Source organism: Aegilops tauschii, chromosome 1, assembly GCF_002575655.3.
Source record: "Aegilops tauschii subsp. strangulata cultivar AL8/78 chromosome 1, Aet v6.0, whole genome shotgun sequence".
Lineage (NCBI taxonomy): Eukaryota > Viridiplantae > Streptophyta > Magnoliopsida > Poales > Poaceae > Aegilops > Aegilops tauschii.
Genome location: NC_053035.3, coordinates 428,401,815 through 428,472,443, shown reverse-complemented (window position 1 = coordinate 428,472,443; position 70,629 = coordinate 428,401,815). Strand labels below are relative to the sequence as shown.

Genomic DNA, 70,629 nt, shown 5'->3' with positions numbered 1-70,629 from the left:
TAGGCCATCTCTCATCAGATATCATCGCGACTTTGGAACAACCGGGTTGTTGCCTTACAAGCAACGAGGTATTTACCAGTACTCATATGCCACGCACAAACTTTCACGCGAACATGCAAAACACCTGTCATATCAAATGTTCAAAACATGCTTGCCTGGTTCGGAGAAGTCGGAGTCTAGCTCGGCGAAGTTCGCGGCTCCTTCACCTCTTCCGGAACCAAGAGCTTCAGCGTCTTCTTCCGCGTCGGTGGGTGGTGGACTCGTCCAACGGGGAGCACCACGTCGACGGCGACACTATCTCCGGCGGACGGCGGCTCGGGTGAGGATGGGGAACTCCGGTGGAGGGCTGCAAGGGGGGTGAATCGGGCTGGATCCCGTGGCGGGTCGCGGCGGCCGGAGTCGAGGAAGGAGACCTCCTCGGGGCTCTACCAGTGGCTAGGCTTGCTCTAGGGGGAGTGCAGGGATGGTGGGTGCTCGAGTTGAAGCTCGGGGTCTCTATTTATAGGCAGATCGACGGGGTGGCCGTGAACGGAGAATCTCCGGCGAGCGATTACGGCGGAGCAGTGGATTGGCAGGAGGTTTGAGTGGCCAGGCAGCATCAGTGGAGGTTACTGGAGTCGTTTCACAGCTAAACGGGGTCGGTCTTGGCGTAATGGCGTCGGTCCACGGTGAGGTGACCGCACGGGCTCAACGGCGGCAGAGAGCGCGCTCCGTGCCCTGCGGTTCACGACGAGTGCTGCAGCGCATTCGGGGGAGTGGAAGGCCACGCGGCGGGCTCCGGTGGTTTGGGCGGCGCTGGGTGGCGTCGTCGGCGCCGTGTCTCCCGCTGGCGTCCGCAAAGCCGCCGCCGGCGTCGGTCACGGGGTGGCGCACCTTCTGCGGCTCGTCGCCGACGCCTGCAAGGCGCCAGGCGTTCGTGCGGTGCAGGAACAAGAGGGCGGGGACGAGGAGCAAGGCGACGCGGTGGCACTGGCGAGATCGACGTCCTTCTCTGAAGAAAACGACAGCAGGCCACTGCAGTGTTCTCTGAACTTTCTGAACTTGACATAGACAGTGCACTGCAGGTGTTCGACAGAAGGTTTTGGCTATGAGATGAATTTTTCTGGAGTTGTAACTTGGTGAGGTGACCACTCAATGCACCCAGAGGCTGCCTGATTTTATTTGGAATTTTTGGAGGAGGTTTTGAATGAATTTCACCAAATTTGACAAATCTGGTCCAAACTTGCAGCAGGTGTAGTTTGCAAATTTTGAACTGAAGACCAGTGGATCTTCATGGTTCTAGGTTGAGGGTTCAAAGGACTAGGAGGGGAAAAAGGTTTGGGGCAAAAATCAAGACAGAAAGTGGAGTTCCTTTGCAAATCTCCAAGTGTTAGAAAAGGAGGCAGAAAATTATTTGAATAGAATTTAAATGGAAATAATCACATGGGGAGGTTCAACTAGCTGGATTAGGTGTAAAACATGATCCAAAGGTGAGGGAAGGGTTAGGGGAGAGGATTTGCACTAGGGCCATGGCAAGAAGGAATTGTTGAAAGTGGCAAAGGATTTTCCAAAAGCCATAGTGCAAATTTTCAAGGAGATTTTCAAAAGTCATTTCCCAAGTGAAAATATTTTGTCTTGAGTCCAAGTGAAAAGCAAGAACCTCCAAGACCAAAGACAGATCTTGGTTGAATCCAAATAAAACTTTTGCCATAAAGAAAATATTTGAGAGTGAGAGTTCTCTTGAAGAAAAAAATTTGATCACTCCCCTCAAGTCAAATAAAAGCCTTTTGAAAAAAACAAATAAAAAAAACTTGGGTGTCACAACACCTACCTCCTTAGGAAAAATCTCGTCCTCGAGATTTCTGCTGATTCTCAAATAGATATGGATACTCTGCCCGGAGGAAATCTTCCTTTTCCCATGTGGCTTCATCCTCAGTGTGGTTGCTCCACTGAACCCTGAAAAATCTTGTCGTTTTCTGACGGGTCCTCCGTTCAGACTCTTCTAGAATCTTTACCGGCCTTTCTCTGTAGGTGAGATCTGGTTGCATATCAATGTCCTCATGAGGTACATGTTTTTCTGGGTTGCTCACACATTTTCTTAACTGTGAGACGTGGAACACGTCATGGACGTCTGACAGCTCCTTGGGTAGGTCTAGTTGGTAGGCTACCGTGCCTCTTCGTGCCTTTACACAAAATGGTCCAATAAATCTTGGGGCTAGCTTCCCCTTAATTTTGAACCGTTGTAGACCCCTCATAGGAGATACTCGGAGGTATACGGAATCACCGGGTTCAAAGCTGACCTCACGGTGCTTCTGATCATAGTAGCTCTTTTGGCGGCTTTGTGCTGTCTTGAGTCTGTCCCTGATCTGCTTAACTTTCTCCTCGGCCTCTTTAAGCATGTCTGGGCCGAAGATACGGCTGTCACCTGTTTCTGACCAATTCAGTGGGGTACGACACCTCCGTCCGTACAATGCTTCAAAGGGTGCCATTTGCAAGCTGGCTTGGTAACTGTTGTTGTAAGCAAATTCGGCATACGGCAAAATCTCTTCCCAACTGGATCCATAGGTGAGCACACAGGCCCTTAGCATATCCTCTAGGATCTGGTTCACACGTTCCGTCTGTCCATCAGTCTGAGGGTGGTATGTTGTACTGAAAGCTAGCTGCGTGCCCAGAGCTTGTTGTAGGTGATCCCAAAATTTGGAGACGAATTGGGTGCCTCGGTCTGATATTATAGTCTTTGGGACTCCATGCAAGCAAACTATACGAGAGAGATAGAGCTTTGCCAGTCTTTGTGTGGAGTAGGTAGTCTTCACGGGAATGAAATGAGCAACCTTGGTTAGTCGGTCTGTGATAACCCATATGGCGTCATTCCCACGTTGTGATCGGGGTAATCCGACGATGAAATCCATTCCTATTTCATCCCACTTCCACTCCGGTATCCTGTTTGGCTGGAGTAGCCCTGCTGGCTTTTGATGCTCGGCCTTGATGCACTGACATGAATCGCAACAAGCAATGAATGTGGCTATATCTCTTTTCATACCGTGCCACCAAAATCTTTCCTGAATGTCCTTGTACATTTTGGTTCCTCCAGGATGGATCGAGTATGGGGCGGTGTGGCTTTCCGTCAAGATCTGTTGCTTGAGTTCCTCAATGTTAGGCACGCAAAGTCTGTCTCGGTACCATAATGTTCCTTCACTGTCGGTGACGAACTCGGAAGGCTTACGATGATTCATTTTCTTCCTTATGCCTTCGATGCTGGGATGTCCCTGTTGAGCCTTCTTGATTTGTTCCACCAGGGTGGGTTGTATCTCCAGATTCGATACGGTGCCCTCGGAGACTAACATCATGTTGAGCCTAGCGAACTCTCGCTGAAACTCAGGCCTCAAATTGTGCTGACCGTCACTGTCCGGGCTGGGGTTTCGACTAAGGGCATCGGCCACTACATTTGCTTTCCCTGGGTGGTAGTGAATGCCGACGTCATAGTCTTTGACCAGTTCCAACCAGCGTCGTTGGCGTAAATTCAGCTCTGGCTGTGTGAAAATATATTTGAGGCTCTTATGGTCTGTATATATTTCACAGCGATTCCCCAACAGAAAGTGCCTCCACTCCTTGAGTGCATGTATGACTGCTGCTAGCTCCAAGTCATGTGTTGGGTAATTTTCCTCATGTTTTCGCAGCTGCCTGGAGGCATATGCGACAACCTTGCCATCCTGCATTAGTACGCATCCGAGACCTTTTCGGGACGCGTCACAATACACTTCAAAACCTTTGTGTATGTTTGGTACAGTTAAGACCGGTGCGGTTGTCAGCTTCTTCTTGAGTTCTTGGAAGCTCTGCTCGCATGCTTCCGTCCATATAAATTTCTTGTCCTTCTTGACTAACTGTGTCATAGGTTTCGCCACAGTGGAGAATCCTTCAATAAATCTCCTGTAATATCCGGCCATTCCCAGAAAACTCCGCACATCAGCAACATTGGCGGGTGGCTTCCAGTCCAGTATGGCCTTGACTTTTTCTGGGTCTACGGCCACGCCTTCTTGGTTCAGTATATGGCCCAAGAAACCAACTTGTCTTAGCCAAAATTCGCACTTGCTAAATTTGGCGTACAACTAATGTTTCCTCAATTCTCCCAAAACAATTCTGAGGTGCTCAGCATGCTCTTCTGGTGTCCTCGAGTAAACCAGAATGTCGTCAATGAATACCACCACAAATTTGTCCATGAATTTCATGAACACTTTGTTCATGAGGTGGACGAAATATGCGGGGGCGTTCGTTAGTCCAAAAGGCATCACTGTGAACTCGTCTAACCCATATCTGGAAGTGAATGCTGTCTTGGGGATATCCTCTGTCCGTACCTTCAGTTGATGGTATCCCGATCTCAAATCAATCTTTGAAAATACCTTAGCTTGTGCGAGCTGGTCAAACAAATCATTTATCCGTGGCATCGGATATTTGTTTTTGATGGTGACCATATTGAGGGCTCGATAGTCTATGCACAGCCTCAGTGTCCCATCCTTCTTCTCGGCGAACAACACCGGCGAACCCCACGGTGAGGAGCTGGCTCGAATAAATCCTTTGTCCAACAACTCCTTTATCTGCTTCTTCAATTCCACCAATTATGAGGGTGCCATTCTATAAGGCTTCTTATAGATGGGAGCGGTGCCAGGTGCTAGTTCAATGCTGAATTCTATCTCTCGGTCTGGTGGCATGCCTGGCAGTTCTTCCGGAAACACATCAGGAAACTCGCATACCACTGGAACTTTTCTCAGTTCTGCAATGTCCATTTTGTTCAGTTTTGGTTGATGTGATCGTGGCCTTTCTTGAGCGGAAACTCTTATAGTCTTGCCGTGATGGTGAGTGAGAATCACTGTCCGATTGGAACAGTCGATGAATCCTTTGTTGGTGGTCAACCAGTCCATCCCTAAAATGACATCCAGTCCTTTACTTTCCAACACGATGAGATTCGCGTGGAATTGTAGTCCTTCGAACTCAATGACCACTCCTTGGCAGTAACCTTGAGCAATTTGCTTATTTCCGGGGGACTTGATGATCATAGATTTTTCCAAGGGAAGTATCGGAAAACCATGTTGCGAAACAAAACTCTTCGAAACGAACGAATGGGAAGCTCCAGAATCAAACAAAACCGTGGCAGGTACTGTGTTGACAGGGAACGTACCGAGCACGATGTCTGGGGCATTCTGCGCTTCTTCCCTGGTCACATGGTTCAGGTGACCCTTCCTGTGGTTGTTACTGGGGTTGAAGTTGTTGCGCTTGGGGGCTGGATTGTTTCCACCATTGTTCGGCTTGGGTGCCGAGTCTCTTGGCTTCGGGCACTGTTTAGCATAATGCCCTTGCTGACCACAAGCATAGCAGGTGACCCCTGGACGGTATGTGAACTCCTTGTCCCTGGCATGAAACTGTCCGACGGGCCTTGGCTCAGTAGTCGTGGATCTCCTTGCGTCTGTCCTTGGGACCTCAGTCTTGCCTCGGTTGCTGCGGGCAAGAGTCGTCTTGTCCCTCTTCCGCTTACGGATATCTTCCAGACTACGGCGCTCATTCTCCAAGGTGATGGCCTTGTCCACCAGCGTCTTAAAATCCGGAAATGTGTGCACAATCAGTTGGCATCTCAGTGCTGGTGCCAGGCCGTCCAGGAATTTTTCCATCTTCTTGCTTTCTGTCATGTGCTCGTCGTAGGCATAACGAGACAGCTGGGTGAACTGACCGTTGTATTCTGTGACTGACATGCCTCTCTGCTTCAGGTCATCGAACTCTCTCTTCTTGATCTTTAGGATGCTTCTGGGGATGTGTGCCCCACGGAAGCCTTCCTTGAACTCTTCCCAGGTGATGTTGTGTTCCCTGGGATGCATGTGTAGGAAGTTTTCCCACCATGCTGCGGCTGCTCCAGTAAGATAGTGTGGTGCATAAAGCACCTTCTCATGATCTGAGCACTGAGCAATAATCAGTTTCCTTTCAATCTCACGAAGCCAATCATTGGCTTCCAGCGGCCTATCGGTGTGAGCAAAAGTTGAGGGGCGAGTCTTCTGTAACTCGGATAACTTGGAATGTGATTGATAGGGTTCACGGTGGTTTCCCATGTTGATGACATGGTCCATCATCTCTTGGTGCTGTTGTTGGCTTTGCTCGAAGAGACGGCATACTTGAGACAGTGCTGCTTCACTGTCCTGTTGGCTGGACTGACCCTGAGTGAAATTGTTGCTGGTCTGTGTCCCGTAAACCTCTTCTGGCTGATTGGGCATGGAGCGAGTCCACGGGCGAGACATTTTTCCAGTTTGGGGTATTATTTGCAAAACCCATGAGAAAAACTGTGCAGCACAAGAAAAATCTCGCAAAGGCAATAATAAAAGAGGCTTCAAGATTTTCAAAGAAAAACAAATGATTTTTCATGGAGAAGAAGTGCTTAACATAAAACTTACATGCGAAAAGCAAACACATGACACAGCACTCAGGATGCGCGTACACATCCTGGCATGTTATTAAAACTAGCGTACTACTCCGGAAGGCAGCGAACACACCAATACAAACTAGCGTACAGATAAAACAGCACATCATACAGGCAGACATAACACGCGGCTACTCGGTGCTCTCAGTCGGAGATGGTGAAGATCTCCTTCCCCTTGCCGATGGCAAGGCTCAGCGGTCCAGGAGAGTCAACCTCCACCTCCTCTCTAGCTGGCTCCTGGCGCGTGACGCTGCGCTGCGGTGATGGTGCGGGGGCGACTGGTGGTAGAGCGCGTGCGGCTGGCGGTGCGGCTCTGACTGGAGTAGGAGCGATGACTCGGTCGAACTCCTCAGTGGTAGGCAGACGGTGAGCAGTGGCCAAAACGGCCGGTGCATAAGAGGCTGAAGACGAGACGAATGTCAGAGGCGGCGCCGTGTGGAGAAGCTCCTTCCTGCTGGCAGGACCGCCCCGGACTAAGTCCATGCGGGCAGCCACAAGATCATCTACGAGGTTGTCGAAAGACTCCTCCAGAGCCTTGAGATATTCCACAACCATCTCGATGGCTTCATCTCGCTCTCCCCGATGGCAGGCGAACGCATAGTGGCTGGTGTAAGGCACATGGCATGGGAGGTAGCGGTAGCGACGAGTCTTCATCGTAGGAAGGATGTCCCGAAGGCGAGCTATCGCCTCACGGGCAGCCATCTGCATGGCATGCCTCTCCGTAGGCATGGCCCTTCCCACAAAACGGAAGTGGCGAGCAGCAGAACGTCCTCCCTTGAACTGCACCACAGCTTGGTGCATAGACACGTCGTCACTGAGCTTGTGCTGGTAAAGTGTGAACTCCGGGCGAGCTGCTGGCCCGATCGCGAGCTTGGTGATGGAGACGAGGAGCTTGACAAACCCCTCGGGCACGTTGGTGAATACTCGAGGAAGAATTCCCTTTTGCGGACCAGCGAGGAAGAATTCCTTCTCACTGGTAGACAATATCTTGCTCACAGAAGAAAAATACCAGGAGTACTAAATATAATACAAGGTTGAGCAGAGACTGCCCAACAATTTATTACATGCACGCCGCTAAAACAAGACGGCGGGTAGGGTGGCAAACTACTATCTCACGATAATAACGGTGGTGGAAATATCATCGCGAAGCGAGTGATATGATTCCAGAAGACTACAACTCTTCGAGCGTCGGAGTGAGGCTCGAGAAGACTTATTGCGGGTGGCGGAAGCGTATACAAAACAAGTGACCAATATCCGGGATCGCGCAGGACTGACTGGGACTCCTCTAGGCATCGGACGCGCTATCAAACTCTTCATCCAAGAGATCGCCTTCGTCAACATCTGGCCAAATCAACAAGCCAAGTGAGTACTATGAAAGTACTCGCAAGACAGTTCGGACATAAGGTATAACAAATGTAAACATGAAGCACATGAACAAGTTAACCAGTGCGATCAGACATAGAGATAATAAATACTGGGTGCCAAGCGAGGGTCTGAATGACGCCTCGAGCGGAAACTGCAGAATAGTAATACTGGTGCCAAACGAGTGTCTGAAAGACTCCTCGAGCGGAAAATGCGGAATAATAATAATACAGGTGCCAAACGAGTGTCTGAAAGACTCCTCGAGCGGAAAATGCGGAATAATAATACTGGTGCCAAACGAGTGTCTGAAAGACTCCTCGAGCGGAAAATGCGGAATGATAATGCCACAGTCGGGCGTCGGGGCGACACCACATAAAGGGCTTATAACAGAAAATAAAGACAGTGCATGCCACAGTCGGACGTCTGAGCGACATCACATAAAGGGCTTATATTTAAAGTGAGAAACGAATACACGCCACAGTCGGACGTCTGCGCGACGTCACATAAAGGGCTTATATCACAGCTCAATAATACAATCGTTCGGGAACATAAATTATCACAAGCATGCGACAAATATAAGGTTAGTCCATCCACAGAAATAACAATAAAACTGGATTTACCACTTGAGCTTGTTCACCGGGGACAAGTTTGTTTCACACGGATAGATATGGATATAAGGTTTACACTACTTGATCATGGATACGATGATTTGGAGAGGATTGACTCTGCAGAGTTTGTACTTAACCACAGCCAACGGATTTCAGTAGTCACGGGGACTAGTTCCGTCTACGGTGTTTTGGAAGAAACACGTCTAACCAGTACACACCCAATTCAACCGTCCGAAGCCAGGGATCACCCTCGGCAACATTCAAGAAAAACCTTGAGACGGGGAGGCTACAACCTCGCGTAGCATGGGATCAAATTTTTATACGCGCGCTCTAAGGGGGTGCCCCCCCTCTCGGTCCCAACCGGAAACACCCATGCCCCCTGACCGGATGACTGGCTTTAATCCTGGGCCAAGGTACCATCATCCCGGCCTCTCTGTTTGGTGTGTACACGGAAAGAGGTTACCAACTTACTAAACCGCATCCTGGCAATGAGACATGTGGTAGCACGGAAAGGGGAAAGAACGGTAACGTGGCTCCAACCACGTTAACGTCGGAGAGAGTCGGATGACGCAAGGCTGGTATGCTACAACAGTACCACCTTGCTGCCCTTCATGTCACCACATGATTAGGCCATCTCTCATTAGAGATCATCGCAACTTTGGAACATGCGGGAAAGGAACGATAACGTGGCTCCAACCACGTTAACGTCCGGGAAAGTCGGATGACGCAAGGCTGGTATGCTACAACAGTACCACCTTGCTGCCCTTCATGTCACCACATGATTAGGCCATCTCTCATCAGAGATCATCGCGACTTTGGAACAACCGGGTTGTTGCCTTACAAGCAACGAGGTATTTACCAGTACTCATATGCCACGCACAAACTTTCACGCGAACATGCAAAACACCTGTCATATCAAATGTTCAAAACATGCTTGCCTGGTTCGGAGAAGTCGGAGTCTAGCTCGGCGAAGTTCGCGGCTCCTTCACCTCTTCCGGAACCAAGAGCTTCAGCGTCTTCTTCCGCGTCGGTGGGTGGTGGACTCGTCCAACGGGGAGCACCACGTCGACGACGACACTATCTCCGGCGGACGGCGGCTCGGGTGAGGATGGGGAACTCCGGTGGAGGGCTGCAAGGGGGGTGAATCGGGCTGGATCCCGTGGCGGGTCGCGGCGGCCGGAGTCGAGGAAGGAGACCTCCTCGGGGCTCTACCAGTGGCTAGGCTTGCTCTAGGGGGAGTGCAGGGATGGTGGGTGCTCGAGTTGAAGCTCGGGGTCTCTATTTATAGGCAGATCGACGGGGTGGCCGTGAACGGAGAATCTCCGGCGAGCGATTACGGCGGAGCAGTGGATTGGCAGGAGGTTTGAGTGGCCAGGCAGCATCAGTGGAGGTTACTGGAGTCGTTTCACAGCTAAACGGGGTCGGTCTTGGCGTAATGGCGTCGGTCCACGGTGAGGTGACCGCACGGGCTCAACGGCGGCAGAGAGCGCGCTCCGTGCCCTGCGGTTCACGACGAGTGCGGCAGCGCATTCGAGGGAGTGGAAGGCCACGCGGCGGGCTCCGGTGGTTTGGGCGGCGCTGGGTGGCGTCGTCGGCGCCGTGTCTCCCGCTGGCGTCCGCAAAGCCGCCGCCGGCGTCGGTCACGGGGTGGCGCACCTTCTGCGGCTCGTCGCCGACGCCCGCAAGGCGCCAGGCGTTCGTGCGGTGCAGGAACAAGAGGGCGGGGACGAGGAGCAAGGCGACGCCGTGGCACTGGCGAGATCGACGTCCTTCTCTGAAGAAAACGACAGCAGGCCACTGCAGTGTTCTCTGAACTTTCTGAACTTGACATAGACAGTGCACTGCAGGTGTTCGACAGAAGGTTTTGGCTATGAGATGAATTTTTCTGGAGTTGTAACTTGGTGAGGTGACCACTCAATGCACCCAGAGGCTGCCTGATTTTATTTGGAATTTTTGGAGGAGGTTTTGAATGAATTTCACCAAATTTGACAAATCTGGTCCAAACTTGCAGCAGGTGTAGTTTGCAAATTTTGAACTGAAGACCAGTGGATCTTCATGGTTCTAGGTTGAGGGTTCAAAGGACTAGGAGGGGAAAAAGGTTTGGGGCAAAAATCAAGACAGAAAGTGGAGTTCCTTTGCAAATCTCCAAGTGTTAGAAAAGGAGGCAGAAAATTATTTGATTAGAATTTAAATGGAAATAATCACATGGGGAGGTTCAACTAGCTGGATTAGGTGTAAAACATGATCCAAAGGTGAGGGAAGGGTTAGGGGAGAGGATTTGCACTAGGGCCATGGCAAGAAGGAATTGTTGAAAGTGGCAAAGGATTTTCCAAAAGCCATAGTGGAAATTTTCAAGGAGATTTTCAAAAGTCATTTCCCAAGTGAAAATATTTTGTCTTGAGTCCAAGTGAAAAGCAAGAACCTCCAAGACCAAAGACAGATCCTGGTTGAATCCAAATAAAACTTTTGCCATAAAGAAAATATTTGAGAGTGAGAGTTCTCTTGAAGAAAATTTTTTGATCACTCCCCTCAAGTCAAATAAAAGCCTTTTGAAAAAAAAACAAATAAAAAAAACTTGGGTGTCACACACGTCGAGCTAGGCGTCGCCCTTCATCCTCCATAGGTGCTCCACCAGATCCTGCTGCAGTTGTTGATGCACCTGTGGGTCTCGGATCTCCTGACACATATTGAGGTAGGCAGTCCAGGTTGCCGGTAGCTGGTGATCAACTTCGGCTAGAGGACCCTGCCTGTAGTATGGTTCAGTGTCAAACATTGGCTCTTCCTGCTCACTCTCGATAATCATGTTGTGCAAGATGACACAACAAGTCATGATCTCCCACATTTGATCTTTCGACCAAGTCTGAGCAGGGTACCGGACAACAGCAAATCGAGATTGGAGCACACCAAATGCCTGCTCGACATCCTTCCTGCAAGCCTCCTACACCTTGGCAAAGTGAGACTTCTTGCCATCAGCTAGGTAGTACCCCTTGTTGTAGTGCCGCCCATTGACCTCAAAGTTCACCGGAGAAGAATGACCTTCAATAAGCTTGGCAAAGACAGGGGAGCACTGCAACACGTTGATGTCATTGTGAGTTCCTGGCATACCAAAGAAGGAGTGCCAAATCCAGAGGTCATGTGTGGCCGCCGCCTCAAGTACCACACTACAACCGCCTTTGGCGCCTTTGTATATCCCCTGCCAAGTAAATGGGCAGTTCTTCCATTTCCAATGCATGCAGTCGATGCTTCCAAGCATCCCAGGAAATCCTCTTGCTGCATTCTGTGCTAGGATCCGAGCAGTGTCTTCCGCATTGGGTGTTCGCAAGTATTGCGGTCCAAACACTGCCACCACTGCCCTGCAGAACTTGTAGAAACACTCAATGGTGGTGGACTCGGCCATGCGCCCATAGTCGTCGAGTGAATCACCGGGAGCTCCGTATGCAAGCATCCTCATCGCTGTCGTGCACTTCTGGATTGAGGTCAATCCAAGTTTGCCGGTGCAATCCATCTTGCACATGAAGTAGCTATCGAACTCCCGGATGGAATTCACAATCCTGAGGAAAAGATTTCGGCTCATCCGATAACGGTGCCAAAATACTTTGTCGCCGTGCAGTGGAGCGTTGGCCAAGTAGTCGGAGTAGAGCATGCAGTAGCCTTCGAGACGATGCCGGTTCTTTGCTTTCATCCGCCCCGGCGCCGAGCCACCTCGCCGCGGCTTTTCATTGCTCGCCAGCAGGCTGGCGAGGGCGGCGAGGACCATGAGATGTTCCTCTTCCTGAACGTAGGCATCGGCTTCCTCCTCCAGCAGCGCGGCGAGCGCCTCCTCCTTGTCCGAGTCCATTGCCGAGGCAGGCAAACCGCCGAACACCTTGCAGGCGCGGTGGGCGCGCACCCGCCGGTACACTGCCCCTCCGCGGCCGGAACACCAGAAATATCGCCCAGACGGTGGTGGAGAGGCTGCCTCGGTGAAACCTCTACTCTTTCTCCAGCGGGGAATGGCCTATCTAGCGGTGGTGGGCGGTGGGCGGCGCCGGGATCAGTCGGGTGGCGGCCGAGCGCGCGGGGGGTGGGAGGCGAATCTGGATGATAGGCTTGACTTTTCGCCTGACGGTGTGGGCCAGGCGTGGTTTTCCCTTGCGCCGGAGCCCCCGAGCGCCCCCAGTGCGCCGGGTTCTGCCTGTGATCGCCGGGCCCAAAACGGACAGAGCCGGCGGATTTCGACGTCCTGGGGGCGCGACTGGGGCATTTTTTCGGCGCCGGCGTGGAAAAAGTCGCTTGGGGGGCCTGTTGGGGGCGCGGCTGGAGATGCTCTAAGGCCAAAGATCGACATAGTTCGGGACTCCGCTTCTGATACGATCCGCAAGAGCACTAGGAGTCGGTCGCGTTTCACATCAGAGGTCCTATGTGCGCATTGGAAGGACTAGTTTGTAATTTAAAATCCTTTAGAGTTCTTTCTAGGATTATGTTGTAATCCTATATTATCACCTAAATAAGTCGGTAATCCTCAATAACAAATCTCTCTCAATATGTAACCATCCATGGAAAAAATGCTCACCTCAACACACACTTTACAACTATATAACAAACAATATGTATTTTTACTTTAAATTTTTGTATTAGTAATCTCAACATTTAGGTTTCATATAATCAATCTCACTGGAATCACTCTAGGACATTCATGCAACAATGGGATGTTTATCTTTTATTAATTAAGTCAAAAAAATAAGAAACACTTGTAACTTTACTCATACTTGTAACACTTTCATGTCCAATGCTTTGGATCCAAGATCCAAAAAAATCAACTTAAAAATCCAGAAACCCACAAAGTAAACTAAATCACTTGGAGATATCTTCTCCATGGTATCATTCTTTGCAAGAAAAATTACATTTAAGACTTCAGTAAACATACTGCAATTGGACTTGAGGAGCGAGACTGCCACTTGTTCACCTGCATGAACTTGATTACCAATAATTTTTTTGAAAGCCCCCTTGAATTGCCCATCCAAATAGTTGGGAAGTCATGATCATCGATGAACGGACTAGGGCCAGAGATAATAGAAATGCAGTCCGTCGAACCACAAGATCTTCACCACAACCCTAACACTCTAAAATATCAAACCAACAAAAACAATAGGACACAATACATAAACACATCAATCCGAATAGACGGATCTACGAGGATACAAACACCTTTGTCTCCATGGCATCATCACGGTGGAGACAGAGAATTTATTCGTGAAAGCATATTACAAAGATGCTGACAAAAAGAATACTCTTAGGTCTGAGATCCCCTCACATTGAGCATCAAAATGACTGCCAAGGTGAGAACATTGACAAAATATCCAGTCGCCACCTCTGTCTCTCTAAAACCCTGCCACCCCACTTAATTAAGTTAGCTTACAAATCCTTTGTGGAATGTGAACCCTCATAGTTGTTCCCAAAAAAAAGGTCTCCTCCATGAAAAGATGGATGCACTTGCAATTGGAAGTATACTTTCTATGGCCCATACATATGTCAGGTTTTATTGGTCCATACATATTTTGTATGGCCCATACATATGTATCATTGGGGCTATATCTCACCTATTGTGGATGGTACTCCGTCTCACCGAAGACGTTTCAGAAGCTTATGTACCATATTCTTTCTTTCATTTTTCTATGTTTCTTCCCCGGCTTTCTTTGTTTTTATTTTTATTTTCTCCTTTTCTCATTATTTTTATTAACACGTGTCTACTTTTTAATACATATTATACATTTTTCTTATACAACAAGAACATTTTTCATATACACATTGAACATTTTCCAAATAAACAACGTACATTTTCACATACATGTTTGGAACATTTTCCAATACATTTAATACACTTTCAAATGCATTTTCAACATTTTTTAATGGCATGAAACATTTCTTGAATACTGAATACTTTTTTACATTGTATAAATATTTCTTTAAATGTTACCAATATTATTTTTAAATGCATGCACATTTTTTATGTATTATGTGAACATTTTTTCACATTGTAGAAAGATTTTAAAAAAGTTTCATGTAACATTTATGAAATGCTTGAACATTTTGTAAAGGTCACCAACTTTTTAAAAAGTTACAAGAATAAATATTTTGCACGACGTTATCATTTTTGCTAATACTTGATTAACAATTTTTACAAATGTTTAATTAATTAATTTTAAAGTATATGTATTTAGAATATTTTGAAAAAAATATGAAAGAAAACCAACAAAACAAATAAATGAAGGAAAGCAATACAGTAGTTCCTTGATGTGAGTAGCTACATGGTTTGCTCAAAGTGAGGGATAGCCGCGCAAGAGCTCCTAATAAGCGCTGCCGGCGCCAAAGCAACGCATAACGCTCTAGCGGCCATGGCGCGAGTTTGTGCCCCATTTATGACTGCCTTGCTCACTTAGGGTGGACCAGTCGTTTCGCTTGCTCGCTCACTGCCCACGCATGCGTCCGCTTGCTTTGTTTCGTTTTGCTCTGTTATAAAGAAGAGAAATGGTTATCGGTTTTCAAATTGAAAAATCACAAATTTGAAAAGGGTTCACTAATTAAAAAAATTTCATGAGTTTGAAAAAAATTATGAATATTAAAAATTATGAATCTAAAAAATCATCGAATTGCAAAAAGTTCATGAGTTTTAAATATGTTCACAAATTTGAAAGACAATTGTGAAATATTAAGAAATTTCATGAATTTAAAACAAGTTTGTGATTTTAAAAAGTTCAAATTATTAATAAAACTAAAACAAAACAGATGAAAAACAAAATAGAAAAATGATCATCAACTTTTAGTAGCTTCCCAAAACTGTCCGGAAGAAACAGATCAAAGCCCAACTAGAAAAATGAAAAAAGAAGAAGAAAAAAACTAAAACAATAATAAACAAAAATAGAAAACCGACCAACAAAACCAAAGTAAAATAGAGAGAAACCAGCAAATATAACCTGAGGGAACCTTATTCGAATTCGGTGTGAAGAGCTAAAAAGGGACGTCCTATTTAATTCACTGTACATTAACGTTGGGAGTGGGCGTACACTCGCTATAAGTGTAAATATGAAATCGTAGGCCGCGGCCATTATGCACGGTTGAGCCATGTATCACCTGAACTGATTCCTAATAAATCTTGCCTACAGTGCGACGCTGTTTGGCCGGGCCAATACTATAGCTGCGCCCTAGTTGTTCTTTCTGAGATTTTTTATCGGTATTTTTCACTGTTTTGCATCGACTTTCTTTTCTTTTTCCAGGTTTTCTTGGGGGGGGGGGGGGGGGGGGGGTTGTTCCAAACGTATGTCTAATTTTTCCATACACATTTTTCGTACACATTTAAACTTTTTCAAATACATGATCAATATTTTTTTAAATATGTTTTGATGTATACTTTTATTCATACACATTGTACATTTTCCTTGTACATCTAATTTTTTATATAAATATAACATTTTTTAAATGCATGGTTAACATTTTTTTCAAACACATGCTTTGAACATTGTTTTCAAATACTCCATCCGTCCCAAAATAAGTGCCTTAACTTTGTACTAACTTTAGTACAAAGTTGTACTAAGGTTGAGACACTTATTTTGGGACAGAGGGAGTACGTGTTAAACAACTTTTCAAACACACGTTGAAACCTTTTTTTAGTGATTGAAACATTCTTTTACATTGTACAAACATTTTTTAAATGTCACGAACATATTTCTTGAATTATGTCAACATTTTGTTTGAATGTACTTCCATTTTTTTAATGGTACGAAACATTTTATTAAAACTAGAGAAACATTCTTTAATTTTTATAAATATATTCTAAAAGTGCCACGTACATTCTTTTTATACGCATAAACATTTTAAATTGTCACAAATATTACTTTGAAAGCTGTCAACATTTTCTAAAAATTACGCTAACATTTTTTTTTACACTGCGTTAATGTTTTTAGAATTCACATTGTTTGATTTGTTTTAAGTCAAATAAGTTTTGGAATACGTGTATTTAGATTATTTTTTCCAAAAATACAAACAAATATTAAAAAAAACGAATTAATGAAGAAACATAAATGAAAAACGAACAAACAAGGAAGTTGGGCCAGTCCGGTACTAGCGTCTGGGAGGGCGCTCCTTCAGTTGCTCCGGGGCGACAAACTGCTCGTGCACTTGGTCTGCTCTCCAGCACCCCTGACTGCCTAGATCTGATTTCATAGGAGAAATACATGACAGTGATAAAGAACGTACGTGTCCCTAGGTCAGGTTTTGTCTCATCGATCGCCACTCTTTTCGACCAGGCAACACTTGGGCAATTGCTTGTTCCCATGGTAGAACTGAAGTTACCAGCCCTGCTTCAGTCATATTTTTTTTTGAAATGAGCTTCAGTCATATTTTCATTTTCTCACTATTACCCTCTTTCTCCAGTCATCTTTTTTTTTGCGACTGTCTTTCTCCAGTCATCTTGAGTCATCAGCAATCACCAATCACCAATCAGGGTGCTCTATATACCACCCTATGAAGGAAATATTTCTGTTTTTCATGTGACCCACATGGTCAGACAGGGTGGTTCCCTGTCATCCTTGCAAGCTTCATGATTATTACTCCCTCCATCAAGAAATATAGGAAGGAGCACAGCACAGCACCTACTGAAAGGCAAAGGCTCAATAATCTTCACCCTTAGCTCGCGTGCAAGAAAACCCCAGCACAAGGGCTTTGCGTGCCTCAACCTGTATGTGACTGCGCCTCGACAAACTCCAGCACAGTACAGATCTCAGCATGCAGAGGATGCTGGCTGCCACCAGCCACAAACTCATGCACCTCACCGTCAAGCTCGACCGAGCTGCACCCTGGAGTCTTCTTCATCTGCAGGCTGTTCATTTCCCTCCTCTCCCTGGCGAGGCCGCTCCAGTTCTGGGCTTTTGCATACATGCTGGACATCATCACCCTTGCCCAAGGGTCATCCGGATCCAACCTGGTAACTTCCGCCGCCGCAATCTCGCCAAGCTCCAAGCTGCCATGGACTTTGCATGCGCTCAGGAAAGCTCCCCATATCACCATGTTAGGTTTCATTGGCATTGTTTTAATCATCCTGTATGCCTCTGGCAGTCGCCCGACGCGGCCGAGAAGATCGACCATGCAGCCATAGTGTTCAATCTTGGGTGTGATTCCATATTTCTCCTGCATGGAGTAGAAGTAGTCAAGGCCTTGGTCTACTAGCCCTCCATGTGCACACGCATTTAGGACCCCGACGAGAGTAACATCATCAGGGCGCATACCACCATCTTGCATCATGTGAAACATCCGCAAGGCATCAGCGGCCCGACCATGCATCGCCAGTCCACAAATCACTGTTGTCCATGAGTAGAGGTCCCTCTTCCCAGGTGCCTTCTCAAACACCTGCAAGGCCGTGTCAATGCTTCCACATTTGGCGTACATGTCTATCAAGCATCTATCCAGTGTGCCACTGTCATTCATCCGATTCTTGTCAATATACGCATGGACCCAAATCCCAGTCTCCAAACACCCTGCAGCTGCGCAAGCACCAAGGACAGTGGACATTGTAGGCCCATTCGGGTGCACCGGGCATGAGGACGGAGACACCATCTGGCGGAACAAGCCTAACGCCTCCCTGCACCGGCCGACCAGGCAATACCCTGCTATCACCGTGTTCCACGACACCACATCCCTCCTCGGCATTGCAAGGAAGAGCTGGTACGCAGCCTCCGCATGTCTATTCCTGACATACTGATGCACCATGGCGTTCCAGGCAACGGCACTCTTCGCCGGCATGTCGTCGAACACCCTCCTTGAGACCGCAAGCTCCCCGCGCTCCCCGTAGACCCTGACAAGCTGGGTGGAGACGAACATGTCCGGCTCGATGCCGCTGACGACGACGAAAGCATGGACCATCCTTCCCGCGGCCACCGTGCGAGAGTGGCACGCGGCCAGCACGACGGCCAGGGCAACGTTGTCCGGGGCGAGGCCGTCCGCGAGCATGCCCCGGAACACCCGGAGGGCCTGGGCCGGCTGCCCGGACGCCGCGTGGGCCCGCGCCATGGCGGTGCGCGCGACGAGGCCTCGGTCGGGCATTTCATCGAACAGAGCCCGCGCGTGCGCCGGGCGGCCGAGCGCGGCGTACGCCGTGAGCAGGGCCGTGGGGAGGTGCGCCCCGGCGTGGAGGAGGCCCGGCTTGAGGAGGAGGCAGTGGATGGCGGCGGCCGACAGGAGCGCCCCCGGCGCCGCCGGCGAGAGCGACTTGATGAGGCGGAGGAGCGAGCTGGAGGACAGGGCAAGCGGGTGCAGCATCATCTGACTGACTGGGCCCACGGCGCGCGAGCCTCGTAATAACTACTGTGACACACGTTGAGGGGGCAAAGCGTAAATAATAGAACATGTCGGGGTATTATTGGATAATAGAATAGCAGATGATATTTGGATGATAATAAACCAGCACTAGAACCCAAAATCCAACCACTATAATGGTCGCTATATGCTCGGGAATCCGCGCCGCCTACGCCTCCTCCTGCCCCGTCGCCTCCGCCGCGAATCTATTCCTCTGGGCCTCCTCCTCTGCTCGCGCTCCGACTTTTCTGCGGCGCAGGTGACTCCGAGAATCTTCTTTTGGGAGGGGCCAGGGCGAGGTGCGTTCTTGGATTTCTTTTCTTTTCTTTTCTTTTGCTGCCTTGGACTGGATGCAGCCCAGGGGGATGCGTTCTTGGATTGCTGCCTGTTTACAGTCTGATGTGCTCCCTCCGTAAAATATACTTCTTGTTAATCTTAATACCCGTGATTCTGTCAAATTATAAGGGCACCGCAGTCGCAGTGTGCCCGGACGATGGGAGCAATCCACAATCCAGTCCTCAACTTGCTCTACTTAATGTTAATTTCCTGTGTAGATCTTTGCCTCCGGTTCAGAAACAAAATATGCTAGTACTGTATATTATTAGAACAGAATCAATAGCGGCCTAAACCGATGAATCCTTTTGGCCGATAAAAAGCAAGACCTGCCTGCGAGTTCTATTTTTTTGTTTTTGTTTTTGACTGACAGTCCATGCCTTGGAAATTAACTATGCATGCCGTAGAGATGCTAATTTTTTTGACTTGACTGATAGTAACCCACTCAGGATTTCAGTCTGCCTCATCTTATTCCTATTTGGTTCACTTTGGGTTCTGTAGCCAGTTTAATCTCTTTGACTGACTACACAGCAACAGCAGGGTATCTCGGCGTCCAAAAGCCATGGCCTCTGCCCATCCCTCGCAAGGATTGCCTTCAGGGATGGATCCTTCTATGGTGGATGAGTACGCTTCCCAGTCCAAGCTGTTGCAAGAATTCGTCAAGATACCCAGCATTGGCAAGGCTTGGGTCTTCACTTCCAAAGATGGTATGGACTGTTATTGCTACATATCCACTTCTTGTCAACTTCAAATTTCTCACTCTTCTTTTTGGTTGTTTAATTTTAAGAAAACGCATCCAGGGCAATGGTTTCTGTTAGCCAGTCGGATCTTTTGGCCAACAAAAAGAGGAGTTTCCTTCTAAATACTCACATTTCAAAAAGTTCCTCAAAGTCAGTAAGTTTCCAGTGGTCTCCCTTCCCGGTTGAAATGAGTGGAGTGTCAGCAGTCGTTCCATCACCGTCCGGCAAAAAGCTTCTGCTAGTACGGAATGCTGAGGATGATGACTCCCCTACAAAATTAGAGATTTGGGGGCCCTGTCAGTTGGAGAACGAAATACATGTTGCACGATCTGTTCATGGGTCGCTGTACGCTGATGGATGGTAAATTTCCTCTTTCTTTTGTTTATCCCTTTTGCGACACCGAGCATTTCTTCATTTTACTTTTGTAACTCTGATATGTGCTTTGCATTGCTGTAAATGTAGGTTTGAAGGGATTTCATGGAACCAGGAAGAGACTCTTATAGCTTATGTTGCTGAGGAGCCTCCTCAACCAAAGCCAGAGTTCAATGATTCAGGTTACAAGAAGGAAGGTTCGTCTCAAAAGGACTTCAGGAGCTGGAAGGGACAAGGGGATATAGAAGATAGCTGGGGAGAAACCTATAGTAACAAAAGGATACCTGCTTTGTTCGTCGCTAACATCTCTAGGTATGCTTCTGGCTGACGTAAAAATATAAATTCGAGAAAGTGTACAATATACTGTATTGTGGTGTTCTGAGGAAACTTTCCGCTGCAGTGGTGAAGTACGAGCATTGAAGGGTATACCTAGATCGTTAAGTGCTGGCCAGGTGATTTGGGCTCCATCGTCTTCATATAGTTTGGTTTTTGTGGCATGGTCAGATGATAATGGTTTCCAAGAGACACCAAGGAAACTTGGTATCAAATACTGCTATAACAGACCTTGTGCTCTGTATGCTGCTGCTGATCCTTTCAAGGAAGAAGCTGACAAACCATCTACTGAGTGAGCATATCTGTCTTTGCTAACATTAATTATTCATTTTGCTCTTCTTACCCGTTGCCAGATGCACATTTTTTATATGTTTGAGGAATTTGTGTTAATTTTTATGTTTTTTTCAGTTTTACCTTAAACACTGGCAATCAGATATATGTTGAAAGATCTTTTCTGTACAAGTTAACAAGACTGGTTACATATTTTTTTTACTTCCTCATCATCCTAGTTGTAGGAAAGACTGCCATATGCAGCATGGCTCACAAAGCACAGATTTTTTTTTTCATTTTTCCAGGGAAAGGTTATTTTATTTTCTGATTACCTGTTTCTATTTTGTAACAGCTCCAATAAGGGTGATACTGCAGCTCTGGTCAAGTTAACAGCAGACTTGAGCAGTGCCTTTTTCCCACGGTTCAGGTAGGTGACTCCCATTGTTCAATGGTGTTAATTTATGTCACAAGGATCAACTGGATGTATTGGAAGTAACAACAGGTCCACCACTGCATATTTTAGATTTTCCTCTTTATTTTCTCTTTTGCATTGAGATTGTTTAGGCCAGCATTTTTCTAGCATTGGTGTTAGCACATAACATGGATAAACACCGTGTAAAGGAGAACCGAATGACAATGGCTAGGGGGGTGTGGGGGGGTGTTATTTTTTCCCCAAAAAACGCAAAAGCCTTGTGTTTCAGTTCACAGGTAGAAAGAAGAGTTTGAACTAGCCCGTAGAGGGGCACACCCAGTGATACAACACGACGCACTAAAAAGTAGTCGCTGCTTCTGCCGGTAGCAAGACCGCTCGCGCCTGCCATCACCCAATCCCTGGCTTTCCTCGACGAGGCTAACTAGGCTGAGACGGGCGTCGCCGAAGATGATCGCGTTGCAATGCTTCCATATGCATCATGCCACTAGCATGATGCAGAGGACGCACCCTTCCGGCGAAGGTCTGGACGTAGAGGCAAGTTTCCTGCTACCAGTCCATGAAGTCATCCCACGTGATGGCTGAACAAGCCATCGATCGTGTCCAGTACTCATGCCACACCGTGTGTGGAAGGGAGCAGCCTGTGAGGAGATGTGCCACTGCCATCGTCTCCTCCGACTGGTCACATAATACTCTACAAGGTGTTTGCTGCAGGCCTTGATGCGCTGGTCGCTCGGCAGTCCAACAACGGTCTTGAAAATTAAGCCACACGAAAAACTTAACCCTTGGGGGAGCCCACGACTTCCGGTTTTGCTTCCAAGTGCTCGAGCTGACTGCTCTCTAGAAGAGGGCGTCCTAGGAGCTCTTGGAAGTGTCCATCCAGGGTCCGGCGCCACTGGAGGACATCCGGCGAGGTGGGAAGCTGCACCCTGCGCACCATCCGACAGACATGGATGTACTGTCATAAGACTGGCGAACATAAGGCCTCCCTTATGCCCGAGATCCAGATCCAACGGCGATCTATCAGGGCGTCTCTAACCTCCGCCGCTTCCTAGTGCGCCCTGAAACCAGAAGCAGTAGCTCAGGCACAAACCCAGACATGGCATGACCGTCGATCCAGTGATCCCCCCAGAATATGGCAGATGCTCCGGCAAACAAATCACGCTCATCCCAGGAAAATTGCAGGTCCAGACCCTCCAAGGATGGAGGGGTCAGCGTGCATCGTCCAAAGCCATCGGATCCTGAGGCTGATCGCCACCCTGGCAAGGACCGGAACAACCAACCCCCCAAGTGGAGGGGCTGCACACCCTGACCCAATTGACGTGGTAGTGGCTGCTCTTCGCGGGCGCTATGCCCGCCCAAAGGAAGCCCCTTTATCCATCTTCTGGATTCTCTTGTTCAAGCTTAGTGTTAGTAGCAAGAGCACAGGTAACACTGATTTGGGGCTCTGTTTTAGGGACTGATTCCCCCAGTATTCATCGATTTCAAGTTACAACTAACTAAGATAAAATCCGGACTGACTAAGAAAACTCCAGCAACCTGTCGGGTTGCGGCTACTGGCCTCCTATATATGTGGTCTTGATGGCCCATAACCGGACGGACGTCTACTGCCATGCTGCCAGGCAACATGTGCATGACATATGGTTAGAAATTACACTGATAACACTATGTCACTCCTTTTCCCAATGCAAGCCACACCAATAGATGGACCATGCACATTATTGAGTGTATGTGCTTGTCTTTTAATGAGTTGTAATGGGACTTGCCTGTCACTATTCAAACAACAATAAATCCCTGTTTGGTGTAATTTCAATTTGAAAATACATAATATGGTCGTGCCAAATTAACGTCATCAATATTTCCTTCTTGTTGCTGTAGAACCTGGCCACAGTAGTATGAATCTTTGTGCACCGCAAACAGTTTTTTTTATTATTGTTATTTGTTACTATGCAAGAATGGTTATGTCAAGTTTCTGATGCATTTACGCTATCAATAAATTGTAATGCTTAATAATGAGTGCTTTTATTGCACAGCCCGGATGGGAAGTATCTTGTGTTCATCTCAGCAAAGAGTGCTGTGGATAGTGGAGCACACAATGCCACAAATTCAATGCATAAAATTGACTGGCCTACCGACGGCAAACTAGAGGGGAGCCTCAGTGTTTCTGATGTGGTATAATGACGCAGTTCCATTTCCTTAAGTATATATACCTTTGGATAAGAAGTGCTGGATGTCCAATATCACATGCTTAATACATTAGTTATTATTTAGGTACCCACTGTAATGAGCCCTCAAGATGGGTGTTTCCCTGGGATGTACTGCTCTGGCTTACTTCGGTTTCCATGGCTTTCTGATGGACGGACTATGATTTTATCTTCTGCTTGGGGAAGCAAGGAAGTAATACTTTCTATCAACGTTGCGAGGTAACTACACACATCTACCTGTTCTATTGTTAAACTCATATGGCTAACTCGTTTATTTATCCGTGAATTCACTATGTCCCTCCAGCGGCGAAGTCTCAAGAGTTAGTCCGCAGGATTCAGATTATTCCTGGAACGTTCTCGCACTTGACAATAATAACATTCTTGCAGGTAACCCTAAATTCCTACGGTTTTAAAGCAGACTTCATATTTCCATCAGCTAAATTTCCATATTTATGTGCCTTCTATTCCTTCCAGTTTCCAGCAGCCTTGTAACGCTGCCTCAAATGTACTATGGATTTGAAGATTCTCACACAGACAAGCCCTGCCAGTGGGACTGGCAGGAAATTTCGTCTCCATTTCCGAAGCCATCTGATAAGGTTTAACTTAAACATAATATTTTCAGTCCATCCTCCGCCACTACTGAATTCATACAGAAGATTTGATGGCGCAAACTACGTGTTTCTGTGATTATTTCACAGGTCAGCTCCTTGTTAGCCGATCATAAGTTCAGTGTAATCAAAATCCCAGTCAGCAATCCTTCTGACAAACTTCCAGATGGTATGCAACAACTTCAACACCACATATTCCTTTTACTGCTCACCAATTTTACAGAAATCTGCTATGATTTTATTATCTTTTTGTAACTTCGTATGAAGTTGATACTCTTCTGTTTATTCCTTTCTGAAGTGATCCTCCTTTTACTGCAATGAGTAGAATGCTATATATATCGTGATTTGTGGGTGTGGCATGACGTAACTGTGTTGTATTAAATAAATGATTCACTGGAATGCTTCATCGAAGAGAAGATTGTAAAGTTCATGATAGTCCAACTTCTATTTTGGTCATCTGCTTGGCTCATAATAGACAATTTCTAAGAAATCCTTTATCGAGATTGCTACTTTTAAAATGCCTGATATTTTCTCCTTCGAAACTTTCACTGGACTAGTATGCATGAATGCCATTCTTATTCACTCAGTATTTCACTTTACAATTTGATCAAACACCCAACTGTATATCTTGGACTAGTAAGCTCTAATTGTTTCAGTAGGAAAACTTCACCTTCAACCCTGAACTCTGAAAGTGCAACCTTGAACTATTGAAACAGTCCACTTTTCACTCTCAAGTGGGTTCACAAGTGATTTCAGCAGACGTGCATTGCACCTCACTGCCATGTTAACAAATTTCAATTATTTTTTATTCATTTTGACCACCATTTCTTCCATTTTTAGTAATTTGTTGTCAACAATGAGTTCTCTCTCTCTCTCTCTCTCTCTCTCTCTCTCTCTCTCCCCTTGCCTTTCTTCTCACTTGATAATGTTATATTTTCTCTATTCAGGTGCTAAGCTCCCCTTTGAGGCTATTTTTGTGTCTGGCAAGGATTCAGCAAGTAGTCCAACGATTGTTGTTCTTCATGGTGGCCCTCACAGTGTCTACCCATCAAGCTATTCGAGATCCTTGGCTTTTCTGTATGCACAGGGATATAACCTGCTTGTTGTAAATTACAGGTGAGCCTTGAAATTATGAGTATTTATCTTGTAAATGATTTGTCATGAACCATGTTTCATCATGGGGTATCCATCAAGCGGGAGATCGTATGGTGATGCTTTGGGCTAGGACAGCTCTAGGTGAAGGAGATCACTGTTCCAAAAAAAATGGTGAAGGATATCAACGGCCGAAGGAGGAACATATGGTGATGCTTAGGGGACTAGAGATTTGTTATTCCATCTCTTAATCCAAAGAGATGGCAGTGCCATGCTTCTAATTAATCCAACTATGAAGATATGCACGCATGCTGCTGACTCCTTTTGCAAAGCCAATCCTTTTGAGTTCCATGGTTCTGTATTTTGAACGTTAACTAGTTCTGCATCACACTAACACAGAATATCTGCACACACTACTCTGTTACTTAGGGGCTCGTTGGGGTTTGGAGAAGAAGCATTGCAATCTCTTCCTGGCAATATTGGTTCTCAGGTGCTATTAATTATTTCCATGTTTAAGATAATTTTCCCTAGATGTCAAAATTATCACGACGGATCTATGATCTTATGTGCAATTGGTTAAATGCTCATGAACAGGATGTGAATGATGTATTGACAGCTTTGGACTTTGTCAAAAAGAGAGGACTAATAGATGCATCTAGAGTAGCTGTAGTTGGAGGTTCACATGGAGGTTTCTTGACAACACATTTGATCGGCCAGGTTTTCTTGACTGCCTTCTTTCTTCTTAATTATTTCTCTAGGCGCTTACTTCTTTTATCGGTCTTTTTGTGCTTACTTTGTTTGCTCACAGTTTATATTCTCAACAGAATTTATCATGCAATTCAACGTCTGTCAGTTGGATAATCAGATTTCATTAGCAAATTGAATTCTGATGAATATCAATATTCAGCAAACTGAAGCTACAGCCACTGGTTTCTTTCCTGTTACACTGAGTTGTGGTGATTTCACCAATTCTAGCCTATTTTTGCTTCAAGTACTAAAGAATAGTCCATACAGAAATGCCCTTGGTGTCCTTTTAATGTCCTGCCATTTTCTTGTTGAAATCCACAAGTTGGAGTCAAGAAAACGCAATACGCTTTGTGTCTTAACGCGTCGATAAAAAGAGTTTTAGTTACAAGGCCCTGGCTACGCCATTACAACATTCTCAACACACATGGTTAATTAAGATGCTGAGGCAGGATAACCCCCAGGCCCTGATGCCTGGCCAATCCCTACAATTTGGGTTTGGATGTTACTGTAGACCATTTCACTGCCAAAACCTGCAAGAAACTAATACCGCCTCCTGGAACTTGGTCCAGAAGTTAAAAAGCTCAAGGCACATAGACTTCATATATCACATGATGTTAGTCATTATGTTTTCTAGCGTGTTTTTGACATGGGCATATTTCTTGGAATGCAGGCTCCAGAAACATTTGTTGCAGCAGCTGCTCGAAATCCAGTATGTAACTTACAATTGATGGTCGGTACCACTGATATCCCTGATTGGTGCTTTCTGGAGGTTTATGGAAAAGAAGGGAAAAACTGCTTTACGGAATCTCCTTTGGCGGACACTCTTACTCAGTTTTACCAGAAATCACCAATATCACATATTTCCAAGGTACATAATTAGTCGGTTGCACATTCGTATGAAAATCATTTCTGAAATCTTTGCTTGAGGAAAAGGTTCGGATTTATGCGTGCAAAGGAAGAGATGTACTGCTAGGACTCTTTTATCAGAAACCAATTGCTTGACAATATATATTATCACATCTGCAGGTTAAGACACCAACACTCTTTCTTCTCGGAGCAAAAGATCTCCGTGTTCCTGTTTCTAATGGCCTACAGGTACATCCATGTGCAATTGTGTACTTTTCAAAGTTTACATGATTCTGCAGATCCTATTCTGTTTAATAGATTCGGCAAGCTTTGCGTTTTCATAAAAAAACAGGGTACATGCGGCTGTTTTCGAGTCCTTGTAATAATAGTATTAGTTCCACTACTTTTGTGCGTGTTTGGACAGCTCAGATCATTTTCATGAAAGAAACCCCATGACCGTCATTGTTGTGTTGTTCATGCTGCAAGCTCAATTCAACTTATACTTAACAACTGTTGTTGCAACATTTTCAGTATGCAAGGGCTTTGAAGGAGAGGGGGGTTGACACCAAAATTATTGTCTTCCCAGAAGATATTCATGGACTTGACAAGTTTGTCCAAACTTAAATTTACTCACTACGATTACTATGCATGTGTCCAAACATTTTACTAAATCAAATTTTCTCTCTTTACAGGCCACAGTCCGACTTTGAGAGCTTCCTCAACATAGGAGTTTGGTTCAAGAAGTACATGAGCAAATAAGCATTGGGCTCTTAAACACAATGATCTCCTTGTATTTTTCATTCTGGTGGATAAATGGTTGTAATTTAGGTCAGAGGAACCTGTGCCATGAAAGTAGTGTTCGACTGGCAACTCTTGTAAATAATATCTTCTGTGGACTTGTGGTGCTACTTTAATGGTACTGGTATGGATTAGAACTTGTGATTCCAAAAATAAAGCTGATGCATTTTAGAGCTCACTGGGAGTCTTGGATCTGTCATTGCTACTCCACTGCAAAAGTTACTTTCTCTTTAATCCCCAAGGCTGCAAATCTTAGGTCTTAATTACCAAAATTACATAACCGAAACACAAGCAATACCAGTGCTCAACAGAAAGAAACCTTATTTCTTCTGGAAAAATAGAAATACGACGATCCTGAATGAAAACAGAGCTTGAGTCTCAGTGAGTTAATTGCATAGAAGTACCACAATTCGGGCATCACATGCAGATTGGTACCACGATTGCTAATCTTTGCATGTCAGTACCATGATTGCTCCAGGTTTTTTCAAATAAGGCTAAAACGCGTATTTATACGTATTGACGCTCGATCCGACAGCTCGGGCCCACCCGTCAGGTGCCACGCTGGCCAATCGGCGCGTGCCCGCGTGCTGACTAGGACGAGCCGGTTCGAACCCGGTCCGGTCGCACCAGCTCGCCCCCGCCGCACCTCCTCTCCTCACTCGCTCGAACCCTAGTCTATGGCGTCGGCGACTCCGGCAGGCGGCGGCGAGGGCGTCCACGGCGGCGGTGAGATGTCGTTCTGGCCTCCTAGCGGAACGGCTGGCGTCGACGGCGATGGCGGTGACGACTCCAGCTCCGCGTACTCGACCGACGACGAGGAGGAGTCGATGTTACTCAGCATGGAGCAGCGGTTGCTGTTGGCGCAGCAGTGGGTGGCGAACCCTAGCAGCAGCCATGAGTTGACGCATGGACTTGGCGGCGTGCTGTAAGTACCCTTGTCCTCCTCCTGCTCTGGTTTATCCAATTGGGGATTTTTAGGGTTTGTTCATCTTCTTGTTTATCCAGTTGGGGATTAGGGTTTGTCCAATTGTAGTGACTAGTATAGGACAATTACAGTAACTAGTAACTCAGTGTATTGCACTCTCAAATTAGTTCAATTACAGTAACAATTTGGGATTATGACCTTGTCTTTTTCCTTGATTTTGCTATTGTGCTGAAATAGTAAAGTACATTGTTCTGTACTGTAAATATTAGACTTACAGGTTACTTTAGTAGCATTGTTCTATGCTGAAATAGCATCTGTAATAGTAGAGTTAATAGTAAATATTAGACTTACAGGTTACTCTAAATTGTTCTGTACTGTACAGTTGCTCTCCAAATTAAGAGTAATTATAATGAATACATGAAATTTAATTTGTTCTGTAGTTTGGATGAAGACATTTGGCAAGTAAGGATCCATTTTGATGCAAGAGAACCATTGGAGATGAAGCTGTGTGGTTCAGATATTACTTATCTGAATTTGGTTGCAGTGATGGAAACCCAAGGATTTAATGCATATGATTGTTTGTTTCACATTGAAAATCCATCTTTAGGAGAGAAAGGGCTGGATTTGGTAGACAGTCATGCAGAATTACAGAAGATAAAGAGGAAGATCCAGGACAAATTGGTGCTTGATTTGCTAGTCAGGGCTTGTCCACCCCTGTTACTGATTTTGAGTTGCAGCAATGTGAAATGCCAGAGTTGTCCACTGTGGTGTACCAAGAGCCTGTTGTTTTCGATCTGAGTGAGCCTCCTATCTTAGCTGTTGATCAGCAAGGAGTAGTTTTTGAGAGTCAATGTAGCAACTCTAGCACACCTCATCCTGCTGGTGTTTGCACACAAGAAAGCAAGAATGCAACAACCAAGTTGAAAGCAGTTTTGGAAGACGAAGAAGAGGGATATCAAGGATTTGAGGCATATGAGGACAGTGATGCTAATGCCTCTGATGAGGATGCTCAAATTGGAAATGACCATCATTACATGGGTGATGATGAAGATGTAGAGGTGGAAGAGGGAAAGAGACAGAGAGAGCTAGAAGTACAAGAGGAAGAATAAGATGATGAGCAATCAGAAGAGGAAGAAATGCTGCATTATGAGGGTGACACTGAAGTTGAGGAACCATTTGAGGTAGAGGAAGATAGGACTTTTGAAGAAGAAGAAGAAACTATAGTTGAACCTGTGAAGAAGAAGCAGAAGCTACCAGTTAGAAGAGGACCAACAACTAGGTCACATTCTAGTAAGCTACCAGAGGTTGAACCTGATTTCAGACCATCCTCATCAGATGAAGAAGAGAAGGGGTTGTTGAGGGAGAGTGATGATGATGGTTTTGAGCCAGCCTCTTTTGTCCTACCAAAGAAAAGGAAGAGTAGGGCAAAGAAAAGGCCTGCTAGGAAGTGGTACAATGAGAAAATGGAGCAACCACATGAGCAACTGTGTATGAAGTTGTGTTTTAGGGATCAGCATCAATTCAGAGATGCTTTGTTGAATTTGCACATCACTCAGGCCAGGAATTTTAAGTATCACAGGAATTCAGATCAGAGGATAATTGTTCAGTGTCCAGATAAACAATGCCAGTTCTTTATGGTGGCAGCAGTTATAAAAGGGGAGAAAACCTTTGTAATTAAGAAGATGAGACTAGAGCACACTCGCCCTAGTACCATTGAGACCACCAGGGTTAGTGCTAAGTGGCTAGCACAGAAATATGAGCATCTCTTCAGATCTGATATAACTACTGGTATTCAGACAATAATTGATGCATGCATGGAAAAATATGGTGTAGATGTGCCCAAGTGCATGGCATATAGGGCAAAGAACATAGCTATTGAAGCTGTCTTAGGAGATCACAAGAAGCAATATCCTAGGCTTAAAGACTATGCTCAGACTGTCATGGATACAAACCCTGGGAGTAGAGTAATAGTCACTACTGTTACTCCAGTACCAAATGCAAAAATACCCCACCCAGGCACAAGATTCCATGCCATGTTCTTTTGCCTGAATGGAGCAAGGGAGGGGTTTCTCAATGGGTGTAGGCCATTCATTGGTTAGTTCCTGAACCTTGTGCACCATTTACATATTGTAGAGTACTCCATATTGTATATCACTTGAATGTATTTAATGTTTGGAAATGTTGATTATGCAGGTGTTGATGGATGCTTCATTAAGCTCACTACAGGAGCTCAACTCCTTGCTGCCACTGGTAGAGATGGCAACAACAACATATATCCACTGGCATTTGGCATAGTTGGACAAGAGGACACACCTAGTTGGTGTTGGTTTCTACACCAACTGAAAATTTGCCTAGGTGGAGAAGTGGGCAAGTTTGGACCTTATACTATAATGTCAGATAGACAAAAGGTATGTGTTTGCACATTTCATTTTGTTTTGCACAAGTGTTAACAGTAGCTAAGGGTTTCATTGGTGCATATTTATTTACCTTGTAGCTTAGACTTGTTAAATTGTTTGTGTCAGGGGTTATTGAATGCAATGAATGCTGTCTTTCCAAATTGCAACCAAAGATTCTGCCTTAGGCATTTATATGCAAATTTCCAAAATGCTGGGTTTAGGGGTGAAGATCTTAAGAAGTGCATGGATAATTCTAGCTATGCCTACAATGAACACAAATTTAATATTGCAATGAATGATCTTAGATCTGAAAGTGAGGAAGCTTGGGAGTGGCTTACTGCAATACCAAAAAAAACATGGGCAAGGCATGCATTTGACACAAACTGCAAGACTGACTTGGTAGTGAACAACTTGTCTGAGGTGTTCAACAAGTACATTCTAGATGTTAGGAGAAAACCTATAAGGACAATGTGTGATGGGATAAAAGATAAGCAGATGGTGAGGTGGCATAGGAACAGAGAGAGTGTAAAGGCAGCAAGATGGGATATAACACCTCATTACAGTGAGAAGCTAGAGGTTGAGAAGGAGAGGGCCAGATATTGCAAGCCAATACAGGCAGGGGTCAACTTATGGCAAGTTACAAGTGGGCAGCAAACACATGCTGTCAACCTGGAACTTGAGACTTGTGGATGCAGGAAGTGGGACCTTAGTGGCATACCTTGCAACCATGCCATCTCTGCAATAAACAAGGCTAAAAGGAAACCAGAGGATTATGTCAGCAAATTCTTCAAGAAAGATTTTTATGCTGCAGCTTATGAACCAATGATCTTTCCTGTGCCTGGTGAGCATGATTGGACAAGGACCCCTGGTCCAGACATAGAACCACCTGCATTCAAAATCAAGAGAGGAAGAAAGAAAGAAAAGAGGATCAAGGGCAAATTTGAAGTACCAAAGCCAAAAGACACTTCAAGAATGGGGACCATAACATGTGGCAATTGTGGTCTCCAAGGGCATAGGTACACAAACTGTCTTAAACAGTTGAAGCCTGAGCTAGCTTTGAGGAAGAATAAGCATGTGGTAATAATTTTTCACCTTGAAATATACAAATCTTTCCTTTATTTCTTGTACATTTCTTTCTAGCATTATTAACTGTTTTCCTTTTCTTTGTAAGGATACTCCAAGTAACTCACAGCCAAGAGCTGCTGGTCCTTCTACTACAACAACAGCAAGACAGCCAAGAGCTGCTGCCAGAGGAGCTGCCACAGGAAGAGGAGCTGCCAGAGGAAGAGGAGCTGCTACTTCTACTACACCACCACCATCTGGAAGAGGAAGAGGAAGAGGAAGAGGAAGAGGAAGAGGAGCTGCTACTTCTACTACACCACCACCATCTGGAAGAGGAAGAGGAAGAGGAGCTGCTACTTCTACTACACCACCACCATCTGGAAGAGGAGCTGGCAGAGGAAGAGGAGCTGGAAGAGGTGCTCCAAGGCCATTCAGTGCCCCCAGGCAATATGCTGACATTCCTACTGATGGTACACACACTGGATGGATGTCCTACTTCACTGCTAGCAGAGGAAGAGGAGCCAAGTAATTTGAAATGATGTGGTGTTATTTTGGTTGAACTTGATGCTCATGTTGATGTGTTGTTGCCACTTGAGGTGGTTATCTGAATGTGGAACTTGAGGTGGTTATTGTAATGTTGAACTTGAGGTGGTTATCTTAATGTGGAACTTGAGGTGGTTATTGTAATGTTGAACTTCAGGTGGAGTACCAGTATTTGCAAAGCAGTAACACATTTTCAGTTACTTCTTTCAAGTCAGTACCAATACTGCTGCTATTTGTTGCATGTCAGTACCAATATTGGGGCATCACATAACATGCAGTACCACATTTGGGGATTCTGACATGTGGGACAGGTACCTCTCCTACTATTAAAGTGACAGCACAAGATCTCAGATTTGGGAACGAAACTAGGGTTCGTCCACGCAGTGTCCATTTGGAGCGCAGCAAAGGAGAAGAAGGAGAAATCTCAGCGTGGAGGCGCTGACTGGGGCCGGCGGTGGAGAGAGAGATGTCGTGGTCGTCCAGTGCCGGGTCCGCTCCCGGATTTCGTCGAGCTGCAGGAAGGAGGGGGGAGGAGGCGCGCTCGCCGGTGCGCTACCGCGAGCTCCCAATGGCATACGAGCCTCTAGTGATGCGCCACTGCTCACCTCCGAGGAAGGCGCCAAGATGGATCTCCTGGAGCAGGCAGAACCCTGGTAGGAGGTACTATAGCTGCGTGGATGCTATGGTGAGTGTTGTTTTTTTGCCTAATTTCCTTCCTTTTTCTTCTGTGCAATAGTATGTGAAATGATATATTTTTGGAAATTTGTTTCTGCATCTTAATAGCACGGTGGCTGTGGATTTGTGCAATGGCATGATGATCCATTGCCCACATTCTGGAGGGAGCTCATTGGGGATCTACGTGATGAAGTATGGAGGCTTAAAGGTGCAACTGTTGCTAGAGAGGAAGATCAATTTCCAATGCTGACTCCAAGTGAAGATGATGGCACAAGGGAGGCCATGTTTCTGTCTCTGCAAACTCAACTCAGAGAGAAGAATGCAGAGATTGTAGGGATTAGGGCCAAATTTCACAATGTGTTGTTTCTTTTCACTATATTTGTGCTTGGGTTAGTTGCAGGCAAGATATTAAGTTAGTTAGTTGGTTTAGTTGCAGCCAATCTAAATGCAATGTACTATCTGGTTTAGTTGCTCTAGTTTAAGCCAAGTTGTAATGGATCAGTGAAGTTATCTTCTGATGCAATGAGATTTAGTCAGTCTTGTTCCTCTTTTATTTTGTATGACATGAGTGGTTTGCTGCAACATTGTCATAATGTATCATCATCAACATATCCTTCTACATAATCAGCATATCCATACATAATAAGAAACTGATCACATTAGTTTCTGGAGTTCAACTCATTATAGCCATACATAACCATTGTTCACAATACATAGAGGAGTTCAACTTCAAATGCATAGTTCATCCTTTTCTCACAAAAGGATGAATAGCATAACTACTACATACATACACAGCCATAGTTCACCATTAGTACAAGCATACAGTACACAACCTTAGTTCCTAGATGCTAGGTCATTACACAACCATCATTCCCAAAAGGTCAGCAATGCCACTAATCTCATTTTCATCTTCTTCACTTCTCCAAGATGGCCTGAATCCCCCTGAACTTCTCCTTCAACTTTTCATTCTGAAACTCTAACTGCCACTTCTCTTCAATATGCTTTTCATTTCCCTTAAGCAGATCAGCAACCTGAAGCTTCAACTCTAGCTTCTCTTGGGTGAGCTTCTCCTGACACTTTGTTAGCTCTGCATTCTTCAGCTCCAAATTCATACTAGCTTCAGTAAGCACTTGCTTCTCTTTCATTTTGTTCAGCTTCAAGTTCTGAATGACTGTTGCTTGAGCTCTTGTCAGGTTGAGCAGCAGCTCATACTTGAGAGTAAGTTTCTGGGTCTCTTCATCTTTCTTTGCCATCTCACTTGCCATCTGTGCCTTCATATCATCAATCAGATCTTTTCTTACCTCCTGCTGATATGTAATGGCAGACTGCAGATGTCTGAAATCCACCACCTTATCTTCCTGGAAGTTCATCAGCTCATGCACATCTTGAACTAGCTTGTCATAGTTGGCATCCAGCTTGGTCTTCTCTTCTGTCAGATGGTGGATAGTGAAAGAACTTTCAAGATTTTCATTCACCCTAGCAGTTTTGGCATCTTAAACCATTGCCCATAGCTTCAACAATGCATTCTGCATTGTTGGGGGCCACTGGTGATCAACCCATTCAACAAAGCCACAATTGCTACCTGCCTGCAAAAACAACAACAACACCAACACAGTTCAATATGGCTCATGGTTGACCTAAATAAGCTACTCTAATGCCACTATGAACCAGAATGTTGACAGCAAGGAGAGTACTCCAGCAAACAGAGTTCAATATGGCTCCAGCAAACAGAGTACTCCAGCAAACAGAAAAAAAAATCACTATGCCTAGGTTAGTTATCATTTTTAAGCTACTCTAGTACCACTATTAACCAAAATTACTATGCCATTGTACTCTAGCAAAATATACTCATGCTTGACCTAAATAAGCTACTCTAATGCCACTATGAACCAAAATGTTGACAGCAAGGAGAGTACTCCAGCAAACAGAGTTCAATATGGCACTGACAAAGTAAGAAAAAAAAATCACTATGCCTACAATCCATACCGGCTGTGCACATGCTAAAAACCGTCTGCCTGTGTCTGTTTCTTCAAAGGCAACAAGCCTCTCAGATGCCATGCCGTGCTTCTCACATGGAGACATCACATCCAGCTCAAGCTCCTTGTAATCTGGATCTTCAAGGCTGAAAGGGACCTGCAGAAGCTCGCACAAAGACAATGGGCAAATCAAAACCTACCAAAATCAACCAAATCAAGAAATCCCAAATCTGTAACCCTAACCCTAAACTCACTGTACTGACCTCGTTGAGACCGTCTGTGGAGGAAGAATGCATGTACGGGAGGCTAGACTGGTCGTCGCTGCTTTCGTCCTCCAAAACCATGGCGTCGGCGGGGCGGTGCGGCGGCCGGCAGTCGGGACGCAGGCGGCGGCGACGGAGGAAACGAGTGAGGAGAGGAGGAGGGGAGGGGAATGGTGCGGCAGGGGCGAGCTGGTGCGACCGGACCGGGTTCGAACCGGCTCGTCCTAGTCAGCGCGCGGGCACGCGCCGATTGGCCAGCGTGGCACCTGACGGGTGGGCCCGAGCTGTCGGATCGAGCGTCAATACGTATAAATACGCGTTTTAGCCTTATTTGAAAAAACCTGGAGCAATCATGGTACTGACATGCAAAGATTAGCAATCGTGGTACCAATCTGCATGTGATGCCCGAATTGTGGTACTTCTGTGCAATTAACTCAGTCTCAGTCATGAAAAGTAACCAATGGGAATGACAAACACACCATGTAGTACTATGTACTCCCTCCGTCCCATAATATAAGAACTTTTTGACACTAGTGTAGTATCAAAAACGCTCTTATATTATGGGACGGAGGGAGTAGCAAGTAGAAATTGAAGCACTCTTTTGGGTCTCGCCCTGTTTGAGCTTGTAGTTTTCATCTTGTAATTTGGATGTAGGTGACATTAATCTCAAGCAAGCTAGCTAATAAGCTCCACATCACCTTCACCTAGTAGAATAAGAAGTACATGCAACATGTATTTGAGATGCTTTCAAAAGCTTTGGTAACTTAAAAGGAAATCATATTGTTGGAGAAAATAAAGCCATGTTTTAGAACGATGCATGATGCAAGATCAAATTATGTACTATTAGTATTACTTACCTCTTGGTTCCCATCAGTGTCACTTCATCCTTGCATTTTTCCTGGTCACTTTGAGTCTCTTGGTTCCCCAAAAATAGTAATTGTAGGATGGTTGAGGTTGACTACTGCTTCGTTCCTGATCGCAGCAGCTGCAGCCTTGCTCTCGGAAGGTGCGCAACCATCTGTGCCAAGCACCACTATTACTTGTTTCAGACAAGTGAGATGCTCAATGCCTATGTAGAAGTCATAGGTAGTTGCCACTGACACAAGGCATGGAATACCAAGCTTCTCAAGCCTGGGCATAGCGCCTTTCATGAACGTTACGTATGCCTCGGCTTCCCCGCTGATGCTGAACTCCCTCAGACTTGGGAATCCCATGTCTTCGACTATAATTAGCCTATCTTTTGGTCCTGTCTTCAACCACAGTTCTAGGCAAAGTAAGGTTGGGAGCTCCCCAACAGCGAGTAGACCCTTCTCCGTTAATTCGGTTAAATTAATGTCCAGGTAAGTAAGGCTGTTGAGTGTTGGTGCAATCCATTTTGGAACATTCACGAAATAGCAATCGCTGGACATATAAAATATTTGAAGGGAAAACGGCAATGGAGACCAAGAATCCAAGAATTCAAGGGAACCACCATACCTAGTTATCCGTAAAGACATGAGTTTACCGTCGCTAAGCTTGCATAGTGAGGAAAGTAACATTTGTTCAAGTCTTTTGTACTCCTCGGGTCCTCCACCATCTAAATATATGTCAAGTTCAGACAACCTTGTTAGGTCCCCGAGATCCTCCACTGCAGCTACTGGGCTACGGGTAATATTAAAGCCCAAAATGACTCTCAAGTTCCTCATTACTCCAATTCCATTTGGTATCTTAGTTCCCACTGCAACAAGTAGGTGTTGTAGTTTAATGAGCTGAACTATTCCAGATGGCAACTCTTGCACACATGTATCCCTAAGATCTAGGGTCTCTAGCTCACCTAACATTACAATCCCTGATGGTAGCTTTGATATGCCCGTGCACCTATAGCTGAGGTATTTTAGGTTGAACAATTTGTCCATATTGTGCATATCGTACTCGTCCAAACCCTCACAATCCTCAAAATCTAGTACACGCAAAGCTTCAAATTCAACAAGGCTAGGCAAGTGTTTGATGCAATCTGACGACGTTGCAGTTAGAGATCGAACATGGCGTAGATCTTTACATGCCAATGCATAAGAAAGCTCCCTGCCAATGTGTTGGATGGATAGTCTTCGAATAAAACCATGATGATTTGGCAAGCACGTTTGTCCTCCTTCTCCATCAACAACAATAATGAAATTATCTTCAACCGATTTTGAAATGATAATATCAAGCATCATGTCATGGACTCGGCAGGTACTAGCTTTGCCATCATAACCAATGTACACTGGTTGAACCAAGCTTTTATTGATGAGCTCATAGAAGTAGTTCTCAGCGACCTCTTGCTGACATTGTCCACACTCTTCAGAGATAAAGCCTTCTGCTATCCATCGCCTCACTAGCTTGTCCCTATCAATAGTATAATCCTCGGGGAAAACACTTAAATACAACAAACATGTCTTGAGATTAGGTGAAAGATCATTATAACTAAGGCATAATATGCTATTCATTCCCTCTTGGCTCTTGTTATTTTCCAAAGTAGAACCGATTGACTTATTAACCTTCTCCCACTCTACCTTGACAACTGGTTTGTTTGCTAGTAAACTAGAGATAGTTATAATTGCCAATGGTAAGCCTCCACATTTTTTGAGGATTTTATCTGAAACTTCCTTCAACGTGTTTGGGCAACAGTTCTCAGAGCCAAAAATTCTTTTGTGGAACAATATTTCGGAGTGCAGATCACTTAGGGCTTCCATGTCATACACACAGTCATAATAGCTTGGACAACATGACCTTGCTACATCTCTAATGCGTGTAGTAGCTATTATTCTACTAGAACAATTATTCTCTGGTAAAGCACACTTGATAGTGCTCCATGCTTGTGTACACCATAAATCATCAATTATGATAAGATACCTAGCACATAGTAATAAATATTATACACCAATAAATTATGATAAGAAATTCAGCTAAAAGGTGCAAATCTTGCATGCCATAAATAGACCATCAAACTGGAACATTTTGTGTGCTTCATGTACTCAACTAGCAAATTAAATCAAGTTTATTATGCTTATTGTTTATATGTATCATGCTCATTACTTAAGTTTACATATAGAGTTTATTCTACTTGTGTAGTATTGAATTTTGTACCTAAAGGAAACTTACTCTAGTTACCCAATCAAAAGCAAAATCTCTTCACTATTTATGATTTGGCAACACTATGTCACAATACATCGTTGAGTATTTATGAAATTATAATAGAAGATATAGTAAATGGGCCATGAAACTCCAACATTGTCTGTTGAAATAATCATAAATGGATTAATTAATTGCAAAAGAGATATGGAAGAAACCAATGGAAGTTATATATGAAACTCCAACATTGTAAATGCATCGTAAACTCTTCTAGTTAGTTAAGTGTATCACGAATATTTGTTATGTTATTATATCTAGTTTATTGTAAATGTGTATCATGACCACACTGTAGATAATATATGCAGAAATGTTAGAGAAATATGCACGAGTCATGTTTTGTAGGAAAACAAGGAGTTCAATTACCTCTTATCTTGTAGTAGCTCTCTAAGCTTTGCAATAGATGTAATTTCATCCCAAATGTCGCTATTATTTGTGAACCCGTCTGGGTGAGGCAATTTGTAGATTAGATCGTTGATAATTTTTCTTATGTTTGGCTTCTGTGAGATTGATACAAAAGCCCGGCAATCAAAATGCCCTTGAACCTTGCGATAAACCTCATTGGCTAATGTTGTCTTCCCTAATCCACCAAACCCAACAATAGACAACACCCTACTATGTATGACTTTCTCGTCCACTATCCATTTGGCAAGATCATCTCTTGGACCATCAATGCCCACAAGATTTGTCTCCTCGGCAAAAATAGCACATAGTCGTGGATCAACGGCTATATGGCTAGACATGCTACAAGTAGTAGCATCCAGATTGTAACTGTTCTTGAGCTCTTTCACATGCCTGATCCGAGCCTTGAGTTCATCGATTTGGTCGGCGATTCCACGTCGTGCTCCAAGGGCCTTTAGTTGGCGAGTGGTATTGCAGAAGAAGTCCTTGAAGCCGCTCTGACGTCCACCATTGCCGATCCGGTAAATGAAAATATCTATGCAATCCTCTATATCGTATGCCAACTCTCTCACCATGGAGATCCATTGCTTGACCTGGATATCTGGATCTTCTAGCATAGAATACTTCCTGACCGCAGCTTCCATACTGGCTAGCTCATATCTAAGTGGCATGATCTGACGCCGAACGCTTTTGAGGCGGCCATACTCGTCGGCAAGCAGGCCGGTAAGCTTCACCAGCAAGGGACCCAACGCGCCTAGCGAGGCGCTCACCACATGCGCCATAGACCACGAGCCTCTCTATTGCCGGTCTCTTCGCTCCATCGGTCTCTTTGTTTGTGTATGTGTGCTGGGAGTGGAGAGAAGTTGGTTGGGGAAAATGACCAAACAATTTGGTGGGTACTAGTTGTGACACGGTGCAAGCAAATTAAGAACAGGGACACCATATTTAGGACATCATCATTCTCCTTGTTTTCTGCACTCCATCTCTTGTTTGTGTCTGTCTTTGGAGTTACCGTTGGGAGAATCCAAACAAGTGGAGTAACCAATAACCATACACGCAGGCGCCGGAGAGAACAAGACAGGCAACTAGCGTTGCGTGTCTTAAGCCAGCGAATCCTATATATATCTATGAAGTTCACCCCCATTATCTTATTTATCTCAACATATAAGCATGCCACATCATCATAATATTATGCATGGAATAAGACTCACCTCAACATGCAACCATGCATGAAAAAGACCCAACACCATATGCAACCATGCATGAGAAAATATTTTTCATTCTATTATTCTACTCCCTCCGTCCCATAATATAAAGGTGTTTTTTACACCACTCAAAAGTGTTTTTATATTATGGGACAGAGGGAGTACTTATTTTCAATAAATATTTTACAACTATACATGATCAAATATAATAATTCATGTTTATTTTTATTTTGATCAAATTTTAATTAATTTAAATGTTATATTCCACACAATCAAATCTAATTGAAGCATATTGCAAATGATTACCGCCGCAGCAACGCGCGGGGTATCATCTAGCTGATTAAGAGTTTAAGACCATTGGTAACTTTTTTTTGCGGGGTAAGACCATTGGTAACTAAGTGTTCAGGCTAATTAAACCATCCATATATGCATCTTGCCGGCCAGAGTGTACATTAGTGTAGTAGTAGTACTCCCTCCGTTCCTAAATATAAGTCTTTGTAAAGATATCACTATGGACCACATACGGATGTATGTAGATGCATTTTAAGTGTAGATTCACTCATTTTGCTCCGTATGTAGTCTATAGTGGAATCTCTACAAAGACTTATATTTAGGAACGGAGGGAGTAGTAGTAGTTCCTAAATGTATGTCTTTTTAGATATTCCACTACAAACTACATACGGATGTATATAGACATATTTTAGAGTGTAGATTCACTCATTTTGCTCCGTATGTAATTCATAGTGAAATCTCTAAAAAGACTTATATTTAGGAACGGAGGGAGTAGAAATGTTCACACTGGCCCACATGCCTATGTTGGATAACGGAACCAACGTTAACTGTGCCTTGTTCAGGTATTCAGAGATAGACAGTTTTTTTTCCTGCAAATGCTCTGCATCTACTGTGTTTTGAGGTAGCTTGGCACCAAAGCAACTCCCAATGTCCTCTTTTTCTTTTATCATCCAGCATAATTTCTCTTGATATTTTTTTTGGTTCGTGGGCAGTGGCACTTCGCGAACGGGTTGAGTCAAGCAGCACCAAGAGTATTTTTCTTTGGACTATTAATGAAATTAGTGAAGAACAGCTGAAGCTACTATTTGTATTTTGAATTATATTAGGTCGGGATCTTAACACATTTTTTCCTTGAGTGGCTGCAATTGGAACAACACAATAGTGGAGATGGTATTTGATTGAGTTGTGCGTTTTATTCTAGGTCTTCAACTGCAGATCATACCTATGGATGGAGTTAAATGCGTAGAACCATCACAATAGCCATGTCATTAGCAAAAAATCATCACTCTGCAATTCTTTACAAAAATCATCATACTAAAAAATTGACAATGACAAAAACACTGACCCTAATAATTTTGATGACGTCACTAATTAGACAGGCCCGCCTGTCAGGACGAGTTGAAAGAAAAAAACTGCCACATGGGAATGTTGACTTGTTCTTCTTCTTCCTCCTCCTCCTCTCTCTCTAACTTCTTTCCTACTTATAAAGGTTGGAATTGGTGGTGAGTTCACATATGGGACAATTCAAATAAACGAATGCACTTCTACACACATGTGAGACTAGCAAACTTACAAAAGATATAACATCCTACTTATAATGGTTGGAGTTATAGTGATGAATTCACATTTGGGACCATACAAAGTAAACCAATGCACTTGTACACACATGTGAGACTAGCAAACTTACAAAAGATATAATAAACAAATATTATTTTCACTCGGCATGAGACCTACTCCAAATAAACAAATACACTGCTACCCTAATATGAGAATAACGCTCTTAAAAACACTAATTATAAATGCATATGACTCCAATTCAAAATCATGATCTTGATTTTAATTTCTCTGCCCAACAAATTCTTCCAGTTCTATAGCATAGCAGAAGAGAGCGAACACATCGCAATTTCAACGCGGTCATCGACGTTATCCTCCTACCAAATCCACGATCTTGTGCATTCAAATTAGTCATGCACATTCTACTATGCTTTAAAATTTAAGATATTATCTCACTAATGGTCTCTTAAAATTCATCAATGACTAAAACATAACCCTTTTTTTATGCTCTCTTTTTAATTATAAACTTTGCAATAGCCATAAGATACTATTATCTTTTGATAATCTTCTAAGCTAGTAGTATCTCATCGCCTTTTTGTTATGGTTCCGTAGCAACGTATGGGCATTGTGCTAGTTACATCAAACACTTCATGTGTATCAAAGAAAGCCATGGGAGATGAACCTCATGCCTCATGCGACGGGAGGAGGCAATGAGCTGGGGAGGCCTTCATCTTTCTGGAACGAAATGTCATGAACGTCTGTTTGAGCATTTGTACAATTTCCCCCCTATTCATAATTAACCTAGGAATCATCTTTTGCTTAATTAATACATCAATCATGGCATTTACCCGTGACTTTGTAGTAAAAATGAGAACATATTTGCAAAAACAAATAGTACATTATATTCTTCCATGTACTTAAATTCACACCTGAGTTGTTATATTATTACTGTCAGTCAGATGTTACTCCATCCGTTCACAAATATAAGATGTTCTAATTTTTGTGAATCGGATGTATATAGATATGTTTTAGTATATTTCTTCACCTATTTCAGTTTGTATGTAGGCTATATTGAAATGTCCAAAACATCTGATGTTTATGAACGGAGTGACTATTTATGAAAAGATATTAATAAGCCATGTATTTGGGATGTGGTGTTTCGGTGTTCAGGCTCAGCTGCACCCGCGATGAACAGAAAATAAATAAAAAATTGTTAGAAAAATTCAAAAAAAATCTGAATATATTTGCATGGGAAATAATTTGGTGCGTGAGGTGCGCTCCAAATTTCAGATCATTTGGACATCGGAGTAGCTCTCGGAAAAAAAAACAAATTTGGGGTGTGAAGAAATTTACTGTTCATGTATTGTTCTGACGCAGTTTATCTTTTTTGCTGAGAGCTACTCATATGTTCAAATGATCTCAATTTTGGAGCGCATCTTATGCACCAAATTATCTTCCGTGCAAAAAAATCAATTTTTTTGAGTTTTTGTGAATTTTCTCTTCACCGGGTGCAGATGAGCCTGGGCTCGAAAAATAATATTCGATGTATTTGCACATATTTCAAATGACAATTAACGTTCGCAACCCATACCGCCGATCAATTTTGTACCAGTAAAACTAATTTCTTTAATGGCGAAGTGCTTGCAACAGCATTGCTTTATTGTATTTTTTACTATTATACTTCATTTCATTGGCTATGTATGGGAGTACTTCTATGTGAATCTATATTGTTGCTTTCTCTGCATCGTCGTCTGTGCATCTCTCTCAGAGCACATACAGTAAGGTGACATAAGTAGATTATAAAATAAAAAATATTATATTTTTACTTAGTTGAAAATACAAAGGGGTAAAATATGGCACATTATGATAAATGGGGGTATAAATTGATGATTTTCTAAAATTGGGGTCAATTCTATCACAAGTGATAAATCATTGAGATAAAAAATGGAACTAACTCTTCAATAAAAATGTGTATCATTCATTATCAGGAAATTTAACTAGGAAAGCCAATATGTTACTCATCCAGGGAATAGAGAAAACATATGATTAGAATGGCATGGCTGAATCCTATAACATTTTGGGTTGTTTAATTGCATCATAGGCAAAACAAAGGATTCTTGCATAGAGGTTTGAGCGGATGCTAGAAATCTTACGGGAAGTAGTACAAAGAAATCTTTAGGAAAAATTCCTACAGGCTTCAATGCTACGAATCAAACAACCATCACACGGACAAATTCTAAAGATTCTAAACCTCCTGATTTCCTATGAAAAACCTTTAAATCAAAGGAGTCCTTAGCTTTAGCTCTTCTCTGTTGTCATTGTCAACACACAACCATGAATGTCATCACCTAGTTTGTCTTGTTGGCTCCGGCGCCACATAGCTTATTGATCCTCCGTCACTATTGCCGCCTTGATATGCCTACCCAGTCCATTGTTTCCGCCCAGCGATTATTTTCAAGTGAATTAAAAAGAAAGTGAATGTATTCTCGGCCTCTGCACACAACAGTCCAGAATCTAAAAACCCTAAAGTCATCAATTAAATCGTTGTAATGCCACCGCCACCGGTGAAAATTACAGAAAGGTATAAGAATTCGACGTTCATCAACGAGGAGGTTGGCCAATATTGTGTAACATATGATGTAACTGAGAATTTGCATAATTTTTTTTCTATCAAATATGGACATTGCACTATCCCTATGTATTGCAATTTAATTCTATTTTGCAGCCTTTTTCATTTCTTTTAATTTAAATCTTGTTGGGTTGTCACTGTCGGTGTTGAGTTAAAGCACTGCCTCTGCCTATGTGTTCAGTTCAACTCCTATCTTTCAGGTTGCCGTACGTGGAAGATTACTCACACAAATCCCCTTCAATTTCACCACAAAAATTGTGGAAAGAAAGATCAAACCCAACCAAAAAAACAAAAACAAAATCGAAATTACAAGAACGGAAGGCAAGAAGAGCCCAAAGATTTCTTGGAGACTCTTCTCCAATCCCCCTTTCCCCTCCATGGCCACGCTCCAGCACGCTCTCCTCACTCCGTCCCCGCTCTGCTGCTGCTCGCACGCTCTCCTCCACCCAAGGGCCAGGAAGATATCTCCGAGGTACCCAGATGGGGCCTTCTCCATGGCGAAGCCGTTCTTGCGGCGCGAGCTCCCGGAGAGGGGCGGCACCTTGGCGCGGAGAATGGCGGGCGGGCGGCGCCTTGGCGTGGCCGGGGCCGGGAAAGGCCCCTTCTTTGGCGGCGGGCGGCGGCAGGGGTCGACCGGCCGCGGCCGGGTCGTGGCGAACCTCGCCTTCGTCGCCCTCGTGGCCTACCTCGTGGTGAGCGGCCAGTTCCGGTGGCTGCTCGACGCCATCGTCTCGCTCTGGGTACGAGCCTCCTTCTCCTGAAATGATTTAACTTGTAAATGGATACTACTAGTTTATGACTAGTTTGCTGTCTCGTTGACTAGCTTGGTTGATATCTGAATGGAGAAACTGGATAAGGTTCAGAAAACATATGATTCTGGTGCAATAGACAGCTTAATCTCTGAAATCGACCAATTATTTTGTAAATTGTGCCAAACTAGCTTCCCCCAATTTTCCAGACAGTTTGCATTATTTTTCACCTAGTACTGTTACTTGGTATAAGCTGTATTACCATTGGTTGCTAGTCTGTCAACTGAATGCTACCTTATACTGTATGTTGCTGCAGCAAATTGAGCATTCTGATTCCACAGTAATCTGTAAACTGGAAACCATCAACTTTGATTTAGTTCGCTCTGGGCAGCAGCATGGATAAGCTTATGCAACTAAGAGTTTGGATTTAGAATATTAGCATAAAGGGATATCTTATCTTGTCTTGTCTATCAATTTTGATCCATGGTGTTACATTACTTTGGCAACTTAACTTTAGCTTTGTACATCTCTCTTTGATAACAGCTCCTCACGGTACTTCTGCCTATTGTGGGTCTCGGTGCGCTCATATTCTTTGCACAACGAAATATACTTCAGAGCGATGTAAGTCCGAACATAAATTTGGTGTTTGGTAATGTGGTTTCCACGGATTTCCTACTACTGTACTTTTAGTTTCTTAAATATAGATGACGAGGGTAAATGTCTGTTAGTTTTAGTACCTACTGTTATTTGTTGTTCTTCCTAAATAAAATGGCAAAGACTTTGTTGTTTGTTTGCGCAAGTTTAACATTGTCAAACATGTTTCTTTTGTTGCAGTGTCCCAACTGTGGAAAAAGCTTCCGGATACTGAAGTAAGCATAAGAAAATTTATGTTAAGCTTGCATAATTTTGTAACTTAAGTTAACTTTGATTAGTTTGCTTGTCCAATAGGACATCTGTGAAGAATGGTCCACAATTCTGTCCTTATTGCACTCAACCTTTCTCTGGTAAGCAGAACTTGTGTTTCCCATATCCAGTTTGCTAACAGAATAAAGGTCTCAGAAGAACTACCTCCTGGCTGCTCGTGTTTGGTCTTGCCATACTAGAAAATCTGCTACTGGAAATTTAGCTGGTGGACTGTAGCTATGCAATCTTTAATGGCACTGGTATTTTCAGACCTTCAGTTAGATATGCGAGCTCCACTGTCCAGCTAGAAGTTGTACAACCAAATTATATTTTGCTTAGTCCTTAAAACATCTGTGCACTTAATTCCATGTTACATTTTCTGCCCTTTAAGCATTTGCATGGTCCTGATTGTTCTGTGCTGGGAGCCTGGGAATAGATAGAGTTAAGCTTGTGTTGAGTGGTTTTAGAACATGCATGTCTGATGATACATCTGGTATCACCGTATCAGAACAGAGTTGTCTTGATTTTAAGGTCAAAAACTTCTCAAGCTCTACATGGGTATGGCACATTCGCCACTGAAAAGAAAATCATGAGCATTGTTGATGGTATCAGCCAAATGGAAATCGAGAATCATGGAATTTATCCATGGCTTGAATGTCCCATGAAACATAGTTTTCTTTACTCCTTTTTTATTTTTTCTCTCCTCTGTTTAGCATTTCTCATGTGCTTGTCTAGATGAGACTATCGTTGGAGCTAAATCATCATTGTACATGCTGCAGTTCAGGGCGATAAGTTTGTCAGAGAAGCTGCTAGCTTTTCATCTGGAAGGACCCCTACAAAAGCACAACAAGCCTTCAATGAGTTATTCAACCGTGGATCAAATGGTATTAGCAAGCTACAGTCTTCCTACTGTCTGTATTTCATTTGCCCATTTAATATTTTATCCATATGAATTAAACTAAACGAGGTGATCCCCTTATGTCATGTCATACACAATAATTTCTAGATTAGGTTGGGTGAACAATGAAAGATCAGATATAAATGACAGATATTCATGTCAAATACTTTTTACAACATGTCACGGGTTAAGAATGATTGCTAAGGCTGACAAAGACCATACATCATCAGCGAATGAAGTCGGGCTGTATCATTCTGCATATGATGGGATGCACTCAGCATAGGTCATGTAGATGATTTGGCTTTCAGCTGTTATTTAAATTAGACGGCCGAGGCTTTTCAAGAAAATTGTTCCTTCACCACACCTTTTGTGCATGTTAACTAATGATCACAATGTTCCCTGATGTATGCAGGAAAAGCACCTTCTGGTTCTGGGATGATTGTAGATGTTGAGGCTGAAGTCACGGACATCGAGTGATATTTCTTCAGGAGCGCATCAGGGTCAGTTTTGCTGCTGTTCGTTGGGGGCCAGTTTCTATCTCCAATGTTGTATAAGCCTGTAGCACTCTAGGAAATAGGTTTGCGGCCTAGTTCCAAGCGACTTCCGAAGCTTAGATGTGAGACCAATTGGCAGATACAGATCGGAGGCGGATGTAACAGATTAACAGGGTTGTGAATATTTACATTGCTTCTTTGTATATCCCCAGGCTTGCAAATACACCCAGGGTTTTGTATATGCAGCATATGTTGCAAACTAGGGTGACATTGACGCCTTTGAACATGTTGTACTTATACATGATGCTCGATTACTGAACTAGGGCTTGTTCATCCAGTGATCCAGACCTACTTTCTTTTACTTGCGTCGACTGTGTGTAGGTGCTCCAGTTCCTGCATTTCCATTGCTCACTTGAGGAATTACTGGTGTGACTATCTCTGTTTTCTGACTGTTCACTGTCATGTTTTGCCAAATTAGCTGCAGGGTTTTTGAATCTCTGCATTCATGTCTCGCAATTTTGATTCTACTCGTGGCATTGTGACCATTTCTGCTCGCAGTGGCGTCACTTCTTGCTTGAGTTCTTTGAGATCTGCTAACTCTGCCCTCAATTCAGACACATTTTCTTCCAAACGGACCACCGTGATCTGCACCTTGCGCGTGTGTCCGCCATCCCAACTCCTTTTCGAGATCGAGTGAAGTACTACCTCCGTCCTGATTTATTAGTCTCTTTAGTATTTTGTGTCAAACTTTGACCATAGATTTAACTAAGAAAATAATAATGCATGTCACCAAAAATTATATGGTTGGATTCGTATTTAAACATAGTTTGCAATGATATTAGTTTTTGTTACATGCATTAACATTTTTTAGTTAAATCTAAGGTCAAAATTTAGCATAAAATGCGAAGGGGACCAATAAATCAGGACGGAGATAGTAACAAGGATTAAATCTAACATGTGCTTCAGCTCGAGCTCAACGCCTCGTGTGGCGCACGGATCAACTTCAGAGACCGGAGTTTTACCACCGGGCGAGTAACGCCGGCAACCGTCTCGGACGAGTTGATTTGTGCCCGAACTCTCGCCGCCACCCCAAATCACCACCGTCAGAGATCTACACCGCCACCACAAACAATGAGAGACAGGAGGGATTTTAGGGGAGATCCCAACCTCCTGCTCTCCGCTGTTCGATTAGCCGCCATCAAGCCGTCGCCGAGGGAAGACTGACGCTCTAATACCTTCGTGAGGATCAAACTACTGGAAATGCATCGATCTATACGAATCACTTGATATCAGCAGATGAGCTATGTGTATAGCTGAGGGGGCTGTGCCCCCCCCCCCCCAACAACACAAATCCCTGAACGAAAAGTTTCTAGGAGGACATAATTAGAACAAAGTTCTCATTAGAGCATGCACAACGCTCCATGTTGGACCAGTGCCTCAGCACACCACGTCAACTCAAATGCTCCACCTCATCCCAACCTGCTGCTTGCAGAGTGAAACGGGATCCTGCAGAGAAACCCGCTTCCTCGCTGACAAAAGCCAACTTTAGAGCATCCACAGTGTGCACTTTTACTGCGAGATCCCGTGCCCCGCTCAAGGCAGGGCACGCTGTGCCCTGAGGCCCACGATCCACCATCCACTCCCCATCCGACGGACTGCAGCGAGTCAACCTAAAATTGGACCAGTCCGCTCGATCCTCGCACGCGAGACAGCCTAAACCGCGGGAAATGAAGCGCACAGCGAAGGACTCTCGCGCGGGAACTGCCGTGGAGCTGTGCCGTCATCGCCGCCGTGGGGAAGGGCGCCATGGGATCTCCGGCGGCGGCCACTGGATAAACGGCGCCGGCAATCCCCTCCGCCCCACGGCTTCTCATCCCCGCCCCGCTCCGACGAGCCCTCAGCTCCGACGACCGCGTCCGCCCTCCCGCCCCGCTCCGACGAGCCCTCAGCTCCGACGACCGCGTCCCCTCAACCGAGGTTCTCCCCTGCGACCCCTGCGACCACTCCCGTACAGAGCAGGTTATCCCCTGTGCGTCCTCTGTCCGTCCCCTGTGCGTCCTCTGTATATGTATATTTCGAAACTGAAAATTGTGCTTGCTTGTTAGTTTAGTACTGAAAATTAGCCATGTCATTGGATTGTTACTTCAATACTGAAAATAGTGCTGGAAAAATTTCTGGTTGTGTGTTTCTTTACCCTATATTGTCTCCATTGTCATGCATTAATCAGAGGTTTGATTGATGTGTTTATTGTCTTATTTTACAGAATTTCTGCTGATTAGTGTGCTATGCAATTGTGAGTGTTGTGCATTTGCAAGTGTTCTGCAATGGGGGAAATTGACAAGGGGATGCCTCAAATTGGCATGAGGTTTAGAAAATCGGATGAAGCTTGGCTATTTTGGGTTGCAGATGGAGGCCGTGTTGGGTTTGATGTGAGGAAGAGAAACAAACATGTAAGCATAATGGATGGTCAAGTGACTTCATGCAAATTTGTTTGTTCCAATGAGGGTATAAGAAAGAAAGGGATAACAATCGATCATGAGCCAAAGCGTGTTAGAGCTGAAACAAGAACAAATTGCAAAACTCGCATGATTATATCACTCGATCGAGTAGCAATGAATTACGAAGTCACAGATCTTGTGTTGGAACACAATCATTACCTTCAATTGCCACAAACATGTCACTTGATGGCATCACAAAGGAAGATTTCGGTACTACAAGCTTTTGAAATAGAAGCTGCCGAGGATTCTGGAATCATGCCCGAAGCTGCACATGAGCTTGCTTGTCGTCGAGTTGGTGGACCATTTAATCTCGGCTACACTTGCCGTGATCAAAAGAATTATTTGCGAAGCAAGCGGCAAAGAGAGTTGGCTTTCGGTCAAGCCGGTAGTATGTTGAAGTATTTTCATGACAAAATGATTGAGAACCCATCTTTCCAATATTCTTTGCAGTTGGATTGTGAGGAAGATATAGCCAACATATTCTGGGCTGATGCTAAAATGGTTCTTGATTATGCACACTTTGGTGATGTTGTCACATTTGATACAACATTTGGCACAAATAAAGAATATAGGCCATTTGGTGTTTTTCTTGGACTCAGTCAGTTTAGAGAAACCACCATTTTTGGTGCAGCCTTGCTATTTGATGAAACATGTGACTCATTTACATGGCTTTTTGAGAATTTTCTAGCTACACATAATGGGAGGCAACCTAGAACTATTTATACGGATCAAGATGCGGCAATGGGGAAAGCTATAGAGAAAGTCTTCACGGAATCATATCATGGATTGTGCACCTTTCATATAATGCAAAATGCTCTTAAGCATTTATGTCCATTGAAGGGTGGAGAAAAAGATGAAGAGGAGGGTGAAAGCAGCGGTGAAGATGAAGAGGAAGAGTCTCATATTCTCACAGATTTTGGTGAATGCATGTATGGCTATGAGGACAAAGTAGAGTTTGAAGAGGCATTTAACAACATGAGAAGTAAAGTGCACAAGCAAACTTGGTTAGATAGTATCTACAAGTTGAAAGAAAAATGGGCTGAATGTTATATGAGAGATGTGTTCAGTTTGGGAGTGAGAAGTACACAACTTAGTGAGAGCTTCAACAATTCATTGAAAAACCATTTGAAATCAGATTTTCATATTGTTCGGTTCTTGATGCATTTTGAGAGGACAGTGGAGGTAAAAAGAACGACGGAATTGCAATCTGAATTTGATCAAAGGAAGAAGTTGCCAAGAATCCTGATGCACACACCTATGTTGGTGCTAGCAAGCAAAGAATACACTCCAATTATCTTTGAATCTTTTCAAAGTGAACATGAGAGATCCATGGCTGCATGCGCTAGAGTGTTGGATGGAAATAACAAATTTGGGGTTGCTATTGGGAGTTTGCATGGTCATTTAGAATTTGAGGAGGAGCGCATAGTGATTGGTGATCCTTTGACCAAAACAGCTTCATGTAGTTGTGGAATGTTCTATAGGACAGGAATATTGTGTGGACATGGTCTCAAAGTTCTTGACTTGATGAATATAAAGACATTACCAACACATTATGTCTTAAAGAGATGGACTAGAGAAGCACGCAATGGAAGCATACAAGATAGACAAGGAAGGAATGTGGTAGAGAATCCAAAGTTTGAAGCTCAACTTTGGTACAGGGGTGTGTCTCACAAGTTTCACACTATGGCAGCTAAAGTAGCCAACTCTCTTGAGTGTCGTTTGATATTAGAAGATGCACTTGATTGCGTTGGTCCACAACTAGAGGAGAAACTCAATGCAACTATGGATGCTACGAACAAGCCATGTGATGACCAAGAAAATGTTGACCCAAATGTGCAACTAACTAGTGAGTTTCTTAGTGTCGCAAAGCTCAAGAAAAAAGAGGTTCAATCAAAAAACTTGAGGAGAAAGAGAGGTTGGCTTGATAAGTTACTCAGGGGGAAGCGCAAACTAACTAAAGGTGCCTCATCCAAAAAAAAGCAGCAAAGGTATGTTCCCATCTATACATGATATATTGTTACCACTCATTCCTAGACTAAATACTAGAATTTTCATGGTAACAACAAAAGAAAAATGATGGTGCACAACCTCAAGTAAGAGTGGAGAAGGATGGTGGTGTACAGCCTCAAGCAAATATCAGTTACACACAACTGTTGATGTCTCCCCCTGGTGGTGTTTATGATGAAGATCTGTTCTAACATGTACAAGCTTGTTAGATAGTATTTTGGACATTTTGACTAGTATTTTGGACAAAGATGATTATAGTATTTTGGATTTTGGGGGCTGACTATAGTCTTTCGTGGCCTAAGTGTGCAAGTAGATTGGCCTAATTTATGTACTTCAAGGATTATGTAAGAACAGATTGTTGTTGCCAAATTTGAGTTACTAATGCTCAAAGTTTGTACATTGTTCAATTCATTTTGATTTTATTTTCTAATTGATTTATAATGAATGCCTCAGTTCAACTCTTCTTCAGTTCATTTTCGGTAATAAATTCTGCAGATTAAACACTTTATTGATGCTGTCTCTATTTTCATTTTACTGAATTTTGTATCCTCACTACAAAAAAAAATACACTTCCGTGATGATACGTGTTTGTCATAGTAGGTCACGTTTTCTGTCATGCATGTACATCCATGAAAAATTTATGACAGAATCAAGAGAGTCATACCTGTGCTGTCGTAGAAGTGTTCCATGACATTACCAAAATTATCATCACGGAAGTGTCCACTTCCATGACGATAAATCGTGCGTCACAGAAGTGCTTTCGTCAAGGGTGACCAACACGTGGCATCCACCGTAACGGAACGCCGTTAAGCTATCGGGTCCGGTTTTGGATCTGATAACCCGTTAACACCCCCGACCAATGGGGATTTTCCACGTGTAAAATCATCATTGGCTGGAGGAAACACGTGTCGGCTCACCGTTGGGACAGATGTCATCCACTCATTGGACCCAAAGCTCCTATGATACGTCGACACGTGGCACAGCCTAACAGAGGCCCATTCCTGTGAAAAGGCCGGCCCATTTGACTTGGTCAAAAGGTGGCGGGCCGGCCCACGGCAAGCCTGTTAACGGCTTGTTCGCATATAGCCAATTTACAGCCTGCTATCCCAGGGCCCGTTTACGGCCTATCCGAGTTAGGCCCAGTAGCGTCGTCTGGGTCGTCCAATATAATTCCAGCCCGTTTTAACTTCCGGCCCATGACGTCTTTCGGCCCATATGAGGCCCTTAGTAACCCTCTGCCCCTTAACGGCCCGTGGTAAAACTGGCCCGTAATGAACAGTGTATCACTTTATACCCATTAACGACCCATTATTCCGTTGGGCCGTTTCCAGCCCATGATATCTTTCAGCCTTCTCAGGGCCCATTTATTCTTGGGCTCATTTCCAGCATTCGGTTACTTACGGCCCGTTACTGTCATTTTCTGCTTGTGGGCCAAATTCAACCCGTGGTTACAGTCGGCCTGTTTGTGGCCCGTTAATCTGTTGGGCCATTTTCATAGCATCATCAAATACGGCCTATTAATGGCCGTTATGGTCAGCCCATAAAACGTGCGATTTCCACTCTAGCCCGTTTACGGCCCCTTATACGGCCCGTACAAGGCCCATAGATGAGACGGCCCGTAGAAGGCCCATGGATCCTACGGGACGTAGAAGGCCCATTGACCCGACGGCCCATAGAAGGCTCATTGATCCGACGGCCCATAGAAGGCCCATGGATCCGACAGCCGATAGAAGGCCCACGGATCCGACAGCCCATAGAAGGCCCACGAATCCGACGGCCACAGAAGGCCATGGATCGTCCGTCCGGTAGATGGCCCATGGAACGTACGGCCTTTGGAGGGCCATGGTCACTACAACGTTTGGGCGAGTTGGCCCCCGTTTGAACGATATAGCATATTCAAATAATTATCTTACTCTATACTATCACCTCTAAAAAACATACACTATACAATAAAGAGACTAAGGCATAGAAACGTAGAATAATCCTACACTATACAATAAAGAAATTACAGCCGATTATACCCACTGGGCATTATGGTTCGGCACCAGCGATAATTGATGACCCACAAGTATAGGGGATCTATCGTAGTCCTTTCAATAAGTAAGAGTGTCGAACCCAACGAGGAGCAGAAGGAAATGATAAGCGGTTTTCAGCAAGGTATTCTCTGCAAGTACTGAAATAAGTGGTAATAGATAGTTTTGTGATAGAATAATTTGTAACGAGCAACAAGTAACAAAAGTAAATAAAGTGCAGCAAGGTGGCCCAATCCTTTTTGTAGCAAAGGACAAGCCTGGACAAACTCTTATATAGAGAAAAGCGCTCCCGAGGACACATGGGAATTATCGTCAAGCTAGTTTTCATCACATCCATATGATTCGCGTTTGGTACTTTGATAATTTGATATGTGGGTGGACCGGTGCTTGGGTGCTGTTCTTACTTGAACAAGCATCCCACTTATGATTAACCTCTATTGCAAGCATCCGCAACTACAACAAAAGTATTAAGGTAAACCTAACCATAGCATGAAACATATGGATCCAAATCAGCCCCTTACGAAGCAACGCATAAACTAGGGTTTAAGCTTCTGTCACTCTAGCAACCCATCATCTACTTATTACTTCCCAATGCCTTCCTCTAGGCCCAAATAATGGTGAAGTGTTATGTAGTCGACGTTCACATAACACCACTAGAGGCTAGACAACATACATCTCATCAAAATATCGAACGAATACCAAATTCACATGACTACTAATAGCAAGACTTCTCCCATGTCCTCAGGAACAAACGTAACTACTCACAAAGCATATTCATGTTCATAATCAGAGGAGTATTAATATGCATATAGGATCTGAACATATGATCTTCCACCAAATAAACCAACTAGCATCAACTACAAGGAGTAATCAACACTACTAGCAACCTACTAGTACCAATCCCGGACTTGGAGACAAGAATTGGATACAAGAGATGAACTAGGGTTTTGAGAGGAGATGGTGCTGGTGAAGATATTGATGGAGATTGCCCTCTCCCGATGAGAGGAGCGTTGGTGATGACGATGGCGATGATTTCCCCCTCCCGGAGGGAAGTGTCCCCGGCAGAACAGCTTTGCCGGAGACCTAGATTGGTTCCGCCTCGTGGCGGCGGAGTCTCGTCCCGGAAGGTTGCTTATGATTTTTTCCTCGACGAAAGACCTCATATAGCAGAAGATGGCCACCGGAGAGCCAACAGGGGGCCCACGAGGCAGGGGGCGCGCCCTGGGGGGTAGGGCGCGCCCCCACCCTCGTGGACAGGTGGTGCCCCCCCCCTGACGTATTTCTTCTGCTCAGTATTTTTTATTATTTCCAAAAATAACTTTCGTGGAGTTTCAGGACTTTTGGAGTTGTGCAGAATATGTCTCTAATATTTGCTCCTTTTCCAGCCCAGAATTCCAGCTGCCGGCATTCTCCCTCCTTATGTAAACCTTGTAAAATAAGAGAGAATAGGCATAAGTATTGTGACATAATGTGTAATAACAGCCCAAAATGCAATAAATACCGATATAAAAGCATGATGCAGAATGGACATATCAACTTCCCCAAGCTTAGACCTCGCTTGTCCTCAAGCGGAAGCCAATAACGATAAATATGTCCACATGTTTAGAGGTAGAGGTGTCGATAAAATAAAATACGGACATGAGGGCATCATGATTATTCTCATAACAGCAACATATATGGATATTGTCATATGATTTCTTATGCTCAAGTAATAATCTATTCACAATGAAAAGTATGAATCAGAAACTTTATTGAGAACTAACAAACTATAATCTCAGTCATTGAAGCAATTGCAATTTATGATAAACATCAGAAAGAGTCTATGTCAGAGCTTTCTAGCAAGTCCACATACTCAACTATCATTTAGTCTTTCATAATTGCTAACACTCACGCAATACTTGTGGTTATGGAGTTTTAATCGGACATAGAGAAAGATAGGGGCTTATAGTTTCGCCTCCCAACCTTTTACCTCAAGGGTAATGTCAACAATAATAACTCATGCTGACTTACATCCAATTAGATATATCTATCAGGATCTTTCCAACACCCTGTGCTTGCCAAAAGATAAAATGTAAAAAGGAAAGGTGAAGATCACCATGACTCTTGCATAAGGTAGAAGATAATAATAAAAGATAGGCCCTTCGCAGAGGGAAGCAGAGGTTGCCATGCTCTTTCAGGGTTGGATGCACAAAATCTTAATGCGAAAGAACGTCACTTTATATTGCCACTTGTGATATGAACCTTTATTATGCAGTCCGTCGCTTTTATTTCTTCCACATCACAAGATCGTATAAAGCTTATTTCCTCCACACCAATCAATCATACATATTTAGAGAGCAATTTTTATTGCTTGCACCGATGACAACTTACTTGAAGGATCTTACTCAATCCATAGGTAGATATGGTGGACTCTCATGGCAAAACTGGTTTAAGGGTTTTTGGAAGCACAAGTAGTATCTCTACTTGGTGCAAAGAATTTGGCTAGCATGAGGGGGAAAGGCAAGCTCAACATGTTGGATGATCCATGACAATATACTTTATCTCAGATATAAGAAAACATAACCCATTACGTTGTCTTCTTGTCCAACATCAACTCTTTAGCATGTCATATTTTAATGAGTGCTCCCAATCATAAAAGATGCCAAGATAGTATATTTATATGTGAAACCTCTCTTTCTTTATTACTTCCTATTAATTGCAACGATGACCCAAGCTAATGTTAGCCAACTCCCAACAACTTTTAATCATCATGCTCTTTCTATGTGAAGTCATTACTCTCAATAAGATCAATATGAACTCTTTGTTTCTTTTTATTCTTTTTTGTTTTCTATTATTCACTCAAGATCATGGCAAAATAATCAAGCCCTTGACTCAACACTAATCTTTATTATATAGCTCACGAACTCGATTACATAGAGAGATCATAAAGCAAAACTCAAAACTAGATCATGCCATAAACTTTATTCTACTAGATCAAGATACTACTAAGAGGATCGAACTAAGAAAAACGGTAAAGATAGGAGTGTGATGGTGATACGATACCGGGGCACCTCCCCCAAGCTTGGCAGTTGCCAAGGGGAGTGCCCATACCCATGTGATTATATCTCCTTCTTTGTTGGTGAAGAAGGTGGCGGTGTTGTTGATGATGCGGGCTTGTCGTCCATCTTCCAAGGCATAGGCTCACCATCATAGAAGGATGATCGAGTCTCCGGGATCCTCAGATCTGCAGCCAAACTCATCCTGTTGAATCTATATTCATACTCACAGTTTTGGTTTTGCAGGTCAAAGATTTGGGCTTGAAGGTGCTCGATCTTCTCGTGAAGCTTGAAGATGGTCTCCCCAATGTTGTTGGCATCCAGCTTGTGGTTGTTGGTGAACTCCGCGATCATCATGTGGTTGGAGTTAAGTCCACGTTCCACCATCCCTTGGCACTTGAAAACTTGTTGCTCCATTGCTTCGAGCCTCGTCTCCACGCTTCCGGTCCCCTTCGGTCCCTCAACATCGCGGATGTGCAGCAACCCATCACGCATCTCAATGGTTTGAGGGTGTCGCAGCACCTCCGCGAGGTAAGGGTTGATGACCTTCTCGAAGAACTTGTCCTTGGGGGCACTTGAAGACGTCATGATAATCTAGATCTGTCAGAAAAACAGCTCGAAACAAGAACAGAGGATAATTGCGTGATACAGGAGTCAAAACCTTCGGGAGATTATATAATGAATTTTTGCGTTCGGAGAGCACACGAGGTGCCCACGAGGTAGGGGGCGCGCCCAGTAGGGTAGGGCGCGCCCTCCACCCTCGTGGAGACCTCGTGTCCTTCCCGGACTGCTTCTTATTTTTCTATTTTTCTAAGTATTCCAAAACGGAGAAACATTGCCATGAAAACAATTTTGGAGTCGGTTTACTTACCGTACCACATACCTATTCCTTTTCGGAGTCTGAAACATTCCGGAAAGTGTCCCTTATGTATTCCTCCGGGGTTACGGTTTCAATAACATTGGTTTCAACATTTATGGGATTACCTGAGATATAATGTTTGATTCTTTGACTGTTCACCACCTTCGGAGTTGTGCCTTCGAACTTGTTGATTTTTATGGCACCGGAACGATAGACCTCCTCGATAACGTAAGGACCTTCCCATTTAGAGAGAAGTTTTCCTGCAAAAAATCTTCAACGAGAGTTGTATAGTAATACATAATCACCTACATTAAACTCACGCTTTTGTATCCTTTTGTCATGCCATCTTTTAACTTTTTCTTTAAACAACTTGGCATTTTCATAAGCTTGGGTTCTCCATTCATCAAGTGAGCTAATATCAAATAACCTCTTCTCACCGGCAAGTTTGAAATCATAATTGAGCTCTTTAATAGCCCAATATGCCTTATGTTCTAGTTCGAGAGGTAAGTGACATGCTTTTCCATAAACCATTTATACGGAGACATACCCATAGGATTTTTATATGCAGTTCTATAGGCCCATAATGCATCATCAAGTTTCTTGGACCAATTCTTTCTAGACCTATTGACAGTCTTTTGCAAAATCAATTTGAGCTCTCTATTACTCAATTCTACTTGACCACTAGACTGTGGGTGATAAGGAGATGCAATTGTATGATTAATATCATACTTAGCAAGCATTTTTCGGAAAGCACCATGAATAAAATGTGAACCACCATCAGTCATTAAATATCTAGGGACTCCAAACCTCGGAAAAATAACTTCTTTAAGCATTTTAATAGAAGTGTTATGATTAGCACTACTAGTTGGAATAGCTTCTACCCACTTAGTAACGTAATCAACAGCAACTAAAATATGTGTGTATCCATTAGAGGCAGGAAAAGGTCCCATATAATCAAAGCCCCAAACATCAAATGGTTCAATAACAAGTGAATAGTTCATAGGCATTTCTTGACGTCTACTAATATTACCAATTCTTTGGCACTCATCACAAGACAGGACAAACTTACGGGCATCCTTGAAGAGAGTAGGCCAATAAAAACCGGATTGCAATACCTTATGTGCAGTTCTGTCTCCAGCGTGGTGTCCTCCATATGCCTCGGAGTGACACTTGCATAGGATCTGTTCCTGTTCATGCTCAGGTACACAACGTCTAATAACACCATCTACTCCTTCTTTATAAAGATGTGGGTCATCCCAAAAGTAATGCCTCAAATCATAGAAAACTTTTTCTTTTGCTGGTATGTGAAACTAGGTGGTATAAATTTAGCAACGATATAATTAGCATAATCAGCATACCATGGAGTAGTACGAGAAGCATTTATGACATTTAATTGCTCATCAGGAAAGCTATCATCAATAGGTAGTGGGTCATCAAGAACATTTTCTAACCTAGACAAGTTGTCTGCAACGGGGTTCTCAGCTCCCTTTCTATCAATAATATGCAAATCAAATTCTTGTAGCAAGAGAACCCATCTAATAAGTCTAGGTTTAGCATCTTTCTTTTCCATAAGATATTTAATAGCAGCATGATCCGTGTGAATAGTTACTTTGGAATCAACAATATAAGGTCTAAACTTATCACAAGCAAATACAACTGCTAGGAATTCTTTCTCAGTAGTAGCATAATTTCTCTGAGCATTGTCTATAGTTTTACTAGCATATTGAATAACATTTAATTTCTTATCAACTCTTTGCCCTAGAACAGCACCTACAACATAATCACTGGCATCACACATAATTTCAAAAGGTAAATTCCAATCAGGTGGCTGAACAATAGGTGCAGAGATCAATGCTTTCTTAAGTATTTCAAATGCTTCTACACAATCATCATCAAAGACAAATGGTATATCTTTTTGTAATAAATTAGTCAGAGGCCGAGAAATTTTTGAGAAGTCCTTAATGAACCTCCTATAAATACCGGCGTGACCCAGGAAACTTCTTATACCTTTGATGTCCTTGGGACATGGCATCTTTTCAATAGCATCAACCTTGGCTTTATCAACGTCAATACCTCTTTCAGAAACTTTATGCCCCAAGACAATACCTTCATTAACCATAAAGTAGCACTTTTCCCAATTCAAGACAAGATTAGTTTCTTCACATCTCTGCAAAACTCGATCAAGGTTGCTCAAGAAATCATCAAAGGAGGATCCATAGACGGAGAAGTCGTCCATGAAAACCTCATAAATCTTTTCACAAAAGTCAGAGAATATAGCCATCATGCATCTTTGAAAGGTAGCAGGTGCATTACATAAACCAAAAGGCATATGTCTATAAGAAAAAGTACCAAAAGGGCAAGTAAACGTAGTCTTTGATTGATCATTGGCTGACACAGGTATTTGAGAGAAACCAGAATAACCATCTAGAAAGAAAAAATGTGTATGTTTAGATAATCTTTCTAGCATTTGATCGATAAAAGGTAAGGGGTAATGATCCTTTTTAGTAGCTTTATTTAATTTGCGGAAATCAATTACCATCCTATAACCTGTAATAATTCTTTGCGGAATCAACTCATCTTTATCATTAGGAACGACAGTAATACCTCCCTTCTTAGGGACACAATGGACAGGACTTACCCACTAACTATCAGCAACGGGATAAATTATACCTGCCTCAAGGAGCTTTAGTATTTCCTTTCTTACCACTTCCTTCATCTTAGGATTCAGCCGTTGTTGATGATCACAAACTGGTTTGGCATCTTCCTCCAAATTTATTTTATGTTGACATAGAGTGGGACTAATGCCCTTAAGATCATCAAGAGTATATCCAATAGCAGCACGATGCTTCTTCAGAGTTTTCAATAATCTCTCTTCTTCATGCTCTGAAAGGTTAGCACTAATAATAACAGGATATATCTTCTTTTCATCAAGATAAGCATATTTAAGAGTATCATGTAACGGTTTGAGCTCAAACACAGGATCACCCTTGGGTGGAGGAGGATCCCCTAGGATTTCAACAGGCAAATTGTGTTTCAGGATAGGTTCCTGTTTAAAGAATACTTCATCTATTTCCCTTCTTTCATTCATAAACATATCATTTTCATGGTCTAGCAAATATTGTTCTAAAGGATCACTAGGAGGTACGGCAATAGAAGCAAGACCAATAATTTCATCCTTACTAGGTAATTCTTCTTCACGGTGTTGTCTACTAAATTTAGAGAAATTAAACTCATGAGACATATCACCTAAACCGATAATAACAACATCTTTTTCGCAGTCTATCTTAGCATTGACAGTGTTCAAGAAGGGTCTACCAAAAATAATGGGACAAAAGCTATCTTGTGGGGAACCAAGAACAAGAAAATCAACATGATATTTAGTTTTCCCACACAAGACTTCAACATCTCTAACAATTCCAATGGGTGATATTGTATCTCTATTAGCAAGTTTGATGGTAACATCAATACCTTCTATCTCAGCAGGTGCAATTTCATGCATAATTTCTTTGTATAAGTCATGAGGTATAGCACTAGCACTAGCACCCATATCGCATAAGCCATGATAACAATGATCTCCTATTTTAACAAAAATAACAGGCATGCCTACCACAGGTCTATGTTTATCTTTAGCACAAGGTTTGGCAATTCTAGCAGTTTCATCACAGAAATAAATAACATGCCCATCAATATTATCAGCCAAGAGATCTTTAACAATAGCAACATTAGGTTCAACTTTGATTTTCTCAGGAGGTGTATAAGTTCTAATATTGCTCTTATGAACCACAGTTGAAGCTTTAGCATGATCCTTTATCCTAACAGGGAAGGGTGGTTTCTCAACATAAGAAGTAGGAACAATAGGATCATTATAAGTGATAGTCTTTTCTTCAACTTTAACAGGTGCAGCTACTTTCACTTCTATGGGAGGATGATATTTAAACCACTTCTCCTTGGGGAGATCAACATAAGTAGTAAAAGATGAAGGAAATATGCCCTAGAGGCAATAATAAAGTTATTATTTATTTCCTTATATCATGATAAATGTTTATTATTCAAGCTAGAATTGTATTAACCGGAAACATAATACTTGTGTGAATACATAAACAAACAAAGTGTCACTAGTATGCCTCTACTTGACTAGCTCGTTGATCAAAGATGGTTATGTTTCCTAGCCATTGACATAAGTTGTCATTTGATTAACGGGATCACATCATTAGGAGAATGATGTGATTGACTTGACCCATACCATTAGCTTAGCACTCGATCGTTTAGTATGTTGCTATTGCTTTCTTCATGACTTATATATGTTCCTATGACTATGAGATTATGCAACTCCCGTTTACCGGAGGAACACTTTGTGTGCTACCAAACGTCACAACGTAACTGGGTGATTATAAAGGTGCTCTACAGGTGTCTCCGAAGGTACTTGTTGGGTTGGCGTATTTCGAGATTAGGATTTGTCACTCCGATTGTCGGAGAGGTATCTCTGGGCCCTCTCGGTAATGCACATCGCTTAAGCCTTGCAAGCATTGCAACTAATGAATTTGTTGCGAGATGATGTATTACAAACCGAGTAAAGAGACTTGCCGGTAACGAGATTGAACTAGGTATTGAGATACCGACGATCGAATCTCGGGCAAGTAACATACCGATGACAAAGGGAACAACGTATGTTGTTATGCGGTCTGACCGATAAAGATCTTCGTATAATATGTGGGAGCCAATATGAGCATCCAGGTTCCGCTATTGGTTATTGACCGGAGACGTGTCTCAGTCATGTCTACATAGTTCTCGAACCCGTAGGGTCCGCACGCTTAACGTTTCGATGCTAGTTATATTATGAGTTTATATGTTTTGATGTAACGAAGGTTGTTCGGAGTCCCGGATGTGATCACGGACATGACGAGGAGTCTCGAAATGGTCGAGACATGCAGATTGATATATTGTAAGCCTATGTTTGGATATCGGAAGTGTTCCGGGTGAAATCGGGATTTTACCGGAGTACCGGTAGGTTACCGGAACCCCCCGGCAACATAATGGGCCTTAGTGGGCCTAGGTGGAAGAGAGGAGAGGCGGCTAGGGCTGGGCCGCGCGCCCCTCCCCCTAGTCCGAATAGGACAAGGAGAAGGGGGCGACGCCCCCCTTCCTTCTTCTCCCTCTCCTCTTTCCCCCTTCCCAAGTCCTAATCCAACTAGGAAAAGGGGGGGAGTCCTACTCCCGCGCGCCCCAAGGCTAGCCGCACCTCCCCCCTTTGATCCTTTATATACGGGGGCAGGGGGGCACCCCAAAGACACAACAATTGATCATTGATCTCTTAGCCGTGTGCGGTGCCCCCTCCACCATATTACACCTCGATAATATCGTAGCGGTGCTTAGGCGAAGCCCTGCGTCAGTAGAACATCATCATCGTCACCATGCCGTCGTGCTGACGAAACTCTCCCTCAACACTCGGCTGGATCGGAGTTCGAGGGACGTCATCGAGCTAAACGTGTGCTGAACTCGGAGGTGCCGTACGTTCGGTACTTGGATCGGTCGGATCATGAAGACGTACGACTACATCAACCGCGTTGTGCTAACGCTTCCGCTTTCGGTCTACGAGGGTACGTGGACAACACTCTCCCCTCTCGTTGCTATGCATCACCATGATCTTGCGTGTGCGTAGGAATGTTTTTGAAATTACTACGTTTCCCAAGAGTGGCATCCGAGCCTGGTTTTATGCGTAGATGTCATATGCACGAGTAGAACACAAGTGAGTTGTGGGCGATATAAGTCATACTGCTTACCAGCATGTCATACTTTGGTTCGGCGGTATTGTTGGATGAAGCGGCCCGGACCGACATTACGCGTACGCTTACGCGAGACTGGTTCTTCCGACGTGCTTTGCACAGAGGTGGCTGGCGGGTGTCAGTTTCTCCAACTTTAGTTGAAACGAGTGTGGCTACACCCGGTCCTTGCGAAGGTTAAAACAACACCAACTTGACAAACTATCATTGTGGTTTTGATGCGTAGGTAAGAACGGTTCTGGCTAAGCCTAGTAGCAGCCACGTAAAACTTGCAACAACAAAGTAGAGGACGTCTAACTTGTTTTTGCAGGGCATGTTGTGATGTGATATGGTCAAGACATGATGCTAAATTTTATTGTATGAGATGATCATGTTTTGTAACCGAGTTATCGGCAACTGGCAGGAGCCATATGGTTGTCGCTTTATTGTATGCAATGCAATCGCCATGTAATTGCTTTATTTTATCACTAAGCGGTAGCGATAATCGTAGAAGCAATAGTTGGCGAGACGACAACGATACTACGATGGAGATCAAGGTGTCGCGCCGGTGACGATGGGGATCATGACGGTGCTTCGGAGATGGAGATCACAAGCACAAGATGATGATGGCCATATCATATCACTTATATTGATTGCATGTGATGTTTATCTTTTATGCATCTTATCTTGCTTTGATTGACGATAGCATTATAAGATGATCTCTCACTAAATTTCAAGATAAAAGTGTTCTCCCTGAGTATGCACCGTTGCCAAAGTTCGCCGTCCCCAGACACCACGTGATGACCGGGTGTGATAAGCTTTACGTCCATCTACAATGGGTGCAAGCCAGTTTTGCACACGCAGAATACTCAGGTTAGACTTGACGAGCCTAGCATATGCAGATATGGCCTCGGAACACTGAGACCGAAAGGTCGAGCGTGAATCATATAATAGATATGATCAACATAGTGATGTTCACCATTGAAAACTACTCCATTTCACGTGATGATCGGTTATGGTTTAGTTGATTTGGATCACGTGATCACTTAGATGATTAGAGGGATGTATATCTAAGTGGGAGTTCTTAAGTAATATGATTAATTGAACTTAAATTTATCATGAACTTAGTACCTGATAGTATCTTGCTTGTCTATGTTGATTGTAGATAGATGGCCCGTGCTGTTGTTCCGTTGAATTTTAATGCGTTCCTTGAGAAAGCAAAGTTGAAAGATGATGGTAGCAATTACACGGACTGGGTCCGTAACTTGAGGATTATCCTCATTGCTGCACAGAAGAATTACATCCTGGAAGCACCGCTGGGTGCCAGGCCTGCTGCAGCAGCAACACTAGATGTTATGAACGTCTGGCAGAGCAACGCTGATGACTACTCGATAGTTCAGTGTGCCATGCTTTACGGCTTAGAACCGGGTCTTCAACGACGTTTTGAACGTCATGGAGCATATGAGATGTTCCAGGAGTTGAAGTTAATATTTCAAGCAAATGCCCGGATTGAGAGATATGAAGTCTCCAATAAGTTCTACAGCTGCAAGATGGAAGAGAATAGTTCTGTCAGTGAGCATATACTCAAAATGTCTGGGTATAACAATCACTTGATTCAACTGGGAGTTAATCTTCCGGATGATAGCGTCATTGACAGAATTCTTCAATCACTGCCACCAAGCTACAAGAGCTTCGTGATGAACTATAACATGCAAGGGATGGATAAGACGATTCCCGAGCTCTTCGCAATGCTAAAGGCTGCGGAGGTAGAAATCAAAAAAGGAGCATCAAGTGTTGATGGTCAATAAGACCACTAGTTTCAAGAAAAAGGGCAAAGGGAAGAAGAAGGGGAACTTCAAGAAGAACAGCAAGCAAGTTGCTGTTCAGGAGAAGAAACCCAAGTCTGGACCTAAGCCTGAGACTGAGTGCTTCTACTGCAAGCAGACTGGTCACTGGAAGCGGAACTGCCCCAAGTATTTGGCGGATAAGAAGGATGGCAAGGTGAACAAAGGTATATGTGATATACATGTTATTGATGTGTACCTTACTAGAGCTCGCAGTAGCACCTGGGTGTTTGATACTGGTTCTGTTGCTAATATTTTCAACTCGAAACAGGGACTACGGATTAAGCGAACACTGGCCAAGGACGAGGTGACGATGCGCGTGGGAAACGGTTCCAAAGTCGATGTGATCGCCGTCGGCACGCTACCTCTACATCTACCTTCGGGATTAGTATTAGACCTAAATAATTGTTATTTGGTGCCAGCGTTGAGCATGAACATTATATCTGGATCTTGTTTGATGCGAGACGGTTATTCATTTAAATCAGAGAATAATGGTTGTTCTATTTATATGAGTAATATCTTTTATGGTCATGCACCCTTGAAGAGTGGTCTATTTTTAATGAATCTCGATAGTAGTGATACACATATTCATAATGTCGAAGCCAAAAGATGCAGAGTTGATAATGATAGTGCAACTTATTTGTGGCACTGCCGTTTAGGTCATATCGGTGTAAAGCGCATGAAGAAACTCCATACTGATGGACTTTTGGAATCACTTGATTATGAATCACTTGGTACTTGCGAACCGTGCCTCATGGGCAAGATGACTAAAACGCCGTTCTCCGAAACTATGGAGAGAGCAACAGATTTGTTGGAAATCATACATACAAATGTATGTGGTCCGATGAATATTGAGGCTCGTGGCGGATATCGTTATTTTCTCACCTTCACAGATGATTTAAGCAGATATGGGTATATCTGCTTAATGAAACATAAGTCTGAAACATTTGAAAAGTTCAAAGAATGTCAGAGTGAAGTTGAAAATCATCGTAACTAGAAAATAAAGTATCTACGATCAGATCGTGGAGGAGAATATTTGAGTTACGAGTTTGGTCTACATTTGAAACAATGCGGAATAGTTTCACAACTCACGCCACCCGGAACACCACAACGTAATGGTGTGTCCGAACGTCGTAATCGTACGTTACTAGATATGGTGCGATCTATGATGTCTCTTACTGATTTACCGCTATCGTTTTGGGGTTATGCTTTAGAGACGGCTGCATTCACGTTAAATAGGGCACCATCGTAATCCGTTGAGACGACGCCTTATGAACTGTGGTTTGGCAAGCAAAGTTGTCGTTTCTTAAAGTTTGGGGCTGCGATGCTTATGTGAAGAAGCTTCAACCTGATAAGCTCGAACCTAAATCGGAGAAATGTGTCTTCATAGGATACCCAAAGGAGACAGTTGGGTACACCTTCTATCACAGATCCGAAGGCAAGACATTCGTTGCTAAGAATGGATCCTTTCTAGAGAAGGAGTTTCTGTCGAAAGAAGTGAGTGGGAGGAAAGTAGAACTTGATGAGGTAACAGTACCTGCTCCCTTATTGGAAAATAGTTCATCACAGAAACAGGTTCCTGTGACGCCTACACCAATTAGTGAGGAAGTTACTGATGATGATCATGGAACTTCAGATCAAGTTGTTACTGAACCTTGTAGGACAACCAGAGTAAGATCCGCACCAGAGTGGTGCGGTAATCCTGTTCTGGAGGTTATGTTACTAGACCATGACGAACCTACGAACTATGAAGAAGCGATGGTGAGCCCAGATTCTGCAAAATGGCTTGAGGCCATGAAATCCGAGATGGGATCCATGTATGAGAACAAAGTATGGACTTTGGTTGACTTGCCCGATGATCGGCAAGCCATTGAAAATAAATGGATCTTCAAGAAGAAGACTGACGCTGACGGTAATGTTACTGTCTATAAAGCTCGACTTGTTGCGAAAGGTTTTCGACAAGTTCAAGGGATTGACTACGATGACACCTTCTCAACCGTAGCGATGCTTAAGTCTGTCCGAATCATGTTAGCAATTGCCGCATTTTATGATTATGAAATTTGGCAAATGGATGTCAAAACTGCATTCCTGAATGGATTTCTGGAAGAAGAGTTGTATATGATGCAACCGGAAGGTTTTGTTGATCCAAAGGGAGCTAACAAAGTGTGCAAGCTCCAACGATCCATTTATGGACTGGTGCAAGCCTCTCGGAGTTGGAATAAACGCTTTGATAGTGTGATCAAAGCATTTGGTTTTGTACAGACTTTTGGAGAAGCCTGTATTTACAAGAAAGTGAGTGGGAGCTCTATAGCATTTCTGATATTATATGTGGATGACATATTGCTGATTGGAAATGATATAGAATTTCTGGATAGCATAAAGGGATACTTGAATAAGAGTTTTTCAATGAAAGACCTCGGTGAAGCTGCGTATATATTGGGCATCAAGATCTATAGAGATAGATCAAGACGCTTAATTGGACTTTCACAAAGCACATACCTTGACAAAGTTTTGAAGAAGTTCAAAATGGATCAAGCAAAGAAAGGGTTCTTGCCTGTGTTACAAGGTGTGAAGTTGAGTAAGACTCAATGCCCGACCACTACAGAAGATAGAGAGAAGATGAAAGATGTTCCCTATGCTTCAGCCATAGGCTCTATCATGTATGCAATGCTGTGTACCAGACCTGATGTGTGCCTTTCTATAAGTTTAGCAGGAAGGTACCAAAGTAATCCAGGAGTGGATCACTGGACAGCGGTCAAGAACATCCTGAAATAGCTGAAAAGGACTAAGGATATGTTTCTCGTTTATGGAGGTGACAAAGAGCTCATCGTAAATGGTTACGTCGATGCAAGCTTTGACACTGATCCGGACGATTCTAAATCGCAAACCGGATATGTGTTTACATTGAATGGTGGAGCTGTCAGTTGGTGCAGTTCTAAACAAAGCGTCGTGGCGGGATCTATGTGTGAAGCGGAGTACATAGCTACTTCGGAAGCAGCAAATGAAGGAGTCTGGATGAAGGAGTTCATATCCGATCTAGGTGTCGTACCTAGTGCATCGGATCCAATGAAAATCTTTTGTGACAATACTGGTGCAATTGCCTTAGCAAAGGAATCCAGATTTCACAAGAGAACCAAGCACATCAAGAGACGCTTCAATTCCATCCGGGATTTAGTCCAGGTGGGAGACATAGAAATTTGCAAGATACATACGGATCTGAATGTTGCAGACCCGTTGACTAAGCCTCTTCCACGAGTAAAACATCATCAGCACCAAGGCTCCATGGGTGTAAGAATCATTACTATGTAATCTAGATTATTGACTCTAGTGCAAGTGGGAGACTGAAGGAAATATGCCCTAGAGGCAATAATAAAGTTATTGTTTATTTCCTTATATCATGATAAATGTTTATTATTCATGCTAGAATTGTATTAACCGGAAACATAATACTTGTGTGAATACATAAACAAACAAAGTGTCACTAGTATGCCTCTACTTGACTAGCTCGTTGATCAAAGATGGTTATGTTTCCTAGCCATTGACATAAGTTGTCATTTGATTAACGGGATCACATCATTAGGAGAATGATGTGATTGACTTGACCCATACCATTAGCTTAGCACTCGATCGTTTAGTATGTTGCTATTGCTTTCTTCATGACTTATATATGTTCCTATGACTATGAGATTATGCAACTCCCGTTTACCGGAGGAACACTTTGTGTGCTACCAAACGTCACAACGTAACTAGGTGATTATAAAGATGCTCTACAGGTGTCTCCGAAGGTACTTGTTGGGTTGGCGTATTTCGAGATTAGGATTTGTCACTCCGATTGTCGGAGAGGTATCTGTGGGCCCTCTCGGTAATGCACATCACTTAAGCCTTACAAGCATTGCAACTAATGAGTTTTTTGCGAGATGATGTATTACAGAACGAGTAAAGAGACTTGCCGATAACGAGATTGAACTAGGTATTGAGATACCGACGATCGAATCTCGGGCAAGTAACATACCAATGACAAAGGGAACAACGTCTGTTGTTATGCGGTCTGACCGATAAAGATCTTCGTAGAATATGTGGGAGCCAATATGAGCATCCAGGTTCCGCTATTGGTTATTGACCGGAGACGTGTCTCGGTCATGTCTACATAGTTCTCGAACCCGTAGGGTCCGCACGCTTAACGTTTCGATGCTAGTTATATTATGAGTTTATATGTTTTGATGTACCGAAGGTTGTTCGGAGTCCCAGATGTGATCACGGACATGACGAGGAGTCTCGAAATGGCCGAGACATGAAGATTGATATATTGGAAGCCTATGTTTGGATATCGGAAGTGCTCCGGGTGAAATCGGGATTTTACCGGAGTACCGGGAGGTTACTGGAACCCCCCGGCAACATAATGGGCCTTAGTGGGCCTAGGTGGAAGAGAGGAGAGGTGGCTAGGGCTGGGCCACGCACCCCTCCCCCTAGTCCGAATAGGACAAGGAGAAGGGGGCGGCGCCCCCCCTTCCTTCTTCTCCCTCTCCTCTTTCCCCCTTCCCAAGTCCTAATCCAACTAGGAAAAGGGGGGGAGTCCTACTCCCGCGCGCCCCAAGGCTGGCCGCACCTCCCCCCTTTGATCCTTTATATACGGGGGCAGGGGGGCACCCCAAAGACACAACAATTGATCATTGATCTCTTAGCCGTGTGCGGTGCCCCCCTCCACCATATTACACCTCGATAATATCGTAGCGGTGCTTAGGCGAAGCCCTGCGTCGGTAGAACATCATCATCGTCACCACGCCGTCGTGCTGACGAAACTCTCCCTCAACACTCGGCCGGATCGGAGTTCGAGGGACGTCATCGAGCTAAACGTGTGCTGAACTCGGAGGTGCCGTACGTTCGGTACTTGGATCGGTCGGATCGTGAAGACGTACGACTACATCAACCGCGTTGTGCTAACACTTCCGCTTTCGGTCTACGAGGGTACGTGGACAACACTCTCCCCTCTCGTTGCTATGCATCACCATGATCTTGCGTGTGCGTAGGAATTTTTTTGAAATTACTACGTTTCCCAACAAAAGATTCATAGAAAGAATCTACTATCTCCGAGTCAAGTCCATATTTAGTGCTAAATTTACGGAAAACATCGTTATCCTTAAAAGATTTAACACAATCAAACTTAGGTGTCATACCTGACTCCTTACCTTCGTCGAGATACCCTTCAGAGTTGCGTTTAATTCTATAAAAGAGCCAGCACAAGAAGTATCGAGCATG

The 70,629-nt window shown here is 43.7% G+C and overlaps 6 protein-coding genes across 11 annotated transcripts; 3 read left to right on the top strand and 3 right to left on the bottom strand.

The window, feature by feature from the left end:
- Positions 1-16,787: 16,787 nt before the first annotated feature.
- On the bottom strand, positions 16,788-18,743 carry LOC109763454 (pentatricopeptide repeat-containing protein At5g08510). The gene has a single exon (XM_020322301.4). It carries the CDS (start codon positions 18,697-18,699, stop codon positions 17,113-17,115), a length of 1,587 nt encoding a protein of 528 aa, XP_020177890.2. The 5' UTR covers positions 18,700-18,743; the 3' UTR covers positions 16,788-17,112.
- Positions 18,744-18,798: 55 nt separating this feature from the next.
- Positions 18,799-27,683, top strand: LOC109763464 (acylamino-acid-releasing enzyme 1). Of its 6 annotated transcripts, none has more exons than XM_020322319.1 (18): positions 18,799-19,031; positions 19,606-19,772; positions 19,853-20,165; positions 20,268-20,489; positions 20,578-20,802; positions 21,133-21,207; positions 23,244-23,382; positions 23,482-23,633; positions 23,719-23,801; positions 23,889-24,010; positions 24,113-24,191; positions 24,970-25,138; positions 25,544-25,604; positions 25,709-25,831; positions 26,532-26,729; positions 26,888-26,956; positions 27,239-27,315; positions 27,400-27,683. In XM_020322319.1, exons 2-18 carry the CDS (start codon positions 19,628-19,630, stop codon positions 27,464-27,466), a joined length of 2,319 nt encoding a protein of 772 aa, XP_020177908.1. In that variant the 5' UTR covers positions 18,799-19,031; positions 19,606-19,627; the 3' UTR covers positions 27,467-27,683. The 6 variants fall into 6 exon arrangements, with proteins under 6 accessions (XP_020177908.1, XP_020177910.1, XP_020177907.1 ...); XM_020322321.2 differs by having other exon boundaries at positions 18,806-19,031; positions 19,597-19,772; XM_020322318.4 differs by having other exon boundaries at positions 18,819-18,991.
- Positions 27,684-34,020: 6,337 nt separating this feature from the next.
- Positions 34,021-35,426, bottom strand: LOC109763471 (uncharacterized). Its single transcript, XM_073506365.1, has 4 exons — positions 35,346-35,426; positions 35,093-35,239; positions 34,689-34,692; positions 34,021-34,598 (listed from the first exon to the last, which is right to left on the bottom strand). Exons 1-4 carry the CDS (start codon positions 35,424-35,426, stop codon positions 34,021-34,023), a joined length of 810 nt encoding a protein of 269 aa, XP_073362466.1.
- Positions 35,427-36,247: 821 nt separating this feature from the next.
- Positions 36,248-39,676, bottom strand: LOC109763470 (disease resistance protein RGA5-like). Its single transcript, XM_073506364.1, has 2 exons — positions 38,859-39,676; positions 36,248-38,216 (listed from the first exon to the last, which is right to left on the bottom strand). The coding sequence occupies exons 1-2, from the start codon at positions 39,674-39,676 to the stop codon at positions 36,248-36,250; spliced, it is 2,787 nt and encodes a 928-aa protein (XP_073362465.1).
- A 4,822-nt stretch (positions 39,677-44,498) lies between these two features.
- Positions 44,499-47,699, top strand: LOC109763459 (uncharacterized). Its single transcript, XM_020322307.4, has 6 exons — positions 44,499-45,034; positions 45,587-45,664; positions 45,878-45,912; positions 45,992-46,047; positions 46,726-46,830; positions 47,257-47,699. Exons 1-6 carry the CDS (start codon positions 44,672-44,674, stop codon positions 47,319-47,321), a joined length of 702 nt encoding a protein of 233 aa, XP_020177896.1. The 5' UTR covers positions 44,499-44,671; the 3' UTR covers positions 47,322-47,699.
- Positions 47,700-49,584: 1,885 nt separating this feature from the next.
- LOC141042099 (protein FAR1-RELATED SEQUENCE 5-like) lies at positions 49,585-52,408 on the top strand. The gene has a single exon (XM_073509646.1). The coding sequence runs from the start codon at positions 49,663-49,665 to the stop codon at positions 51,844-51,846; it is 2,184 nt and encodes a 727-aa protein (XP_073365747.1). The 5' UTR covers positions 49,585-49,662; the 3' UTR covers positions 51,847-52,408.
- Positions 52,409-70,629: the final 18,221 nt, after the last annotated feature.

Excerpts from the sequence above, each read along its gene's own strand:
- LOC109763454 (XM_020322301.4), bottom strand. The coding sequence starts at position 18,699 with ATGATGCTGCACCCGCTTGCCCTGTCCTCCAGCTCGCTCCTCCGCCTC.
- LOC109763464 (XM_020322316.3), top strand. The coding sequence starts at position 18,870 with ATGGTCGCTATATGCTCGGGAATCCGCGCCGCCTACGCCTCCTCCTGC. Across the intron at positions 24,011-24,112 it reads TTCCGAAGCCATCTGATAAG|GTCAGCTCCTTGTTAGCCGA; the intron begins GTTTAACTTAAA and ends ATTATTTCACAG. Across the intron at positions 25,139-25,543 it reads CTGCTTGTTGTAAATTACAG|GGGCTCGTTGGGGTTTGGAG; the intron begins GTGAGCCTTGAA and ends TCTGTTACTTAG.
- LOC109763471 (XM_073506365.1), bottom strand. The coding sequence starts at position 35,426 with ATGGTTTTGGAGGACGAAAGCAGCGACGACCAGTCTAGCCTCCCGTAC. Across the intron at positions 35,240-35,345 it reads CCACAGACGGTCTCAACGAG|GTCCCTTTCAGCCTTGAAGA; the intron begins GTCAGTACAGTG and ends GAGCTTCTGCAG.
- LOC109763470 (XM_073506364.1), bottom strand. The coding sequence starts at position 39,676 with ATGGCGCATGTGGTGAGCGCCTCGCTAGGCGCGTTGGGTCCCTTGCTG. Across the intron at positions 38,217-38,858 it reads GAGCTACTACAAGATAAGAG|GTATCTTATCATAATTGATG; the intron begins GTAATTGAACTC and ends ACTATGTGCTAG.
- LOC109763459 (XM_020322307.4), top strand. The coding sequence starts at position 44,672 with ATGGCCACGCTCCAGCACGCTCTCCTCACTCCGTCCCCGCTCTGCTGC. Across the intron at positions 45,035-45,586 it reads ACGCCATCGTCTCGCTCTGG|CTCCTCACGGTACTTCTGCC; the intron begins GTACGAGCCTCC and ends CTTTGATAACAG. Across the intron at positions 46,831-47,256 it reads ATTCAACCGTGGATCAAATG|GAAAAGCACCTTCTGGTTCT; the intron begins GTATTAGCAAGC and ends TGATGTATGCAG.
- LOC141042099 (XM_073509646.1), top strand. The coding sequence starts at position 49,663 with ATGGGGGAAATTGACAAGGGGATGCCTCAAATTGGCATGAGGTTTAGA.